This window comes from Neomonachus schauinslandi, chromosome 1, assembly GCF_002201575.2.
Source record: "Neomonachus schauinslandi chromosome 1, ASM220157v2, whole genome shotgun sequence".
Taxonomy (NCBI): Eukaryota; Metazoa; Chordata; class Mammalia; order Carnivora; family Phocidae; genus Neomonachus; species Neomonachus schauinslandi.
Window position 1 is genome coordinate 120,613,502 of NC_058403.1, and position 72,089 is coordinate 120,685,590.

Consider the following 72,089-nt stretch of genomic DNA (forward strand, 5'->3'; position numbering starts at 1 on the left):
GTGCCTAACTGACTTACAGGATTAGGACCCTCGCGCGCGCGCTATTGGCCCAGTCACCGGGGGCTCCAACCTCCCTAGCCCCCGTAGCCGAGGAGCCCCCCTTCTCCCCTCCCCCCAGTGTACCGTCCCCGCCGAGTGTCGCGGGGTCTGCGGGCCGGGGGCCGCCAGCAGTGGCCTGGCGGGGAGGAATGACGGCCATGAGACTCCACTCTGACTTACTTTGTTCCATTCCGGGAGGAATAATTTGTTTCGTATTGGAATCAAAGCGCCTCTCGCGGCGCTTCCGTTTTATCTCGGCCTCTCTGGGGCCGGGTGGGAGGAAGAGGCTCGGCCGGGCGCAGCGGCTGCTTCCCATTAGCGCGGGCATGGTCCCCATTACGCGGCGGAGCCTGTCCCCGCTAACGGGACGCAGCTGACCCGCCCCTGCGCCGCGACACCCAGAGACACCCCCCCCTCCCCGCCCTGGTTACAAATAGCCCCAGAGAAAAGCAGAACTCGGTGGCCAGAGCCCGCCCAGGCCGTCCAAAGAGCTCACGTCCGCTGCTTGGCAGGCTCGGTACCTGCCATTAGACCGGTGGTGGTGCTCCTTGAGGTCAGGCACTGCCCTTATTCAAAGGGCACTTCCAGACCCCATCACTTCAGTGGAAGTTAGTTCAGTGGGTTCTCGGCTGTAGGACCCGGGCCTACCAAATGCAGCACCTAAGGAGGAAAGCATCATAGGAATTCCCCCAGAACCCCAGAACCCCAGATAATGTTTCTGTTTTACCTGTTTACCTGAGCCCAGGTCCCTCACAGGTGCTCAGGGGAACATGCTACACCTGTCTTCCTCCAATTTCTTATCCATTTCACGAATAGTACCGAACATCAATGAAGAGAATACTAAAAAAGAAGAGGGGTTCCTGGGTGGCTCAGTCATGATCCCAGTGTTCTGGGATCAGGTCATGATCCCAGTGTCCCGGGATGGAGGCCCATGTTGGGCTCTCTGCTCAGCGAGGAGCCTGCTTCTCCCTCTCCTTCTGGTGCTCTCCCTGCTCATTCTCTCTCTCTCTCTCAAATAAATAAATAAAATATTAAAAGAAGAAGAAGAAGAGTCACACCCAGTCTCCCTGCCTTACTATCCCCTGCAGACAAGGGGGATGCGGAAAGCAGACCACCACCCACTGAAGAAGAGGGTGGTCTCCATGCCCTGGCCAAATCAAGGAGCTGTGCCTTCCACATCCTGGCTTCCCTGGAGTGGTAAAAGTTCTGTGCAGGGGCGGGGGGGGGGGGGGGGGGGTCGGACAGGACCTGCCATGGCTTGGAGAACCAGCAGACATCCCTACAACCACCAGAGCAAAGAATGTAACACAATAGGCCCTAATGTTCCTATGAAACTTCACACTCACTTTCTTTGACTTCCTTCATTTTTTTTCTTATTGCACAAACAATACTCTAATAATTATGGCAACTTAAAAATACAATGGAAAGGGGCACCTGGATGGCTCAGTCCGTTGAGCATCAGACTCTTGGTTTCAGCTCAGGTCATGATCTCTGGGTCATGGGATCGAGCCACACATCGGGCTCCAGACTGGGCATGAAGCCTGCTTAAGATTCTCTCTCTCTCTCTCTCTCTCTCTGCTCCTACACCCCTCCCCCGCTCTCTCTCTCACTTTCTTTCTCCCTCTCTCTCAAAAAAAAAAAAATTTACAATGGAAAGCCAAGAATCATTCAAAGTCTGACCACTGACAAAGCAAGTATTCTCATTTGTCCACATTGCTACACAGTTTACAACTATTTAACAACTGCATCATATCCAGCCATGTGGATGTGGCCTAATTTATTTAATTCGATTTAGAATGTTCCCAAGTTTTTCACTTTTAAAAAAGAACACATTGAAGTGGGGATCTTTGATATTTGACTGTTTCTTTCCTTTAAATTGTTTTTTGAGGTAAAATAAATATAAATAAATTGTTGAGGAGTGTATATTTTAATAATTTTATGTGATTATATAGGAAATAGATATTTTTTGCAGGTAATCTGAAAGATTTAGGACATTAATAAAAATAAATAAAAATCAACTATCATCCCAACTCCCCTTCTGCTCATTAAGCTTTCTTGCCTCTGATCTCTTAATGTCACATCCCTAGATTCCTACAACTTTGCTCACTTTCATCTTGCTTTGTATTTAGTAGCTGTTTGTCTTTTCCATAAGCCTTTATTATGATATTATTGAAACAAAGACCATAACTTTTTCATCTGGGTAATAACCATAACAGCTACTTTTTATTGGGTAGCTAGTCTGTGATGGACTAACATTATCTCGCTGAATTCCCATGAACTACATTATATTTCCTGTTATTATACGAGGAAAGTGAGACTGAGCGAGATTAAATAACTTGTGCAGGGCCACGCATCTTGTAAACAGCAGCCTGGGAGCAAAAGTGACTTCAGATTCATGCCCTTTCCCTGTAGGAACTTAGACTAGAACTGCATCAATAGATGACCTCTAAAATCTCTTCGGAGGGGCGCCTGGGTGGCTCAGTTGGTTAAGTGTCTGCCTTCGGCTCAGGTCATGATCCCAGGGTCCTGGGATGGAGCTCCGCGTCAGGCTCCCTGCTCAGCGGGAAGCCTGCTTCTCCCTTTCACACTCCCCCTGCCTTTGTTCCCTCTCTTGCTGACTCTCTATGTCAAATAAATAAAATCTTTAAATAAATAAATAAATAAAATCTCTTCTGATTCAGGATTATATTAATCTAGTTGTGATGAATAACCTGCTATATCTCTGCATCAATTATAATACTTCTGGGGGGTTTTTTTAAGAATTCTTTTTTTTTTAAGATTTATTTATTTGGGGTGCCTGGGTGGCTCAGTTGTTAAGCGTCTGCCTTCGGCTCAGGTCGTGATCCCAGGGTCCTGGGATCGAGTCCCACATCCGACTCCCTGCTCTGCGGGAAGCCTGCTTCTCCCTCTCCCGCTCCCCCTGCTTGTGTTCTCTCTCTCACTGTGTCTCCCTCTGTCAAATGAATAAATAAAATCTTAAAAAAAAAGATTTATTTATTTGTCAGAGAGAGAAAGAGAGCACAAACAGGGGGTATGGCAGGCAGAGGGAAAAGGAGGCTCCCCGCTGAGCAGGGAGCCCGATGCAGGGCTCGATCCCAGGACCCCAGAATCATGACCTGAGCCGAAGGCAGAGGCTTAACCCACTGAGCCACCCAGGCATCCCAATACTTCTGGATTATTTTAAACTGAATTTAAACAGTGAGGGCTTTATTATCTCACAAAAGAGAAGACAGAGATTAGTGGCTCTAAGCTACAGATATAGTCGCTCAAAGATTTGAGCATGAGCCGTTCTACTTGTTGGCTTTTACCACTGTGGACCATAGCAGGTCCAAGCAACACATTCAGATTTTAAAATGTCCAATGGGAAAAGGACCCATTTCTTCCAGGCTTTTTCTTAGGAGTCTGGACCACTTTCCCAGAAGCCCTCAGCAGACCTCCCCACTCATCTCGTGCCAGGGCTGAGCCACACACTTGTTCCTATTTGCTGGCAAAAAGATTAGACCACCATGGGCACCTGGGTGGCTCAGTTGGTTGAACATCCAACTCTTAATTTCAGCTCATGTCATGATCTCAGGGTCATGAGATTGAGCCCTGCATCAGGCTCTGCGTCCAGTGTGGAGTCTGCTTATCCTTTTCCCTCTGCTCCCCCCAACACACTCCCACCCCCACTTGTGCTCTCTCTCTCTGTAAAATAAATATACCATTTGTAGTGGCATGGGTGGAACTAGAGTGCGTTATGATTTGCTAAGCAAAATAAGTCAATCAGAGAAAGATAATTATCATATGATTTCACTCATACGTGGTATTTAAGAAACAAAACAGAGGGTCATAGGGGAAGAGAGGGAAAAACAAAATAAGACAAAATCAGAGGGGGAGACAAACCATAAGAGACTGTTAACCAAAGGAAACAAACTGAGGATTGCTGGAGGGGGAGGTAGGTGGAGGTATGGGGTAACTGGGTTATCAGCATTAAGGAAGGCGCGTGATGTAATGAGCACTGGGTGTTATATGCAGCTGATGAATCACTGAACTCTACCTCTGAAACTAATAATACACTATATGTTAATTAACTGAATGTAAATAAAATTTTAAAAATAATAAAATAAAATAAAATAGATAAATAAAATCTTAAAAAAATAAAAAAGATGAGACCACCGTGGCTGGCTCAGACAAACTAGAATCTGGTCCAGAGTGGAGCCAGGTTCTCTGCAGTATTTAAGTGGCATCCCTGAACAAAATTAGCGTTCTCTGAAGAAGGAAGAAGGAGGAATTGACTGAGGGGCAGCTAGCACCATAATCTTAAAGGGAAATGTACCAAAACAGTAATGTATGTGAGCTAAAGTGAAACCAATTTGAAAATTTCCTCCCTGCCACCCACACACACTTGGAACATTATTACTCCTCTTTAAATCTATCTATAGTCTTAAGTAAATTAGTTAAGTGTAAATTGTCAAATGACACCATCTTAGTCAGACTCTGCAGTTTCTTTGAGGAAAGAAAAAGGGACTCAAAGCCTCAGCAACCAGACAACAAAAAGAAATAAAAGACATTCAAATTGGCAAAGAAGAAGTCAAACTCTCTTTCTTTGCAGATGACATGATACTTTATGTGGAAAACCCAAAAGACTCCACCCCAAAATTGCTAGAACTCATACAGCAATTCAGCAATGTGTCAGGATACAAAATCAATGCACAGAAATCAGTTGCATTTCTATACATTACCAACATGTCTGAAGAAAGAGAAATTAATGAATCGATCCCATTTACAATAGCACCAAAAATCATAAGATACCTAGAAATACTGCCTTCGGCTCAGGTCATGATCCTGGAGTCCCGGGATCAAGTCCCACATCGGGCTCCCTGCTCAGCAGGGAGTCTCCTTCTCCCTCTGACCCTCCTCCCTCTCATGCTCTCTGTCTCTCATTCTCTCTCTCTCAAATAAATAAAATCTTAAAAAAAAAATACCTAGGAATAAACCTAACCAAAGAGGTAAAGGATCTGTACTCTAGAAACTACAAACACTTATGAAAGAAACTGAGGAAGACATAAAGAGATGGAAAAGCATTCCATGCTCATGGATTGGAAGAATAAACATTGTTAAAATGTCTATGCTGCCCAGAGCAATCTACACATTCAATGCAATCCCTATCAAAATAACATTGACATTTTTCACAGAGCTGGAACAAATAATCCTAAAATTTGTATAGAACCAGAAAAGACTCGAAATTGCCAGGGAAATGTTGAAGAAGAAAACCAAAGCTGGGGGCATCACAATGCCTGACTTCAAGCTATATTACAAAGCTGTGATCATCGAGATAGCATGGTACTGGCACAAAAACAGACATATAGACCAATGGAACAGAATAGGGAGCCCAGAAATGGACCCTCAACTTTATGGCCAACTAATCTTCAACAAAGCAGGAAAGAATATCCAATGGAAAAAAAGACAGTCTCTTCAATAAATGGTGCTGGGAAAATTGGACAGCCACATGCAGAAGAATGAAACTGGACCATTTCCTTATACCACACACAAAGATATACTCAAAAGGGATGAAAGACCTAAATGTGAGACAGGAATCCATCAAAATCCTAGAGGAGAACACAGGAAGTAACCTCTTCAACCTTGGCCACAGCAACTTCTTTCAAGACATGTTTCTAAAGGTAAGGGAAACAAAAGCAAAAATGAACTATTGGGACTTCATCAAGATAAAAAGCTTCTGCACAGCAAAGGAAACAATCAACAAAACCAAAAGCAACCTACGGAATGGGAGAAGATATATGCAAATGACATAACAGATAAAGGGCTGATACCCAAGATCTATAAAGAATTTCTCAAACTTAACACCCAAAAAACAAATAATCCAATCAAGAAATGGGCAGAGGACATGAACAGACACTTCTCCAAAGAAAACATACAAATGGCTAACAGACATATGAAAAAATACTCCACATCACTTGCCATTAGGGAAATGCAAATCAAAACCACAATGAGATACCACCTCACACCAGTTAGAATGGCAAAAATGAACAAGACAGGAAACAACAAATGTTGGCAAGGATGTGGAGAAAAAGGAACCCTCCTACACTATTGGTGGGAATGCAAGCTGGTGCAGCCACTCTGGAAAACAGTATGGAGGTCCCTCAAGAAGTTAAAAATAGAGCTACCCTTTGACCCAGCAATTGCACTACTAGGTATTTACCCCAAAGAAACAGATGTAGTGAAAAGAAGGGGCACCTGCACCCCAGTGTTCATAGCAGCAATGTCCACAATAGCCAAACTGTGGAAGGAGCCCAGATGTCCTTCAACAGATGAATGGATAAAGAAGATGTGGTTCAGGGGCACCTGGAGGGCTCAGTTGGTTAAGCATCTGCTTTCGGCTGGGGTCATGATCCCGGGGTCCTGGGATCAAGCCCCGAGTCAGGCTCCCTGCTTGGTGGGGAGTGTGCTTCTCCCTCTCCCTTAGCTTCTCCCCCTGCTTGTGCACTCACTCTCTCTCCCTCTGTCAAATAAATGGATAAATCTTTAAAAAAAAAAAAAAAAGATGTGGTTCATATATACAGTGGAATCCAGCCATCAGAAAGGATGAATACCTACCATTTGCATTGACATGGATGAAACTGGAGGGGATTATGCTAAGTGAAATAGGTCAAGCAGAGGAAGACAATTATATGGTTTCACTAATATGTGGAATATAAGGAATAGTGTAGACGACCATAGGGGAAGGGAGGGAAAACTGAATGGGAAAAAAATCAAAGAGGGAGACAAACCATGAGAGAGTCTGGACTCTGGAAAACAAATTGAGGGTTACAGAAGGGAGCAGGGTGGGGGAATGGGGCAACTGGGTGACGGGCATTAAGGAGGGTATATGATCTGATGAGCACTGGGTGTTATATGCAACTAATGAATCACTGAAAACTAATGATGTGTTTATATGTTGGCTAATTGAACTTAATAAAAAAAAAGAAAGAAAAAAGAAAAAGGGACTCAAGTCCATGGCCTTGAGACCAGACTGCTGTCAAGATCAGAGATTTCTCTGTGGTCTGGCCTTGTCTCTCCTAGACTGCCTGGTCTGACCCAGTGTCTACCTGCTTCCCCACATGTCCCCCTGGTCTCTACTTTCTCAAATGCTCCCTCAAATCACTGGGTCCCTCCTGGATTTGGTGGCCACCAAGGCCCCTCCAACCCCCCACTTCCTCTGCAAAATAACAACCTCTCTTGGAAATCCCTTTTTTTTTTAAGATTTTATTTATTTATACATGAGAGACAGAGGCAGAGGGAGAAGCAGCCTCCCTGTGGAGCAGAGAGCCCGATGCATGACTTGATCCCTGGGCCTGGGATCATGACCTGAGCCGAAGGCAGATGCTCAACCAACAGAGCCACCCAGGCGTCCCTCTCTTGGAAATTCTTAATTCCAATTGTCAAGAGCGGTGACTCTGTTTGGGGCTGTTCATCCCGACAAGCCACATTGAGGGGTTGCTGGCCTGGCCAGCATCTGGAGTGGCTGCCTTGAGGAAATGAGCTACCCCAGCTCCAATCAGCTCTGACCAAGGAAGGGAGCAGGGTCACTTGTCATGAAACCTGACTGCTGAAATCTGCCCCTTTGGGAAGTCCCAGTGGGGATGCATCAGGGCACTTCCCATTAGGAGGTCTGACATCTGAAATTCATTTTGCTTTTCTATAACCAAATGTGCACTCCGGGTAAGTCAACTCTTTAATTCAAATCTGAGCACACAGTAGGTGCTCAATAAATAAAAGCTGGTTGGTCAACTCATCCTAAGGAGTTGTTTAAGGTCAGTTTTTATTCAACTTTAACGTGCATACAAATCAGCTGGATCTTTTTAAAATGGAGATTTTTTTAAATATTTTATTTAAAATTCAATTTAAGGGGCGCCTGGGTGGCTCAGTTGATTAAGCGTCTGCCTTTGGCTCAGGTCATGATCCCAGGGTCCTGGGATGGAGCCTTGTGTTGGGCTCCTTGCTGCTCCCTCTCCCTCTGCCTGCCACTCTCCTTGCTTGTGCACTCTCTCTCTCAAATGAATAAATAAAATCTTTTTAAAAAAATAAAAATTCAGGGGCACCTGGGTGGCTCAGTCGTTAAGCGTCCGCCTTCGGCTCAGGTCATGATCCCAGGATCCTGGGATCGAGCCCCACATCAGGCTCCCTGCTCAGTGGGAAGCCTGCTTCTCCCTCTCCCACTCCCCCTGCTTGTGTTCCCTCTCTCACTGTGTATCTCTCTGTCAAATAAATAAATAAAATCTTTTGAAAAATTAAAAATAAATAAATAAATACAAATTCAATTTAATTAACATACAGTGTATTATTAGTTTCAGAGGTAGAGTTTAGTGATTCATTAGTTGCATATAACACCCCGTGCTCATTACATCACATGCCTTCCTTAATGCCCATCACCCGGTTTGGAGCATACTTTCAACAGCAAATTTGTAGGTGACCCTTAGACTTTCTACAAACCCAGGATATATGAGGTTTAAGATTTCATCAGCATGCACTGCCGCACCGCACCCACCCACCCCCCTCCCCGCCGCCAGGCTGCCTCCGACGACTTGCCCCCATCAACCAGACACTTTCCTCCTTCAGTTCCTTTGCTTGGACATTTCCTCTGCTTCAAATGTCCTCCCCTAGTTCCATGCCCTCCAAATTACCGCAGCACTACTGGCATTTTGGACCAGATCATTCTTTGTTGCAAAGGGCTCTCCTGTATGCTGGAAGATGTTTAGCAACATTCCTGGTGTTTGTGTTTTTTTTTTTTAAAGATTTTATTTATTTATTTGACAAAGACACAGTGAGAGAGGGAACACAAGCAGGGGGAGTAGGAGAGGGAGAAGCAGGCTTCCCGAGGAGCAGGGAGCCCGATGCGGGGCTCGATCCCAGGACGCTGGGATCATGACCTGAGCCGAAGGCAGACGCTTAACGACTGAGCCACCCAGGCACCCCACATTCCTGGTGTTAAAAAGAAAACCAGGGGCGCTTGGGTGGCTCAGACGGTTAAGCGTCTGCCTTCCGCTCGGGTCATGATCTCAGGGTCCTGGGATTGGGCCCCGCGTCGGGCTCTCTGCTCAGCGGGGAGTCTGCTTCTCCCTCTCTCTCTGCTGTTCCCCCTGCGTGTGCTCTCTCTCTGTCAAAAATAAATAAAATCTTAAAAAAAAAAAAAAAAAGAAAGAAAGAAAACCATAGGCCCAAAATGGCATCACCTGGATCAGGTCAAGTCACCTGGACCAGGTCAAGTCACCTGGACCAGGTAGTAACCCGGGTTTACTACCTAACCTAACTGTAGTTTCAGTCTCCCCCAGAAATCTAAGTTCCAACTAGTCAGTCAGGAATTTTCTGATAAGCACCAATGAGGTAATCTGTCACATAGGTCCTCTCCATCCCCCAAAGGACTCTGAGGTAATCCACCTAATAGGACCCCCTTTTGGGACACCTATGTGGCTCAGTCGTTAAGCGTCTGCCCTCGGCTCAGGTCATGATCCCAGGGTCCTGGGATCGAGCCCCGCATCGGGCTCCCAGCTCGGCGGGGAGCCTGTTTCTCCCTCTGCCTACAGCTCTCCTTGCTTGTGCTCTCTCTCTGACAAAAAAATAAGATCTTTTTAAAAACAAAACAAAACACCCCCTGTCTTTCCCTGTAAGGGAGGCTAACTTTGCTGCGAACAATCCTTTCTTTTCATTCGCTGATAATTTCTTATGCCACCATCCTTCCTATAAAAACTCCATTTTGCACATCCCCCAGAACACCCCTCTACTTGGTAGATGAAATGCTGCCCAGTGCATGAATTACTTAATAAAGCCAATTAGATCTTCATACTTACTCGGTTGAATTTTTGTTTTTTAACAGTGGTCCCTACCCATTAGACGCCAGTAGCGCCCTTCCTCAGTTGTGACAACCAAAAATGTCTCCAGACACTGCCCAGTGTCTCCTGGGGGAAAAAATCACCCCTTTTTGAGAACCACTGCTCTAAGACTTTGAATCAGAATCTACGTTTTAACAAGATCCTAGGTGATTTGCATGCATATTAAAATTTGAGAAGCCCTGCTCTATGATAGAGCAGCAATCCAAACTCTCACCCTCTCCTCTGAACTCTCACAGCCTTTGCTACCTGTGTCTCTTACCTGACAGGTCCTCACACCTCTCCTGTACTAGCATTTAGCTGTAGCTGGGAGCCCAGCTCGAGCCTGACGTGTTCTCAGTGCAGGGATACAGGTGTCCCTGGTGAGGCACACACCTGAAACTTTGTTTCTACCTGCATCTCTTCTCCTTCCTTCTTCTAAGGGAACGTTGATGTTCTTGGGAGAATGACCTTCCCTCACTCTTATCCCAGTAGCTGAGAGGGGGCCACCTACAGTCTCATGGGAGAGGAGGTCGATTTCACCCCAACTTCCACACGGATTGCTTCAGTGGCAGGCAATGAATTAAGCCAGGGAGACCCAATTTCAGAACTTTTGTAGGGACTAAAGACAAAGAAAAGATCTTTTTCCACCAAGACTGATAGCTATAAGGAAGATAGAAGCCTGGAATTTTGGGGTCAGCCAAGTGGAAACAGTCAGCCTGAGTGAAGACAACACAAAAGAAAACAGGACAGGAGAGAGACTGAGTTCTGACCACATTGTTCAAAGTCCTGGTTCCAGCCATATTTGAAGACTTGCCATGAGTTTTCAGTAATATAAAGTAATAAATTTCCTTAAAAAAAAAAAAAAAACCAACTATGAGCAGCTTCAGTTGAGTTTCCATCACTGCAAACAGCAGTGTCCTGACTAACATGCGGGGACTGTCTGAGGAGTTAGGTCATCGGGGATATATGCCGGGGTCCTCTGCAGCCACGGGCTGAGACAGAAGTCCTCAGGAGGGTTCTAAGAGCCCCTGGCCACAAGCAGGGCGGCATCCGTGCCCAGGTCACCACCCTGATGCAAGGGAGGTCACAGCCTGGTGGCAGGGAGACCACAATGGTGTGGTCCCTCTGGATCCTCGAGGACTGCAGCTTTGGCAGCCAGGCAGATGACCCCTGGACAGGAGAATAGCCTCACAGCCAGGACAGTGAAGAGCCACCACCCTCCAGTGACTTCAGAGGCAGCAAAATTCCACAAGGGGGCAGGGCAGTCCAGAGTGGACCCAGGTGAGAGAAATGGGAGCTCTCTGAACACTTCCCTGGCAAGTCCGGCAGCACCAAGGGGACAGGGTAGTTTTGCAGCAAGCTGAGGTCTTGCATTCTGCAGATGGAGACTGAAGCCAAGGTTAGAGCTGGGTGCCCTTACTCGTAGATAGGAAAGGCTCGGTGGCCCTAAGTGTCAGTAAGTTTTCCGGAGGATGCCCTGGGGAGGAGGCAGATGATCAGAGGGAATGGCCACAGGCTACCCTGGGGTTCCCAGCTTCACCAGCTCGGGCAGCGATGCCAGGCCAAGGGGACACACAGCCCAGGACAGCAAACAACTTGGCAGTCAGGTCTGGCCCCTGACATCAAGCAGGATGGGGATTAGTCAGAATCAGGATCACTTGAAGAGGACCACAGCTGTGCTATTTCTTTCACATGTGTGTTTGTAGAACAGCATTAGGTCCTCTGTGTGTGGTCTCCGACCTCTCCAGAGCATGCTGGCAGGGGAGGGAAGGTCCGGTGTGCCTGAGCAGACGTGGAAGGGAATCCCAGCAGCAGAAAACCTATAGGGGCCCGGCTTTTCCACGTCCTGGAACCTCCTCGCCACTAAGAGCACAGGACAGCTGGGGGTGAGGTCTGAGGCATCCTCTAAAGCCAGGATAGGACAGCCACGATTCAGCCCTGTGGCCTCTCTCCTGAGCATAAATACAAGTGCCCCAACCTGCAACCACTTAGGAAGCAGAAACCAAACTCCAGCAGGTAAACAAACAAACTGGCGGGAAATCTGCTTTGCAAGTCGAAGCACCAGAGGAAACTCTAGACTCAGGCTCTGAGACAGAAAGCTCCTCCTACATCACCCAGCCCAAGTCCCTCAGGAAGCCAAAAACTGGACAAGGCAGGGTGCTTGCCCAAGGTCACACAGTAAATTGGTGACACAGCCAGGAGCCAAAGCCAGGCCTCCGGACCCAGGGTCTGGGGTTCTGTGCCATGTGCCACAGGACTTCCCTCCTGAGGGAAATCTCCATATTTCAGATGAAGAAAGAGACAAGGATTTCTGCGCCATGCATTTGTCGCTGCATCTGGACTTCTCACTCTGGAATGTTACAGTGGGAGCTCATTGCTATCACTTCCTTACAATAATGCCGGTTGCCATGACCTATAAAGCCACAGCCTTAGTAACCCAACCCAGCTCGAGCCACTGCCGAGTTAGAGGAGAAGAGCAGGGGCCATCATTTATCGAGCACTGCTCACAGTTCTCCAGAGCAGGAGAGAGAGAGGCTTTAAGGAATTGGCTCATATGGGACGCCTGGGTGGCTCAGTCGGTTAAGCATCTGCCTTTGGCTCAGGTCATGATCCCAGGGTCCTGGGATCGAGTCCCACATCAGGCTCCCTGCTCCACGGGGAGCCTGCTTCTCCCTCTGCCTCTGCATCTCTCTCTCTGTCTCTCATGAATGGATAAATAAAATCTTTAAAAAAAAAAAAAGGGAATTGGCTCATGTGATTATGGGGGCTGGCCAGTCTGAAATCCTGAATTTTGCAAGGCATGCCAGCAGGCTGGAAACTGCAGCAGGAGTCCATGTTCCAGGCTCAAGTCCAAAGGCAGTCTAGAAGCAGAATTCCTTCCTCGTCAAGGGACCTCGGTCTTTTCCTCCAAGGCCTTCAATTCTTTAAAGGTTCTCTCACCTTATTGGAAGGTAATCTGCTTTACTCCAAGTCTACTGATTTCGATGTCAATTACATCTGAAAAATAACCACACAGCAACATCTAGATTGGTGATTGACCAAACAACTGGGTATCATAGCCTAGACCAGTGACACATAAAAATAACCACAGGAGCACCTGTCTGGCTCAGTTGGTAGAGCATGTGACTGTTTTTTGTAAACAAATTTGTTTATTTATCATTAGTTCATTCATTTATTTATCTATCTATTTTTAAGGTTTTTTTTACTTTTTTTTTTTAAGTAATCTCTATGCCCAATGTGGGGCTCGAACTCATGACCCTGAGAGGGGTCATGAGCCAGCCGAGCACCCTGAGCATGTGACTCTTGATCTCAGGATCATGAGTTGAAGCCCCACATTGGACGTGGAGCCTATCAAAAAAATTAAGTAAATAAAATAGGGGCACCTGGGTGGCTCAGTCATTAAGCATCTGCCTTCGGCTCAAGTCATGATCCCAGGGTCCTGGGATGGAGCCCTGCATCGGGCTCCCTGCTCCACGGGAAGCCTGCTTCTCCCTCTCCCCCTGCTTGTGTTCCCTCTCTTGCTGTCTCTCTCTCTGTCAAATAAATAAAAAATTTAAAATAAATAAATAAATAAATAAATAAAATAACCATCACAAGCACTAACTCAGTGCCAGGCACTCAGATAACCCCAACAACAATCCTATGGACAGCCATCATCATCTTTAGAAAAGATAAAACCAAGGGCTTAAACCACAGCAAGGGGGGAACCAAGCCTGCAACCCCAGTCTCCCTTCCTTGTGCACAGCGTCCTCCTACTTCATCCCTTCCTCTCTCTCAGCTGCTAGAGCACCAAAAGATGCTTCTAGGCTACAGGTTCTCAGTCCCTGATGCACATTAGGATCACTGGTAAAACTGATTTAAAAAACCAACCTTCAGACCTCATCTCCCCCCAGATCCTGATTCTGTTGGTCAGAGGTCCCCTGAGCATCAGTATTATAACCTCTCCCTCTCCTAACGTGCAGTGAGGCTGAGAATCCCTATTCTAGAAGGTGGGACAGTGAAAGGCAGGACCTCTCTTTTGCAGAGTGTAGATTGCCCAACAAAAAATACACAACCTGAAGGAAATCAAGTGGCTATAAAATAGCCTGTGGGAAAACTCACAAATATTTTTCCTTTCTCAGCATGAAATTAGCCATTTCCCCTCTCATTTTAAAGTAGCTTACAACGAGTACTTCCTTAATTATTTAATTGGAAATACAAAAGGGTGAAAGTGAGTGTAATTCATTCCAGCAATAAACATTTTGTAAGCACCTGCTGAGTATTGAGCACTGTGCTGGGCAGCCAAGCAGTCAGATCTATGGAGGTTCCCATCTTTAGCCAGCTAGCCATTGTGTAGGCAGTCAGAACCACAGAATAATGTGGGAAGTGCAATGACAGAGACCTGTCCCAAAAGTCCCAGAGTCCAGAGATGGTGACCAGCCACAGACCAGAGAGGTGAAACGCTGAGCTTGATACTGTGAAGTCTGTGTTTTCAGAGACTTAGACTCTGAATGGATGTCCCTCCTTGGTCACCGAGGCCTCAAGGTGCTTCTGGCAGCCAGTCCCTTGTGAAGGGAATCAGCCAGGGCTCCCAGATGCCCAGCAGAATCCATGCTGCCCTTTCCTGTCCCACCAGTCCTTAATGAAATGAGAAAAACTTCTACTTAGAGATTCTTGCTGTTAAAATGTCCCTCTTCTTTTCTGAACTGATCATAGAATTGGCTTTTGCTAATGTCCTGATGGCTAAAGCAATGATTGACAAGTCTATGCTGTTTCCCCAATAATTATAGGGGATACTTCCCAGGTACATGAACTCCAAAAACCTGGCAATCACCACACAAGACAATGACCTGGGGCCTCATGTGAGCAAGAATCTCTGGGAGCCTCAGCTTCCGTACCCAGACTTGTCCCCACCCTGCCCACCCACAGGCTGCCTGAATAAACTACATATAACATACCCAGACTGTCAGCTCTTTGAAAGAGAATACCTATGTTTTGGAGCAGGATATTGGTAGAATTGTTGAACTGGATATTTCCATGTGTTTATTAGGAAACAAACAGGGCGTCTGGGTGGCTTAGTCGGTTGGGCATCTGCCTTCGGCTTGGGTCATGATCCCAGGGTCCTGGGATCGAGTTCCATGTCAGACTCCCTGCTCAATGGGGAGCCTGCTTCTCCCTTGCCCCTATCCCTGCTCGATATCTCTCTCTCTCTCAAATAAATAAATAAAAACTTAAAAAAAAAAAAAAAGGAAACAATTACAATCATGTACCATGTAAGGTAGAAAATGAGGACAGGATAACTTTGCTACTATTAGGACTCGGACTTCTTGGACTGGACATCCCTAGCTAAACCAGGGGAGTAGACCACAAACTTTGGTTTCTCCCACTCCAGACATGGGATACTGGCCCATCGCTGATGTGGCCCTTCGTAAATAAATCAACTGAAAATGGGCTCACGCTTGGCAGGAGGGACTACTAATGTATCAAGGTAAACCTACTACAATAAAATAAAATTGTCTTTGAGGGGGCAAGAACCTTATAAGGACAAAAAGGGCAAAAAAAATTAATCAAATTGTGCAAAAAGAGAACTGAGAAACCTCAGGGGAAGCCCCTGGCCTCCCCTCTGGCTGACCCCAGACCCCAGCACTCCAAGTGCTGCCTCCAGCATGGTTCCAGCCCTGGTGGTGGATGGGCCAATCCTGCCAACATCAGGAAGGGTGTGGATTTGACCCTTAACCAACAGTCCTGCCAGGATCAAGGAAAGAGAACTAGCAAACCTGTACTCCCAAGGAGAACAAGCCTCTGTTCAAGTGAAGGGAGGACTTTCAATAGAAACCATATTTTCTCCTTTTTTTTACAATGACTATGCATTCTTTTTTTTTTTTTTTTAGATTTTATTTATTTGGGAGAGAGAGAGCGCGCAGAGAGAGTGAGAGTGAGAGCACACAAGCCGGGGGAAGGGCAGAGGGAGAGGGAGAAGCAGACTCCTCCATGAGCAGGGAACCCGAGGTGGGGATGGATCCTAGGAACCTGGGATCATGACCAGAGATGAGCAGGGAACCCGAGGCGGGGATGGATCCCAGGACACTGGGATCATGACCAGAGGGGAAGGCAGCCACTTAACCGACTGAGCCACACAGGTGCCTTCTCTTTTTTGTTTTTAATGCGTTCTTTTTATAATCACACATGTCCTTTCAAGACCAGAATAAAAGGAACAATATAGATGCGGTGGCGGGGGAGACTTCGGAGGAGGGAGGGCCACTACACCATCCACAAAGGCAAAAAAAACTTGAGTTCCAACACCAAGAACTATCCCGTTTTTGTCATTCCTCAGCTCTTCAAATCCTGATCTCACCCTATCGTGCACATTTCCAATGGTCCAGGCCCCCAACCACTAAGTGAAATGGACCAGCGATCCTGTGTTAGGGGCAGGCCTGGAAAGAGACGCCCAGCACCAGAATCCCCTGGCCAAGTGACCCCAAAGGCACGTCTGGGCCGCGGGCTGCGACCGCCAGGTGGCGCCCTAACCTCTGCTCCGGCTACCGCCGGCTCTTCTCTCTCCAAAAGCCGCGGGGCAGGACGTGCACCCACTGGGCGCTCGACGGGGCGCGCCTGGTGCCCGGAGACCGTGGAGCTCGACCCCAAACACAGAGGCACCAACTGCTTTGACCCCCAAACCCTAGTACAGGGCCGAGGGACGCCGGGTCCGGAGGACACTGGCACGGCCCTCGCCACCGCCTTCTGACCTCGCTGCCCCTCGCCTCCCGCGCGGAGAAGGGGCGGAAGATGAGACCTGAGCAGGGCCCGGGGAAAGCAAGGCCGCCCAAAACTGAGGGGACCTCGCACCTTAAAAGACACGTCTTGCGGATGTCGCGGTGGGAGAAGACGCCAGAACTCCGACCTCCCTCCCCCTTCCCCGCCGGTCTCGCCCTGCGCTCCGCCCTTGCCCTCCTTCCTCTTCCCGCTCGGGGCAAAAGCAGAAGTGTCTGAAGGTCTGAAGGAAACGGGCCGGGAGCTCCCGGGGTTCCCAGCGCGGCAGCCTGGCGGGGAGATCCTGCGCGCCGCCGAGCGAGGGGCCCACTCACGCCGCACGGACGCCCGGCCAACGGGGCCCGCCAGGGGGCGCTGCGGGGCGGGCTGGCCGCTGGGGGCGTGGTCTAGGGCCCGGTCACACTTCTTAGAACGGAGCCCAGAGATCTTGAGCGCAGGGTGGCGAGAACCTCCCCCGGCCGCTACCGCCAGCCCGACTCATGTCGGGCACCGAGGGCAGGTCCTCTGTCTTGCTGGCTGCTGCACCTTCACTTCCTGGAACAGTGAATAAGAAGATTATTCCCCAGATTCTGATTGAGCGCCTGCTAATGCCAGGAAATGTCCTTGGCACTGGGGATAAATGAGTGAACAAAACAGACAAAACCATTAACCTGGTGAGGTTTATATTCTGTTGTGGGGGCAGCGAGGGGAGGCAGGGAAGACAGGCAATAAACAAGATAGAAGGAGTAAAAAGCAGTACGTAGATGTCCGAAGGGGATAAATGCTACGGGGAAAACTAAAGCAGAATAAGGAGTTGTCGAGTGAGGTAAGGATTCTTACTTTCTACAGTGTGGTCAGGGAAGGAGGTCAGAGGGAGACACTTCAGCAGATACCTAAAAGAAGGGGCGAGGGCGGCCAAGCAGCTAGCTGCGGTAAGAGCAGGAAAATAAACGCTTCACACTGTGTTAAATGAATGAGTTTTCAAGGCAGGACCCTTGAAAACAGGGTTCCTCTGATGCACCCAGGCACCCTCGCTCCACACCTGTCTGCCCCCTCCCTTCATCCGACCGGCCAGCCAGCCATCCTTCAGCTCGGCAGTCCAGGGCACCCACCTGCTTTATGCTGGACCTTCTGCCGGGTGTATTTCATTTTCATATCCCCTACACCCAGGATATGGGAATGAAAAAGATATACCGCTTGGAGGAAAAATGGCCTTCATCTTCACTCTAGTGGGACTGGAGAATGCCACAACCTTCCTGGAGAGTAATTTGACAGCATCTCACTTTTAAATGTTCTTACACTTTGAGCCAAATGCCTCAATCTGAGACCACTGACTGGAGCTAGATTGACTGGGTTTGTTTTGGTTTGGTTTTCTTTAAGTAAACTCTACATGCCCAGTGTGGAACTTGAACTCACAACCCCAAGAACAAGAGTATGCTCTATAGACTGAGCCAGTCAGGTGCCCCTAGATTGACTGGGTTTTAACTCCAGCTCCATCCCTTATCAGGTCTAGGGCCCTGGAAATGCTTTTTACCTGTATGCCTGAGCTTTCACATCTATAAAATTAAGCTAATAATAATGATAACCAATTCATAGGATTTTTGAGAAAATACATCACAAAGGGTTTAGAGCAGGGCCTGGCTCATAGCAAGTGCTCAATAAATGTTAGCCATTATTATTTGCTTGGGCAACTACTTGACAAAAACATGAGCTGACCTGTTCACCAAAAGGCTCTTTGCAAGATTATCTACATAACTCTGTTTGGAGCAACCTCAATAAAGATCCAACAATAGGGAGATGACTAAGAAGATTGTGGTGCATCCACTGTACAAAATAAAATGTAATTTTAGAAAGATTATGTCAATGAGAGACATTTTGAGACCCATATTGGCAAGTCAGACCAAGTGTCCAAAAGAGGAGAGTCCTTCAGAATGCTGGGATGAGTGGCATGGCAGAACTGGGGAGGACTTGGATCTAGGGGCCTCAGTTCCTCCGAATTAGGAGAGCTAATTCAACCTATTATCTGAATAGTCAGTCAATACCAATCAAAATCTTAGAATGCCCTATTTTTTGACCCAGCAATTCTACTTCTAGGAGCTTATCCTAAAGATAGACTTGCACATTTGCACAAAGACTCATGAACAAGAAGGTATGTGGCAGTCTTGTCAAAGATGGAAACAACCTAAATGTCCATCAACAGAGGAATAGTTAAATAAATTATGATGCATTTATCCAGTGAAAGACTGTGTAACCATTGAAGTTAGTGAAGCAAATCTATATGTGCCAATGTGGAAAAATCTACAAGATTCAATACTTCAATTAAAATAGGGGCACCTGGGTGGCTCAGATGGTTAAGCGTCTGCCTTCAGCTCAGGGCATGATCTCGGGGTCCTGGGATGGAGCCCCATATCAGGCTCCTGGCTCAGCGAAGAGTCTGCTTCTCCCTCTCCCTCTGCCTCTCTCCCCTGCTCATATTCCCTCTCTCTCTGTCTCTCTTTGTCACATGAATAAAAAAAAAAAGTAAATTAAAAATAAAATAAAATAAGATAGGGGCGCCTGGGTGGCTCAGTCATTTAAGCGTCCGCCCTTCGGCTCAGGTCATGATCCCAGGATTGTGGTATCGAGCCCCACATCGGGCTCCCTGCTCAGCGGGGAGTCTGCTTCTCCCTCTCCCTCTGCCATTCCCTCCGCTTGTGCTCTCTGGCTCTATCTCTCTGTCAAGTAAATAAATAAAATCTTAAAAAAAAAAAAAGATTCTCTTTCTCCTCCCTCTGCCTCTCCTCACCCTGTGTGTGTGTGTGTGTGTGTGTGCCCACGTGCACAAGCTCTCTCGCTCTCTCGAAAGAAATTCTCCATCTCACAGTGAAAGAAATAAACCACATAAAATTGCTGATATTCAACAATTATTTTTACCTAAACCAGCAATTTCATATGGCTAATATTAACACAAAACAATATTGAGATATTACTTTTATCCTTTCGTATTGACAAAGATTAAAAAGGTTTGCTAACATCTTGTGTTGGCAAAACTCTGGAGAAACAGACATTGAGAGCAATCTCTGTGGAAGGTGATTTGGGAGTTGTCTCTCAAATGACAGGAAGGTATTGTGCTAAGTGAAATAATTCACACAGAAAAGGACAAATACCACATGATTTCACTAATATGTGGAATCCAAAAAACAAACAAACCAGAAAACAGACTCTTAAATACAGAGAACAGATTGGTGGTTGCCAGAAGGGAGGTGGGTGGGGGGATGGATGAAACAGATAAAGGAGATTAAGAGATAGAAACTTCTGGTTATAAAATAAATAAGTCATGGCGATGAAAAGTACAGCATAGGCAATATAGTAAAAAAAAAAAAAATTTCACAACGGATGTAAATACTCTTTGACCCAGCTATTATCCTATAAATATACTCCTACACCTAGAATGTACACAATTACTCATGCAACATTGTTTGTAATCTCAGACGATTAGAAAAAAAAAACTGAATGCCCATCAATTAGTTGATTAGTTAAATAAATTATTACACTCACACACACACACAACAAAGCATGAATAAAAATAGAATGAGGAAATAAGCAATAAGATACACTGTTAGATTTTCAAAAACCATACACACCAGGTTCTGAACAATTGTATAGTATGTTACCATGTGGCTAAACAAATATAAATGTGTGTGTTATGGCATCTGGAAAAACTGAAAATATTTGTTGTGCTTAGAAAGGGGAACTTGGGGGCGCCTGGGTGGCTCAGTTGGTTGAGTGACTGCCTTCGGCTCAGGTCATGATCCTGGAGTCCCTGGATTGAGTCCCGCATCGGGCTCCCTGCTCGGCGAGGAGCCTGCTTCTCCCTCTAGCCCTCCCCGCTTCATGTACTCTCTCTCTCTCTCATTCTCGCTCTCTCAAATAAATAAATAAATCTTGGGCGCCTGGGTGGCTCAGTTGGTTAAGCGACTGCCTTTGGCTCAGGTCATGATCCTGGAGTCCCGGGATCGAGTCCCGCATCGGGCTCCCTGCTCAGCAGGGAGTCTGCTTCTCCCTCTGACCCTCCCCCCTCTCATGCTCTCTCTCTCAAATAAATAAATAAAATCTTTTAAAAAAATAAATAAATAAATCTTTTAAAAAAAAAGAAAAAGAAAGGGGAACTTGGGTGGCTGGAAAATAGAGGTAGGAGGGAAACGTTTCACTGAATACTGTTTTGTACCTTTTGAACTTTGAACACTGTGAATAATTACCCATTCAAAAGAAACAACAGTGACAACAAAAAAAACCAACCAGCCCTGGCAGGGCTCACAGTATATCCTATAAAATACCCCATTCTAACCAAAGCATTGATATCACAAGAAGTAGACAGATAAACTCAGCAGTAAGCGGTCCTCCTTCAAAATGCCCTAGTCTTCGGAAATGTACCGCCTCAGGACATTTTTTTTTTTTAAGATTTTATTTATTTATTTGAGAGAGAGAATGAGAGAGAGAGAGCACATGAGAGGGGGGAGGGTCAGAGGGAGAAGCAGACTCCCTGCTGAGCAAAGAGCCCGATATGGGACTCGATCCCAGGACTCGATCCCAGGACTCGATCCCGGGACTCGATCTCGGGACTCCAGGATCATGACCTGAGCCGAAGGCAGTTGCTTAACCAACTGAGCCACCCAGGCGCCCCGCCTCAAGACATTTTATCTGGGTAAAGATCTGTGGAGCCCTTCCGTAGCACTAGAACTAAAGCCTTAAACAGGTGCTGGTCGGAACTTCCTGAGCAACTGAGGAATTGATGAAGCCTCCCAGAGGGGGAAGCCAGGGACCTGGTGGCAGGAGCTTAAAAGGCTATCTGAGGAGACAAAACTAATCCAAGTGGGACACAGAGTTAGGAGACAGGGCAGGAGAGCTGCAAAGGGAGACTGGAGTGTAGGCAGCCAAGAAATCATCCATCAGCTAAGCCAGAGAAGGTAGGTTGCAGCGGAACAGAACACCCTCCTGGGTCTGGGAACCAAAACATGGAAGCTTGCCCTCTCTCCCATGACCCAGTTTGTGCTTCCTGTGCCTGCAAGTCTGAACTCTGCAAGGTAGGGGGTTCTGGTCCCCAAGGGGGACACAACAAGTTCCCTTTGAACTACAAGCTGCAGCTCCTCACCAGCATCCTGCCAATGAAAGAAGGAGTCACCACACTGGAAAAGGCAATTGACCCTGATCAGCAGAAGGAGATAGAGCTGCTTTTACACAGTGGACAAAGCGGAACACATGTGGAACCACTGACATTTCGGATCAGATAATTCTTTGCAGTGGAAGACAGTAGTATGTACTGTAGGCTGTTCAGCAGCATCACCAGCCTCTACCTACTAGATACCAGGGACACTTCCACAGTTGTGACAATAAAAATGTCTCCAGGCATTGCCAGATGTCACCTAGGGAGCAAAATCATTGTCAGTTGAGAACCACTAATGTAACTAATAACAGCAAAACTTTTCTTCAAAAAGAGATCAAGTTGGTGCTACTGGGTTGTGCAGTCAGTTAAGCATCCGACTCTTGCTTTTGGCTCAGGTCATGATCTCAAGGTCATGAGATCTAGCCCCGTGTCAGGCTCTGAACTCAGTGTGGAGTCTGCTTGAGATTTTCTCTCTCCCTTTCCGTCTGCCCCTCCCCCTGCTCTCTCAATCTCTAAAATAAATAAATGAATCTTTAAGAAAAAGAGAGAGGAAAAAAAAAAAAGAAAAAGAGAGAGGAGCGCCTGGGTGGCTCAGTCAGTTAAGCGTCTGCCTTCAGCTCAGGTCATGATCCCATGGTCCTGGGACCGAGTCCGCATCGGGCTCCCTGCTCAGCAGGGAGTCTGCTTCCCCCTCTCCCTCTGCCTGCCCATCCCCCTGCTTGTGCTCTCTCTCTCTCTCTCTCTGTCAAATAAATAAATAAAATCTTAAAAAAAAAGATCAGGATGAGAACATATGAGAAGAATTCAGCCCACCAATGCTGGCTTTGAAGCTAGAAGGGGACCATGAGCCATGAGCCAAGGGATGCAGGTAGCCTCTAAAACCTGCAAGGAACAGATTTTTCCTAAAGCCCTCTGAAGGAAAGCAGCCTTTCCTACACCTTAATTTCAGTCCAGTGAGACTGAAATTAGGCACATGGGTAGGACTTCAGCTCAGTTCATGATCTCAGGGTCCTGGATCCAGCCCTGTCTTGGGTTCCCTGCCCTCCCCCTGCTCATGCTCTCTCTCTCTCAAATAAATAAATAAAAATCTTTAAAAAAATTCAGTCCAGTGAGACCCATTTCAAACCTCTGGCCTCAAGAACACTAAGATAAATTTATATTGTTTTAAGTCACTGAGTTTGTGGTGTTTTATTATAACAGTAGTGGAAAACTAATACACCTTCTCTATTTCACAGTCTTCACTTATAAAGTTATCTCAGACACCTCTGTGGCTCATTCAGTAGAGCATGCATCTCTTGATCTCAGGGTCGTGAGTTCGAGCCCCACTTGAGGGTAGGGCTTACTCTTTAAAAGTATAAAAATGATAATAGGGCGCCTGGGTGGCTCAGTCGTTAAGCATCTGCCTTTGGCTCAGGTCATGATCCCGGAGTCCTGGGATCGAGTCTCACATCAGGCTCCCTGCTCAGCAGGAAGCCTGCTTCTCCCTCTCCCACTCCCCCTGCTTGTGTTCCTGCTCTCGCTGTCTCTGTCTGTCAAATAAATAAATAAAATCTTTTAAAAAAATATTTAAGGGGCACCTGGGTGGCTCAGTTGGTTAAGCGACTGCCTTCGGCTCAGGTCATGATCCTGGAGTCCCTGGATCGAGTCCCGCATCGGGCTCCCTGCTCGGCAGGGAGTCTGCTTCTCCCTCTGACCCTCCTCCCTCTCATGCTCTCTGTCTCTCATTCTCTCTGTCTCAAATGAATAAATAAAATCTTTAAAAAAATATTTAAAAAAAATAATAATAAAACAAAGTTATCTCATAAGGTTACTGTGATGATTAAAAAAGAAAATATAGGGGCACCTGGTTGGCTCAGTCAGTAGAGCATACAGCTCTTGATCTCAGTGTGGTAAGTTCAAGCCCCACGTTGGGTGTAAATCTTACTTTAAAAGAAAGAAAGAGGGCGCCTGGGTGGCTCAGTCGGTTAGGCAACTGCCTTCGGCTCAGGTCATGATCCCAGGGTCCTGGGATCGAGTCCCGCATCGGGCTCCCTGCTCCGCAGGGAGCCTGCTTCTTCCTCTCCCACTCCCCCTGCTTGTGTTCCCTCTCTCGCTGTGTCTCTCTCTGTCAATAAATAAATAAAATCTTTAAAAAATAAATAAATAAAAGAAAGAGGGTGCCTAAGTGGTGCAGTTGGTTAAGAATTTGACTCTTGGTTTCTGCTCAGGTCATGATCTCAGGGTTGTGAGATCAAGCAAGCCCCGAGTCAGGCTCTGCACCTAGCTAGGAGTCTGCTTGGGATTCTCTCTCCCTCTCCCACTGCCCCTCCCCACCCCACATGTGTACACTCTCTCTCTCTCAAATAAATAAATAAATCTTGAAAGAAAGAAAGAGTGAAAGAAAGAGAGAAAGGAAGGAAGAAAATACAGGTAGAACCCAGAGAAGAGTGCTCAGCAACTAGTAAGTTGCTAAATAAATGCTAGAAAAATAGTAAATGTAAACAATTGAGGGAAGAAACCACAACGGATGCTAAAAAGATTAGATGAAATGTTGTTCAGGAACAGGATGTCAGAATGGTGACCAAGGGTTACCTCATAGTTTACACACTAATTCCAAAAGGGGGAAGTGCCTTTACAATGGAGACATATAACAACCACCATCTAAACTCAGTCTTCAAACATAACAGGACCAGAGGTGGGACAACATAACATTGATGTCCCTCCAGATAGAATGCAACATAAAGTACCTCATCTTCAAAATATTTCTCACCAAAAAAGTTCACCTGACGCTAATCAAGCTAGAGAGCTGACTGAGTTGGCAGAAAATACAAAGAAAGAGGAAGAAGTTAAATAAGAGCAAGAAGAAACATTGAGATCAGTCCTGAACATGGAGACACTGTACAACTATCCTTGTCTCTTCAAAAATGTGGTGTCATGAAATAAAAAAGGTTGTGATGGAGTGGTTCTCTACTCCACATAGTCTTTTGGGAACCCAGACCTGCCCCCTCTGTGATGCTGCCATCCTTAACACGCCTCCTGTAGGGAAGGGAAAGGGGGCCTGGAGAATCTTACAAGGTGGCATTCAATAGGCCACCGCAGAGAGTGGTCCACATCAGCTTCCACTTGCATTTTTTTGACATAGCTTCACCTGGCCCCCATCTAACTGCAGGAAGGCTGGGAAATGTGGCTGGAAGCTTGAAAGAAGAAGAAAGGGATTTGGTGTGCATCTAGCCAGTCTCCCCACACAAACACCACCACTCCAGGATGCAGGTCTCAGCATGGCCTCTGCCAGGGAATCCTGAGCCATGCATGCCCTCAATCCCGTGCCCTTTTTCCATCTGAGATGGACCAGCAACCCAGTGTCCTCCTTTCTCACATCATCCCCCATAGTCAGTCAGTCTAAACACCAATGTCTCCATCCTTACGTATCTCTAAATAGCCATCACCTCTGTGACTGCAACTGCCAGAGCTCAGGGCATCAGCTTCCCAGCTGGCCTCCTTTATGCAAGGCTCTTGTTCTCAGAGGATGTACATTCTTGTGTAAGGCTGAAAGTGAGAAAATAAATAAATAGACAAGATCATTTTTTATGGTTTATTTATTTGAGAGAAAGAGAAGGAGGGCATGTGCACGTGCTTGCACGAGTGGGAATGGGGGACAGACAGAGAGAATCTTCAAGCAGACTCTCTGCTGAGTGCAGAGCCACATCCCATGACCCATGAGATCATGACTTGAGCCAAAACCAAGAGCTGGACGCTTAACCGACTGAGCCACCCCAGCGCCCCATTCAATATAATTTAAGATAATGGTAGGTACTATGAAGGAACTAGAGGCTAAAATGATAAAGAATGGCTATTTGGGGTGGGGAGGAAGAGCTAATTTATACAGAGTGGTCAGTAAAAGTCACACTGAGGATGTAGCTGTGGTAGATAACATTACCCAGAATTATCCAGAAGAGCAATCTTTCCATTTCTGTATGAACCCTGATACTCCCTCTTCAAGTGGTAAAGTCCATGTTCCCTCCACTTAACTTTGGACAGGCCTTTTGACTTGCTGAACTAATAAAGTACAACAGAAGTGATGCTATGTGACTTCTGAGGTCAGAAAAGACAATTCAGTTTCCGCCTGAGTCTTTTGGGACACTTTCCTTGAAACCAAGCTACACGAACAACCAAGGCCCCCATGCTTCCACCTTGGCTTAGCTCATAGACCACTGCCAGCGCCAACATGCCAGCCATGTGAGTGAGCCACCTTAGAAGCAGATCCCTAGGGCGCCTGGGTGGCTCAGTTGGTTAAGCGACTGCCTTCGGCTCAGGTCATGATCCTGGAGTCCCTGGATCGAGTCCCGCATCGGGCTCCCTGCTCGGCGAGGAGCCTGCTTCTCCCTCTGACCCTCCCCGCTCTCATGTGCTCTCTCTCTCTCATTCTCTCTGTCTCAAATAAATAAATAAAATCTTAAAAAAAAAAAAAAAGAAGCAGATCCCTACTCTTGGGTGATTTGCCCCATCTGAAGCTTCATGGAGCAAAAATGCATCCTTCCCATCAAACCCTGCCCAAATTACAGATATATAAACTAAATAAATGACTGCTATTTTGAAGCCACTGAGTTTTGGAAGGTTTCATTACAGAGCAACAGTACTGAGCTGAGGCCTAAATCCTAAGGAGCCAGCCAGAAGGAAATCTTCATGGAGCATTTTAAGCATTGCCAACAACAAATCCTGTAGCACTGAGACAGAACCAAGCTTGGCACACTGAAGGAAAGGACAAGGCCACGTGGCTGAGAGAGAGAGCAGTAGATGTGTGACTGAAAAGAAAGGAACGGAGTCACAGTGTGCAGAGTCTCAGGCACCATGGTAAGAAGTTAGAAATTAATCAGGGGCGCCTGGGTGGTGCAGTCGGTTAAGCAATTGACTCTTGATTTTGGCTTAGGTCATGATCTCAGTGTCATGGGATAGTGGGGGGTCTGCTTGAGATTCTCTTTCTCTCTCACTTTGCACCCCCCCACCGCCACAGTGCACACACACTCTCTCTCTCAAAGAAGAAGAAGAGGAAGAAGAAGAAGAAGTTAGAAATGAATCAAAAGTTCAAAAGTTCAGTGGGAGTTTTTGGGACGATGTGAAAGGGGATTGAGCAGGCCCCGATGTGATGAGCAGGAAGACCAGTTAACAGACACCGCACTTGCCCAAGATGAAGACGATTGTCCGTAAGTGGTGGAGAGAAGATAGATTCTGGGCATATTTTGTAGAGGCAACAGGCCTTGCTGATCGGAAGGATGAGGGGTGAGGGATAGGGGAAAATAGAGGCAAACTTCTAGCTTTTTCTCTCAAACAGCCAGGTGAATAACAGTGTTACTGGCTGGATGGGGAAGGCTGGAGGAAGAGCAAGTAGGGGTGGGGGAAACTTCCCTTTCCCTCAGGATGTCTGATTTCAATGTGGTTATTGAGATCAGCAAGCTGGTTAAATACTTCTTACTAAGCAGTTATGGGCAGGCGAGTACAGAGCATCTGGGTCTGATGGGAGTGGAAACTCTGATAACCACTTGTGTTTTCTTAAGAACGCCTGGGTGGCTCAGTCAGTTGAGCGTCTGCCTTTGGCTCAGGTCATGATCTCAGGGTCCTGGGATCGAGTCCCGCGTTGGGCTCCCTGCTCGGCAGGGGTTCTGCTTCTCCCTCTCCCACTCCCCTTGCTTGTGTTCCCTCTCTCGCTGTGTCTCTCTCTGTCAAACAAACAAATAAAAGCTTTAAAAAAAAAAATTACTTTCTGTTTTGGGCGCCTGGGTGGCTCAGTTGGTTGGGCAACTGCCTTTGGCTCAGGTCATTATCCTGGAGTCCCAGGATCGAGCCCCACATCGGGCTCCCTGCTCAGCGGGGAGTCTGCTTCTCCCTCTGGCCCTCCCCCCTCTCATGCTCTCTCTCTCTCAAATAAATAAATAAAATCTTAAAAAAAAAAAAAGAATTCCTTTCTGTTTTTTGTCTGCCTGTATAGCTTTAAGAACCTCCATGCAGACTGTGGTTGTTACAGTTGCAGTGGCAAAGATCCCAGTTGGAAGCTGAAACACACCCAAAGGAGGAAATTGAACTCAACATGTAGGGGACCCAGCCAGGCACTTTCCCCAAACTATACTCCATTAGCCAGTCTGGAAAAGAGCCCCTGGTGATAGAGACAAGGGAACCAGGCTTTAGGTGTTCACTGAAAGAATGACTAAAAAGAGTCAGGGCAAAGAACAATAAATGAGCTTCTGGAATGACTCTGAAAGCAGGCAGAAGACCTAAGCTGTTGGAAGCAGCTGCTGGATCTCCTATGGGGAGAGGGGGAAGGAGGGGAATGGGGTGGCCCAGGAGGAGAAGGAAGGATCCTAGGCCAGGCCACACCTCCATGCCTTCCTTACCTTGCCTCTCCAGCCCCAGTTCCAGGAGCTTGCCCAATCCACTCAATTCCCTCCCTCCACAGGACGCACCACCCCCAAAGCTCAGAAGGAAAACTGCTCTCTTCACCTGATGTTCAGCAAAGGTCATTCAACTGCCTGGACTTCTTGCAGATCACCTCACAGGATCCCAGGCTGGACTGGTCAGCAGAAGGAAGTGGGGTATCCAGCCAGGCTCTATACGGAGAAAGAATGGGCAATCACAACAGCAGAGACAGCGCACTCAGTGCCCGGGAGCACCTTTGCTGATTCCCACTGAGTTCAAATGCCGCTAAATCCTCTCTCCTGTATTTGTCATGTTTGTTTCAACTTTCCGCATTGTCTCCATGAGCCCACAGTACTTGCTGCCCAAATATTACTTCTTCCCACTCTTTCTCCAAAATATGGCAAGGGGTCTCAAGTTTAACCATGAATCACCAGAGAGCCAATGATAACCCATACCTGGGCATTGCTCCATGTATGCATTCCATAATTATTTATTGAGCTCCTACCACGTGTGATTGTTAAGAAGGCTACTGCAGTGATCCAAGTGAAAGATAATGGAGACTTGGACCAGTATGGAGGTAATGAGAAGTGGTTGGATTATAGATATATTTTGAAAGGTAGAGCCAACAGGATTCCCTGGTGGACGGGACATGAGGTGTGAAGGGAAAGTTGCATGGGGCACCTGGCTGGCTCAGTCAGTAGAGCATGCAATGTTTGATCTCAGGGTCATGAGTTTGGGCCCCATATTGGCCATAGAGTTTACTTAAATGAAAATCTTTTCTAAAAAAGAAGGATGGGGGCGCCTGGGTGGCTCAGTCATTAAGCGTCTGCCTTCAGCTCAGGTCATGATCCTGTGGTCCTGGCATTGAGTCCCACATCGGGCTCCCTGCTCAGTGTGAAGCCTGCTTCTCCCTCTCCCACTCCCCCTGCTTGTGTTCCCTCTCTAGCTGTCTCTCTCTGTGTGTCAAATAAATAAAATCTTAAAAAAATAAAAATTAAAAATTAAAAAATTAAAAAAAAAAAAAGAAGGATTCTTCCAAGTTTTTGGTCTCTGCATCTGAATGGGTGGTATTGCCGTTTTCTGCAATAGGAAAGACTGCAAGACAAGTAAATTGAAAGAACTAAATCAAGAGCTTGATTTGGGAACATATTAAATTTGAGATGCTTATTTAGACATTCCAGTGGTAATATTCAGATAGCAGTCCAGAGTTCCTGAGAAAGGTCCAGGCTGTAGGTAAAAAATTTCGAAATCTTAGTGTGCCTTTCTCTGCTCATAAGCAAAAAGAAACATTGGAATGAGAGGGGGCCTACAGAACTTCAACCAATAAATATCAGGAAGCATAAGATTAACCAAGATAGGGGCGCCTGGGTGGCTCAGTTGATTGAGTGTCTGCCTTCGTCTTGGGCGATGATCCCAGGGTCCTGGGATCAAGCCCCACGTTGGGCCCTCTGCTCAGCAGGGAGCCTGCTTCTTGCTCCGCCTGCCACTCCCCCTGCTTGTGCTCTCTCTCTCTCTGTGTCAAATAAATAAATAAAATCTTAAAAAAAAAAAGATTAACCAAAATATCTAGAAATGTTGCAGTTGGCATTGCCTGACAGAGTTGAAGAGTGACCTCTCTCAGAGCCTAAATGGGATGATATATCTAAGTGTACTTTAGAGCTTCCAAGTTCCTAGGCAGATGGGCACCATCATTGAAAATGTCTACAGTGGGCAACCCTCTGGGGTGGGTCCCTTCTCTCTTCAGGAGCTTTGTAGTCTATTATTGAATAAACTTTACTATCACTCAATAAAAAATAAAAATAAAAAAAGTCTACAGTAGTCTCCTACCCCATAGAGACTAAAGTGGGAATAATCTTATCCCCCTAAAATGGAAATGGACCAATGGCCTTTCTAGATCCCTTCCCTCACGAGGTTAATATCACTATTAAAAACCAAATATCCTTTCCTCCCTCAGTAAACTTCCGTTTTCCTCCCTTTACTTTGGCTTACCCTTTTCCTATTCACAAAATAAAAGCTGCCATGCATATTAATGAAAACAAACGGTAGGGGGAAGGGAGAAGGGACTGGGGAAAGACCATATCTAGCAATAACCAACCTTAAATTTCTTATTAAGTGTATTTTTTTAAATTTATTTATTTATTTGAGAGAGAGAGCGCGCATGAGCGGGAGGGGCAGATGGAGAGGGAGAGAGAATCTCAAGCAGGCTCCCTACTCAACACAGAGCCTGCTCAGGTTCCATCTCAAAACCCTGAGATCATGACCTGAGCCGAAACCGAGAGTCAGGCGCCCCTGTGTGTATTTTTTTGAATTTTTAAAAATTTGTTGTGGGGCACCTGAATGGCTCAGAAAAGCATTCAACTCTTACTCTTGGGTTGTGAGTCCAAGCCCCACATTGGGTGTAGAGATTACTAAAGAAGATCTAAAAATAAAAAAAATTTTTTTCAATTTGTTTTTAGATGTTTGCTGTCAGGGTAATTATTGTTCTTTTGTTAGCTATTTGTTTTTTCTCTCCGGATGTTTGGGTAGGGTTTTGTTTTTTTTTTTTTGTCCCTTTGGGTTGATTTTTTTTTTTTTATAGACTTCATCTTTTAGAGTAGTCTTATTTTTTTTTTAAAGATTTTATTTATTTATTTGACAGAGAAAGACACAGCGAGAGAGGGAACACAAGCAGGGGGAGTGGGAGAGGGAGAAGCAGGCTTCCCACTGAGCAGGGAGCCTGATGCGGGGCTCAATCCCAGCACCCTGGGATCATCGCCCAAGACGAAGGCAGACAATCAACTGAGCCACCCAGACGCCCCCTCCCCTTTTTTTTAAAGATTTAGAGTAGTCTTAGATTCATAGCAGAATTGAGTGGAAAATACAGAAAACTCCTATTTACCTCCTATGATATAATGATTTATAAGAAATATGTATTTGGTCATGTATTTCTCAGATATATTTGGTCTTCCTCCACAGTTCCTGAAAATGCTACAGAGCCATAAAAGTGAAATGGGTATTTTATTATTGAAGGTGACTTTTGGACCCCACCTTAGGGAAGGTCTAATTGCTACATGGACAAACCATGGGATTAAATGACTGGAACTTCCAGTCCCATCCCGGACCTTCAGGGAGGAGGAAGGAGCTGGAGGTTGAATCAGCCAATGGCCAATGACTTTGTCAATCATGATATGTAATGAAAACTTCATAAAAACCCAAGAGGACAGCTTTTTGGTCTTTTTTTTCCAAAGAGCTTTCACATTTGGGGATGGCATGTGGGCATGTCCTCTGCAAGGACAGAAGCTCCTTTTTTGGGGACCTTGCCCTATGTATCTCTTCATCTGACTGTCGATTCATATCCTTTCATATCTTTTTCTTTATCATATCCTTTAGCAAATTGGAAGACATACGTAAGTATTTCCCTGAGTTCTGTGAGCCACTTTAGCAAATTAATCCAACCTAAGGAGGCGGTTGTTGGAATCTCCAGTCTGTAGCTAGAAGGTTAGAAGCACAGGTAATAGCCTGGAACTTGGAACTCGTGTCTGAAGTGGGAGGTGGGGGGAATCTTGTAGGACTGAACCTTTAACCTGTGGAATCTTATGTTATCTCTGGGTAGATAGTGTCAGAGTTGAATTAAACTTTTGGACACCCTGCTGATATCCAAGTATTGCCTGGTGTTTTGTGAGGGGAACCCCTCCACATTGGGTCTGGGAACCCTAAAAGACCCCCTGACACCTAAACACTGACTCTATCAAACATCCCATGCGAGAGTGGTACATTTGTTACAATCAATGAACCTATATTAACATTATTATCACTCAGAGTTCATCAGGATTCACTCTTGGTATTGTACATTATATGGATTTGGACAAATGTATCCACCATTACAGGATCATACAGAATAGTTTCACTCCTAAAATTCCTGTGCTCCACCTATTCATTCTTCTCTCCCCAATAACCCCTGCCAATCACTGATCTTTTTAACTATCTCCACAGTTTTGCAGAATTTTTTTGCATTTTTCCAGAATGTCATATCGTACTTGAGATCACACGGTATGCTGCCTTTTCAAGATTAGCTTCTTTCACTTAGTAACATGAATTTAAGTTTCTAAGTTTCCTCCTCATCTTCTCATGTCTTGATAGCTCATTTCTTTTTAGCTCTGAATAGTTCATGTATTGATGTACAATGTTTGTTTATCCATTTCACCTACTGCCTTCAGTCATTGGTTGTTCATCTGAGTTGCTCTCTGGATACATAGATACTTTTTTTTTTTTTTTTTTTTTTTTTTGAGAGAAGGCAAGAGCAGGGAGGGAGAGCAACAGAGGGAGAGGGAGAGAGAGAATCCCAAGCAGGCTCCATGCCCAGCATGGAGTGCAACACAAGGCTCCATCTCATAACCTTGAGACCATGATCTAAGCTGAAATTAAGAGCTGGATGCTCAACTGACTGAGACACCCAGGAGCCCCTGGATACTTTTAATATAGTCTCCCTATCTTTGATCTCCTGTAGTTTCCCTAAAAAGAGTGTAGGGTAAATTTATTTTTATTTTTTTATTTGTTTTTATTCCTAGGATTCATTCTGATTTCTGAATCAAAGGATTCATATTTTTCATCAATTCTGGGAAATTTCTCAGGTACTTTATCTTTGAATAATATCTCTTTTTCCATCTTCTCCATTCTTTTCTTCTAGAAACCAGTTGTCTGTATGTTAGACCTTCTCATTGCATCATTCCTATTTCCTAACATCTCTTTGTTTCTCTGTATTATATTCTGAATAATTTCTACAATCTATCTTCTAGTTTATTAACTCCCTCTAATTTGTTTTTTGACCTGTTCATTTAGTGTTTTAAATATTTTACTTATCCTGGGGCACCTGGGTGGCTCAGCCGGTTAAGCGTCTGCCTTCAGCTCAGGTTGTGATCCCAGGGTCCTGGGATCGAGCCCAGCATTGGGCTCCCTGCTCCACGGGGAGCCTGCTTCTCCCTCTGCCTCTCCCACTCTCTCTCTCTGCCTCTCATGAATAAATGAATAAAATCTTTAAAAAAAAGTCTTTAAATATTTTACTTATTTTGAAGTATAGTTGAGATACAATGTTATATTTTATATTTTTTAATTGTAAAAAACATGTAACATAAAATCTACCACCCTATCCATTTTTAAGTGTACATTTCAGGAGTGTTAAGTATATTTACATTGTTGTGCAACCAATCCAGAACTTTTTCATCTTACAAAACAGAAACTCTGTACCCATGAAACAGCAACTCCCCATTTTCCCTTCCCTCTGGTAACTAACCACCATTCAACTTTCTGTTTCTATGAATCTGACTCTTGTAGATACCTCATGTAAGTGGGATCATACAGGGCACCTAGCTGGATCAGTGAGAGGAGCATGCAATGATTGATCTCAGGGTTGTGAGTTTGAGCCCCATGCTGGGTGTCAAGATTATTAAAAAAATAAACATTTTTTTTAAGTGGGGGGGATCATACAGTTTTTGTCTTCTTGTAACTATCTTATTTCACATACCATAATGTTCTCAAAGTTCATCCATGTTGTAGCATGTAACAGAATTTCTTACTTTTTAAGGCTAATAATATTCCAGTGTGTATATGTATACCACATTTTGTTTATCCATTCATCCATCAATGGATACTGGGTCACATCTACATTTTAGCTTTTTTTTTTTTTAAGATTTTATATATTTATTCATGAGAGACAGAGAGGGAGAGAGAGATGGGGGCAGAGGCAAAGGGTGAGGGAGACTTGGGGCTCGATCCTAGGACCCCAAGATCATGAGCTGAGCTGAAGGCAGCTGCTTAACTGACTGAGCCACTAGGTGCCCCTACATTTTAGCTATTTTAAATAATGCTGCTGTAAACATAAATGTGAAAGTATCTTGAGATCCTGCTTTCAATTTTGGGGGGTATATCCCTGAAAGTGGGATTGCTGGATCATATGGTAACTGCCATACTGTTTTCCACAGCACCTGTAACATCTTACATTCCCCCCAACAACACACAAAGCTTCCAGTTTCTCCACTTCCTCATCAACACGTTATTTTCTGCATTTAGGGTTGCATGAGGTTTGTTTGGGGCAGAACAAAGCACAGTTGTCCTGGATCAACAAACATAGACTCCTTAGTTTTGAAGTTCCTCATTTTTGAGGGAAGTATCCAACCACCCCACTTGTGGTTAATTATTCATTGGCCAACTGAAGATATCAGCTCCTGAATGGGGAGTTTCATGGGTGTGTGAGAATAAGGTGGGACAGTGTTTTCCCACAGCTTCTGGAGATCAGTCCCCAGAGAAACCTGAAAATAGAACTCTGAAGAAAAGTGGGGCAGGAAGGGGCTCCTGAGCAGCTGAGGACCACAGCTATTTCCTCAGGGTGACCGCAGACGAGCAAGCAGTTCCTTTGAACACATTTCCCTATCCCCTTCCCCTCTAAGGACAAGAATTCCTCTACCCTAGGGGCGCCTGGGTGGCTCAGTCGTTGAGCGTCTGCCTTAGGCTCAGGTCATGATCCCAGGGTCCTGGGATCGAGCCCCGCATCGGGCTCCCTGCTCCGCGGGAAGCCTGCTTCTCCCTCTCCCACTCCCCCTGCTTGTGTTCCCTCTCTCGCTGTGTCTCTCTCTGTCAAATAAATAAATAAAATCTTAAAAAAAAAAAAAAAAAAGAATTCCTCTACCCTAGTTAGAGAATAGAAGTCTGCTGTGCCCATCACGAGGATGATCCTAAGCAGAAAACATAGTCAGCCTTTGGAAAATGACGATTTTTATTTTTTGGAAAGAATGCTGCACTGGGCATCTGGAGCTCAAAATCCTGGGTTTCACCTCTGGTACTTTGGCTCAGAGGCTTTGCGATGTTAAACAAACTTCCAGGAATTTCCTTTTTCGGGGAATACAACTAACTCATCTCTGGCACAATGGTTGCCACAGTTCTCTGAATACCTGTTCTGGTTCAACTGTACTTTGTTTTTGTTTTTTTTATCATCTTTATAGAGCAGTGAAAAATCCACCTTTATGAGAAGTTTTTACATTACTTTGTGGTTCTTTGCACCACATCAAGCCAGGCAAAAACATGACTCTGTGTGATTCCCACTCAGGGAAGTATGTAAAAATGAAATGACTCTTGCTACGGTAGTGAGACTACTGGATGGGAAGAAAGGTGTACAAGACACCAGTTTCTTTTTTAAAAGTTAGCTCAACATAAGGGGGTGCCTGACTGGCTCAGACGGTAGAACATGCAACTCTCAATCTTGGGGTTGTGATTTCTAGCCCCACATTAAGCGTAGAGATTAAAAAAAAAATCAGGACATTATTATATTTCCTTTTCAATGGTAGTATTTTTTATTTTTTCTTAAGACCTTCTTAATATATCATTTTTTTTAAAGCTTTATTCATTTAAATAATCTCTACACCCAACATGGGGCTGGAACTCACAAACCGGAGATCAAGAGTTGCATGCTCTCTGACTGAGCCAGCCAGGTGCCCCCCATTCAATAGTATTTAAACACAAATTCAAAATTATACAGTGTGTTCTTATAAATAATTTACTCAAGGGGCACATGGTTGGCTCAGTCTGTGGAGCGTACCACTCTTAATCTTGAGGTTGTGGGGTGCCTGGGTGGCTCAGTCGTTAAGTGTCTGCCTTCGGCTCAGGTCATGATCCCAGGGTTCTGGGATCAAGCTCCACGTCGGGCTCCCTGCTCCGCGGGAAGCCTGCTTCTCCCTCTCCCACTCCCCCTGCCTGTGTTCCCTCTCTCGCTGTGTCTGTCTCTGTCAAATAAATAAATAAAATCTTAAAAAAAAAAAAAGGTCTTGAGGTTGTGAGTCTGAGCCCCATGTTGGGTGAATAGATTACTTTAAAAAAAAATCTTAGGGGGTCCTGGGTGGTTCAGTCAGTTAAGCATCTGCCTTCAGCTCAGGTCATGATCTCAAGATCCTGGGATTGAATCCCACATAGGGCTCCCTGCTCAATGGGGAGCCTGCTTTTCCCTTTCCCCTGTCCTTTCTCCCTGCTTGTGCTGGCTCTCTCTCTCTCTTGCAAATAAATAAATATAATCTTTAAAAAAATTAAATTTCATTTAAATTAAAAAATCCTTTAAAAATACATTCAAATAAATAAATACATACATACATACATAAATAATCACTCATTCCCCCCTTTTCATCAGAGAGTAAAATGTGAAAGACCCTCCCACCTATTCTCTACCTACAATAATTTTTTTCTTTTCTTTCAAGATTTTATTTATTTATTTGAGAGAAAGATAGCAGGCAGTGGGGAGAGAGAGAAGTGGGTTTCCCGTGGAGCAGGGAGCCCGACATGGGGCTTGATCCCAGGGTCCTGGGATCATGACCTGAGCTGAAGGCAGATACTTAACTAACTGAGCCGCCCAGGCTCCCCTCCACCTACAATAATTCAGTGCCCATTGTTGTAGGCCAGGTTTCCCAGGAAATAGACTCTGAGACAAATTCACGTGCAGGTGGTTTATTGAGAACCATGTTCAGAAACAACGTCTGGAAGGAATGACAGAAGCGGTAATAGGCAATATCTTGGGGGAACTCTGAAGCTAGAATGGTCCTTCTGAACTGTCCCAAATTGGAGCAAAGGGAACATGTGTTTTTACTGCAGAGTAACTAGTCATTGGATGCAACTAGTCCCCAGGGAGGGACTTAAACTTGGCAAAGCAGGTATAAGCAGCTGAGGGTAAAGCTTCTAAAGGTACTCTGCGTTGGCTGTCAGCAGGCAACATTCCTGGCAACCATCTGAAGTGCCTTGTCCTAAAAAAAAAAAAAAAAAAAGCATGTGGCTAACACCCCACAGTATCCAGTACACCCCTACACTCCTATTCCCTTCTCCAGAAACAAAAACCATGACATGTCTATATCCCTCCAGATTTATGTTTTTAAAACTCATATACATATATATTTTCACACACAGGTGTATATGTATAGACCTTTTCTTTTTTTACTTCAAGTAATTCATAAGGTATGCATTGTTCTGTTGCTTTATTCACTTGTATTGGAGATCTTTCCATTCCAGTACAAATAACTCCCTTTTTTGTTAACAACTGCATAGTATTCCATATTGTGGATGTCCATTTCATCAAAGCTTTTTTTTTACATCTATTGGAGTGATCATATAGTAATCCTCAAGCTTATCTAATTCTCAAGATGAAGTAAAAATGCATGAGCACAGCAAAGAACATTTTATTTATTTATTTATTTAATAAGTAAAATCTATGCTCAACATGGGGCTCAAACTCACAACTTCAAGATCAAGAGTTGCATACTCTACTGACTGGGCCAGCCAGGTGTCCCACAGCAAAGGACATTTTAAAAAATGATCAGTAATGGGGAGAGTTGCCATATCAGATAGTAAAAGCCAATAGTAATCGACACAATATGGTATCATTGCAGGAATACAAATAGATGAATGAAACGAATAGAAAATCTAATAACAGACTTCGTGTATATATAAAAATATACTTAGTTTCTGATAAAGGTGCAATGCAAGGAATTGGGCAACTGGTTATTTAGAAATTATTTAGAAATACACTCTACCTCACACCTTATACAAAAATTGTAATATAAGGGGAACCTGGGTGGCTGATTTGGTTAAGCATCTGCCTTCTGCTCAGGTCATGATTCCAAGGTCCTGGGATTGAGCCCTGGGGTCAGGCTCTCTGCTCAGTGGGGAGACTGCTTCTCCCTCTCCCTCTGCCTATGGCTCCCCCTGCTTGTGCTCTTTCTCTGTCAAATAAATAAATAAAATCTTTTAAAAATTTTTTAAAAAGGGGCACCTGGGTGGCTCAGTCGTTATGCATCTACCTTTGGCTCAGGTCATGATCCCAGGGTCCTGGGATCGAGCCCCACATCGGGCTCCCTGCTCTGCGGGAAGCCTGCTTCTCCCTCTCCCACTCCCCCTGCTTGTGTTCCCTCTCTCATTGTGTCTCTCTCTGTCAAATACATAAATAAAATCTTTTAAAAAAATCATAGTACTAAAAAAACATAAAACTATCAGAGGAAAATATGAGAATATTACCATAAACTCAGTTTATTAATGGAAACTTTTCCTAAGCATGAAATGAAACCCAGAAACCATGAAGGAAGAATTTGAGTTTTTATTGCATAAAATTCAAAAACTTCTATGGGACTAAACACACAAAACAAAAAACAATATTATAAGACAAGTGATAATTAGGAAAATATATTTGAAGTGCGGACAATCAAGGCCCCTGGGTGGCTCAGTCACTTAAGCATTGGACTCTTGATTTCAGCTCAGGTCATGATCTTAGGGACGTGAGATCCAGCTGGGTCAGCTCTGAGCTGGGTGTGGAGCCTGCCTAAGATTCTCCCCTCTCCTTCTTGTCCCTCCCCCTCCCCACCCCTCCCCCTCCCCGCCCTCGCTCAACAATGCTCTAAAAAGAAAAAAAAAAAGAAGTGCATATAATCATCCAAATCACTAAAACACAGGATATATAATCAATAAAGAAGAGACAGTGACAGGGGCACCTGGGTGGCTCAGTCGGTTAAGCAGGTGCCTTCAGCTCAGGTCATGGTCCCAGGGTCCTGGGATTGAGCCCCGCATCGGGCTCCCTGCTCAGCGGGGAGCCTGCTTCTCCCTTTCCCTCTGCCTGCCACTCTGCCTACCTGTGCTCTCTCTCTGTCAAATAAATAAATAAATAATATCTTTAAAAAAAAAAAAAGAAGAAGAAGAGACAGTGACAAATCATAAAAAATAATAAAGATGTAATTTATAGAGGAGATATAAACATCCAATATGGATGTAAAAAGTTACTTATCCTTACTAGTAATCACAAAAATGTGAATTAAAGCAACAAAATACAAAGGTAGGGAGAGAGAATTATCAAGAACTTAAATATCAAGGGTGCCTGGCTGGCTCAGTCAGAAGAGCATTTGACTCTTAATCTTAGGATTGTGAGTTCTAGTCCCATATTGGGTGTAGAGATTACTGAAAAATAAACAAACTTGAAAAAAATACACATGTGTACAGGGAAATGCATGCAATAATCTTGAATGCAGTATAGTTTCTAATTGCAAAAGATGTGGAATGACCCAAATATCCAATAGTTTAGTCGAATACATTCATGCTATAAAATATTAAACAGCAATTAATTTTTTAATATTTTAAAAAATATTTTATTTGAGAGAGAGAGAGAGTACGCTCGAGCGAAAAAGAGAGCACGAGTGGGGATGGGGGGGGAGAGGGAGAGGGAGGAGAAGGAGCAGCAAACTCCCTGCTGAGCAGGGAGCCCGATGCGGGGCTCCATCCCAGGACTCTGGAATCATGAGCTGAGCGGAAGGCAGATGCTTAACCAACTGAGCCACCCAGGCGCCCTATTTCTAAGTTATTTTTAAGATTTATTTATTTGAGGGGGGAGGGGCAGAGGGAGAGGGAGGGAGAGAATCTCAAGCAGACTCCCTGCTGAGCACCAAGCCGGTTGCTCAATCTCACCACCTAGACATCAGCACCTGAGCCAAAATAGAGAGTCCGAAGCTTCAGCAGCTAAGCCACCCCTAAACAGCAATTTAAAAGAATGAGATAGAGCTGACACTGAAAAGTCTCCGCAATACATGCACAGTATTGATGTAGTTTTGGAGTGTTGCTGGGATTCAGAGCCCATGGCCAAGAAAGAATTCTTGAGCGTCTTTGGTGCAAAAAAGTGTTTTTATGAAAGCACGGGACAGGACCCGTGGGCAGAAAGAGCTGTACTGGGGTCATGAGGTGTGGCCCATTATATACTTTCAAGTTGGGAGGGGGCTAGGGATAGAGTAAGCCTCCCAGGTATTTTGGAAACAAGGTTTTCAGGACCTTGAGGGGGCTAGCTATTGTTAGGAAAAGGTCATTTATTACTGTTTAGTAAAAACTCAGTCAGGAGACTCTTCAGATGTATATCAGTGGGCCATATGCTTGGGGGATGATTGCCAACATATATCTTGGGGGGTAGAGATAAAGGAAGTTTCCAAAGGAATTTTTACACATTAAAGTAGACTTACAGGATCCTGGGGGTTGGGCTAAGATTGCCTTTTGCCCTCAGCAAAGTGTTAACATTGAGGCAGCCGGTTACTTTGCCGGTTTCAAGGACCCATCAAGGAGCTATAGGTAATGAGGAAATTTAATTTTTCTTTTGCCTTTGTTTCCCACATCAGTATTAAGAAAAAAAAACCTGATCATATTAAAACACAATTTCAGGGGTGCCTGGGTGGCTCAGTCTGTTAAGCATCTGCCTTCGGCTCAGGTCATGATCCCAGGGTCCTGGGATCGAGCCCCACATCGGGCTCCCTGCTCAGCGGGAAACCTGCTTCTCCCTCTCCCTCTGCCTGCCACTCCACCTGCTTGTGCTCTATCTCTCTGTCAAATAAATGAAATTTTAAAAATAAATAAATAAATAAAATACAACACAATTTCAAAAAGGGAAAGGCAATACTGGGACTCCAGGATCATGACCTGAGCCAAAGGCAGATGCTTAACGACTGAGACACTCGGGTGCCCCTAAAGTTAATATTTTCACTCAGGTTCTGCTTCTGGGTGAAAGTCAAAGCCACTTGCTCAGGAAGGAATCTCCCCTGCTGATCACTAAGCCAGAAACTCCAGATCCTAGCCCCAAGGCACAGGAATGGCTTAGCCACTACCCCCTGGTGTGATGAGCTTGGACCACTTCAGGTCACATGGTAAGCTAAAGGTACACTGAGGTGCAGGGCTGAGGGCTGGGGGATTGGACTAGGAGGCTGACGAGTACGGCTGACGAGGTCGTTGGAAAGAACTGCTCAAACACAATAAAGGAAGTATAGCCAAGGTGAGGCTCCGCGCAGACTGAACTTTGCTCCCTTCAGCTGAGTTGCAGGGCAGCCTGAGTTGGAAAGAGGGAGTTTCTGCTAAGGTGCTTTTTGCAATGGGGAGACCTTACACTTGAGCCGAGTTCAATGGGGAGAGTGTTTACCTAGACCTCAAGAGTAAATCCACACTTGTGGTTTACAAAGGACCCTAGAAAAAGGTTCCTTTAGACTTAATGACCAGCAGGAGCAGGTCAAGCATGGGCGTGGGTCTTAGCCAGGAAACTGCTCAAGGCATCCTTTGGGCCCCAGCGGCACCTTCCGGAAGAACTGCGGTGTGCAGAACCCGCATGTGGGTGAGCGGGTCCTGGCATTATGGGGGATGGGAGGCAGGCCACCAGTTGCATTAGCATTTGAATATAATCTACTTGTAACCCTGCACAGTATGGGATAAGAATCTATGGGTAGGTTTATAATCAGAGGAAATAAACATTTAGTATCCAAGAGGCAAGAAGGAGGCAAAAGAACTGATGACAGAACGGAAAAGGAAAGTTACCAAGATTGTGAAGTGTTTTAACATCTCTTTCCAGTAACCATTTTGCAATATATACATATCAGATAATGATGTACACTTTATTTTTCTTAGGTTTATACTTTAAATGAATACAATATTATATATCAATTATATCCCAATAAAACTTGGAAAAAATTTTAAATGCCATTCCTTTCTATAAAGTAAAATGGTCCTCTGCCGCCCTCCCAATCTAGACCCTAAAAGATTTTAGCAGTTCCTTTTGTAAACACACTTGCTGATTTGTAAATGAACACTACTGCGGTAAGGCTGTCTCTGGCATGGCCAAAGTCTTCAGGATTCAGGTCTGTACCTACCACCTTTTTATTTCTCCAGCTCTTCCATCACAGTGAGTAGCTTCATAAATGTGGTCGACGGCAAAGCTGTTGAGTTTCTGTTGTCAGTTCTGATAATTCTCCCCCATGGAGTGGGGAAAAGGCACAAATAATCCAAAAATAATCGACCCCATGAATATATACATATAATTTTTTTTTAGGTAAGCTCTATGCCCAACGTGGGGCTCAAGAGTGGCATGCTAGCCAGGTGCCCCTCCATGAATATATTTTATTTTGAAGAATATTGTGATAATTTTATGATAAATTAGCCTTTTTTAAAAAAGATTTTATTCAGGAGGGTGGGGGGAGGGGTTAGCCCGGTGATGGGTATTAAAGAGGGCATGTACTGCATGGAGCACCGGGTGTTATACGCCAACAATGAATCATGGAACCCTACATCAAAAACTAATGATGTAGGGGTGCCTGGGTGGCTCAGTCGGTTAAGCGGCTGCCTTCGGCTCAGGTCATGATCCTGGGGTCTTGGGATCGAGCCCCGCGTCTGGCTCCCTGCTCGGCGGAGAACCTGCTTCTCCCTCTCCCTCTGCCTGCCACTCCCCCTGCTTGTGTTCTCTCTCTTTCTGTCAAATAAATAAATAAAATCTTTAAAAAATAAATAAATAAAACTAATGATGTAATGCATGGTGACCAACATAACATAATAAAATAAAGTTAAAAAAAAGATTTTGGGGCGCCTGGGTGGCTCAGTTGGTTAAGCGACTGCCTTCGGCTCAGGTCATGATCCTGGAGTCCCGGGATCGAGTCCCGCATCGGGCTCCCTGCTCGGCAGGGAGTCTGCTTCTCCCTCTGACCCTCCTCCCTCTCATGCTCTCTGTCTCTCATTCTCTCTCTCTCAAATAAATAAATAAAATCTTTAAAAAAAAAAGATTTTATTCATTCGAGAGAGAAAGAGAGAGAGCAGGAGCAGAGGGAGGGGGAGGGGTAGAAAGAGAAGCGGACTCCCCGCTGAGCAGGGAGCCCAACTCCGGGCTTGATCCCAGGACCCTGAGATCAGGACCTGAGCCAAAGACAAATGCTTAACCAACTGAGCTACCCAGTCGCCCCTAAATTAGCCTTTATTAGTAATCCCCAGCATGAATTAATTAGTTGATCCGGAATCTGTCTTCTCACTAAAGAACCTGTAAGTGTCGGGGCGCCTGGGTGGCTCGGTTGTTAAGTGTCTGCCTTCAGCTCAGGTTATGGTCCCAGGGTCCTGGGATCAGCCCCGCATCAGGCTCCCTGCTCAGTGGGAGGCCTGCTTCTCCCTCTCCCACTCCCCCGCTTGTGTTGCCTCTCTCGCTATGTCTCTGTCTCTCTGTCGAATAAATAAATAAACTCTTTAAAAAAAAAAAAAAAAAGAACCTGTAAGTGTCCCTAGAAGATCCTTCCCATAGAAACTTCCTCTCACTGCCCACATGGTGCATGTGACCTAAGGTCTGCCAATCAAATGCTCTCTTTTAGGGCTTTGACATTTGAGCAAACTGAGATGAGGGGTATGACCTTTAATCTCAGTGGGCTAAGAAAATGGGGTAGAGCTCTGAAGACAAAGGGAACTTACTGTCCACATGGTAGGTTCAAAAAGGGATACTATGATTCAGTTCCTTCATTACATTATTCATTTAACAAACATTTACTGAGCATGCATTGTGTCCCAGGCACTGTACGAGATGCTTGCACATATTCATTTCATTTAACAGATGAGGACAAATTCAGGAACCTTCAAGAAATTTGCCCAAGGTCACACAGTCAGACTAAAAGAGCTAGGTTTTGGGGAGCCTGCCTGGTTTGTTTGGAAGAGCATGCAACTCTTAATCTCAGGATTGCGAGTTCAAGCCCCACGTTGGGTGTAGAAATTACTTTAAAAATAAATAAGTAAATAAATAAATAAACCTTAAAAATAAAAATAAAATAAAAGGGCTACATTTCAAACCCCTTTGTCCTGACTCCATTTCTGGTGCTTTATTTACTACTCCCCAGTTGATTCCAAGACTTGCCCACATCCAGTTTTAGGGGTAAATTGAAAGAGAGGGCTGCCTGGGTGGCTCAGTCGTTAAGCGTCTGCCTTCGGCTCAGGTCATGATCCCAGGGTCCTGGGATCCAGCCCCACATCAGGCTCCCTGCTCCGTGGGAAGCCTGCTTCTCCCTCTCCCACTCCCCCTGCTTGTGTTCCCTCTCTCGCTGTCTCTCTCTCTCTGTCAAATAAATAAATAAAATCTTAAAAAAAAAAATTTTGAAAGAGGAAAAAAAACATTATTTTTAAACAGATGACACTGACTTAAAAAGTAGAATTAACTTTGTTTCAACAAAGTGAGTACTAAAACTTATTTACAGTCCCTGAGAACAGATCACTGGACAGAGCCTAGAAGGGAAGATTTCTTAAGAGAAAATGGGTGAGGACAAACACACACCAACACACAGAGAACAGAATTCTCCCTAGATCAGAAAGGATGAAGTTCAAATAGCCAAAAGAAAGCTGATGGTTTAGGTGTTTGGAATGAATAAGTAAACAGTCCGACTCTTGGCTACAGGTGAAAGAAACCCAACTCAACTAGCTTAGACAACCACAGAAAGAGCCTCAAGGGCAAGTGCAACTAACACTGGCTCTCTCTCTTCCTCTTCTCCTTTCTCTTGTCTGCACATCTCTCTACATGTCAACTCCATTCTCCCTCAGACAAGTTCCTACAAGTGAATTCAAGAATAGCTGTTGGCAGTTTCCAGACCGCATCTCCCAACCACCCCACCCAAGAACTTCACTCCTTCTCTTAGTGCCAATTCAAACATCCTGTGCAGGACAGGGGGCTTAGAGAGTGGGGAGGGAAAGGCAGCCAGCGGCTTTGATTATCCAGAAGAAATGGTAAGATGTGAACAGGCAATTAAACAGTTAAATGTCCTCCACATGGAAGTCTAATTTTCACCGGCCTCTGTTCTTTCTCGTTATAATTGCAGCATTTCCACAAATTTAGGAATGATATGGATAAAACAGGAGGTTAATGAGCTCAACTATACCTTTCATGTATATTAACAGCATCATTATTTTCATTTATGGATATATTCTATTGATTAGCTTTTATGCCTTTTTTTTTTAAAGATTTTATTCATTTATTTGAGAGAATGAGATAGAGAGAGCATGAGAGAGGGGAGGGTCAGAGGGAGAAGGGAGCCCAACGCGGGACTCGATCCCGGGACTCCAGGATCATGACCTGAGCCGAAGGCAGTCGCTTAACCAACTGAGCCACCCAGGCGCCCTATGCCTATTAGTTCTTGATGGAATGTGACACACGGAAATTTGAGTATGCTGATCGTGTCTGATAATCACCATAGATATTTTGGTACATTTTTTTCTTTTTACATGGACTCATCTTCTATTTCTGTTATGTTAACAAGAGTAATTCCAAAGACTTAAATATAGCATTTCAGAATTGAGCATTGTGTACCCCACTAGATAGATTCAAATCAACGTTTGCTTGCAAAAGAATTCACTAGAGCCCTAGATTTGCATTGTTTTTCTCACTTAGCATAGAAAAAAAAAAAAGGAGGGGAGCCCAAACTGGGGTAGAGGGCCTGGATTGACTCCCTGCCTTATCACACACCCTGTGACCTTGGGCAGGTCCTTTAGTCATTTAAGTTTCTGTGTCATTCTCTCTGAAATGGATAATATTTCCTATTTAGCAGGAGTATTAGGAGGAGTAAAGATAACAGATGCCTAGCACAAGGTATGGGAGGTTCAATAAATGGTGTTTATTGATTTTGGCCAAACCCACATCCTGCAGATACCATGAGAAATTTATGCCAGGTTGGGAAGACTCAGCCATGCTCCACTACACATTTGCTGCCCAAGTTACACAGAAAGCAATCACCAGTTTACAGGGATCTTTCCTACACAGCCCTACACAGCTCATGGTCCATTCGATCTTCCTATTCCTCTGCCATGGGACATATCTGACATGGTTAACTCAGACCATGAACTCCCACATTGTTCACATGTTTCACCATCGGTTGCCAAACTGACCTCATTTCCTGCCAAGCTAACTTCATTTCCGTTTTTGATAGGGTTACTAAACTGGATGGGTTCCGAGAATACTGCTGACACAGTGTATCTGGATTCTGCAAAGGGGATGATAAGGTCCCGTGGTCTCTCTGTGGCCAGGATGGCCAAAAAAAGTAATAGACAGGGTAGATAGCAGAAGTCATAACTTCTGTGAAGCACATTCACTCATTCACACAGCAAACAATTATTGAGGGCCTGTGTGGGGCACGAGCGACAGGAGAGAACAAAACAGACAAGAATTTCGGAGCTTACATTCTAGTGGTGGGGAAAGAGACAACGAACACACAAATCATCTGGAAATTTCTAAAGCTGATAAGTGTTACCAAGAGAATAGCATGACTGGGGCAGAAGAGGGGGTGCTCCTTTAGGTGTAATAGTCTAGTGATCTGAAGACTGAGGAGCAGGGGTGCCTGGCTGGCTCAGTTGGTGGGGCACGCAACTTCTGATTTGCGGATTGTAAGTTCAAGCCCCATCCTGGCTGTAGAGCTTACATTTAAAAAAAAAATGAAGAATGAGGAGCCAGCTGTGTGAACTTCTGGAGCTATAGCACTCTAGGCAGAGGCAAATGCAAAGCCCCTTTTAGAGAATGTGTTTGGGGGACACCTGCGTGGCTCAGTGGGTTAAGCGACTGCCTTTGGGCTCAGGTCATGATCCCAGGGTGCTGGGATCGAGTCCTACATGGGGCTCCCTGCTCAGCAGGGAGTCTGCTTCTCCCTCTGCCTCTACTCTTCCTCCCCGCTCATTCTGTCTCTCTCTCTGACAAATAAATAAAATCTTTCAAAAAAAAAAAAGAGAGAGAGAGAATGTGTTTATATATTTAAGGTCTAGGGAAGAAAAGCAGGTGCTGGGAGCTCAAATGAAGTGAGAAAGGCACAGATGGGCAAGGAGTGGACCCTCTTGTGAAGAGCCTCCCAGATGATGTTCCCCAAGGAATTTCACAAGACCCCCAGCTATTGATCCTGTCAGCACTCCACTAGGCAGAAGCAGGACTGGGGCAACCTGATTCCCTCCCTACCACCATCACCTTGGACTACAAAAAGTTCCGTCTACTTACCTGTGTTCTGTGCACATATTATAATTTCCTTTGTGTTCCATGATTTGGAAAGTTGAGAAATGCTAATGTGAGTTTTTGTAAATCATGTTAAACACTTTACATTTTAACTCCTATATAGTTTCAAGGGACAAAATTAGAACCATTGCCTAAAAAAGACACAGAAAGACATGCACTTCAAAACAAGGAGGAACTTTAAAAATTAGCAGAACCATCCAATGATGGAATAAGTTGCCTCAAAAAATAGTCTGGTAGGAGGAAGAAAATATACATATTAGATAGGAAGACTCAATATTATAAAGATGTCAATTCACAATAAATTATCTATACATTTAACATAACCAGGATTAAAACATCAAGTTTTGGGGGGGGCACCTGGGTGGCTCAGTTGGTTGGGTGTCCAACTCTTGATTTTGGCTCAGATCCTGATCTCAGGGTCGTGAGATCAAGCTTCACATCTGGATCCCCACTCAATGGGGATTCTGCTTGGGATTCTCTCTCTCCTCTTCCTCTGTCCCTCACCCCACCCTCTTTCTCTCTCTCTCTCTCTCAAATAAATAAATAAATCTTTAAAAAATAAATAAGGGCGCCTGGGTGGCTCAGTTGGTTAAGCCACTGCCTTCGGCTCAGGTCATGATCCCGGGGTCCTGGGATCGAGTCCCACATCGGGCTCCCGGCTCAGCGGGGAGCCTGCTTCTCCCTCTGACCCTCTCCTCTCTCATGATGTTTCTCTCTCGCTTGCTCTCCAATAAATAAATAAATAAAATCTTTTAAAATAAATAAATAAATAAATAAATAAAATAAAGATAGTATTCTGGGGGTGGGGCTCCTGGCTGGTTCAGTCCGTAGAGCATGCCACTCTTTAATCTCAGGGTGGTGAGTTCAAGTCCCACAGTGGATGTGGAGCCTACTTAGGAAAAAAAAATAGTATTCTAAATCAGTTGGGAAAAGATGGATTATTCAATAAAAGGTTTGGGAAAACTGAAGAGCAACCTGGAATAAAATTGGATCACTGCCTTGTTCTTTATAGCAAAATAAATTCTAGCCAGAGGAAAGGCTGAAATGTGAAAAGTGAAAGAAAAAAAGTACCAGAAGAAAACACCACAGAATTATATATATATATAAAATCTTGCTGTGGACAAGCCTTCCTCAGAATGGTAAAACACTCAAATAAATAAAGAAATAAAACAAGAAGCTCTAGAAGAAAGTACTAATAAACCCCAGCTTTATTAAACTATGATTGAAAATCAAAATTGTGGGGCGCCTGGGTGGCTCAGTTGGTTAAGCGACTGCCTTCGGCTCAGGTCATGATCCTGGAGTCCCTGGATCCAGTCCCGCATCGGGCTCCCTGCTGAGCAGGGAGCCTGCTTCTCCCTCTGACCCTCCCCCCTCTCATGCTCTCTCTCTCTATCTCATTTTCTCTCTCAAATAAATAAATAAAATCTTTAAAAAAAAAGAAAAAGAAAATCAAAATTGTGTGTATTTAAGGTATACAATGTGATATTTTGATATACATAGACATTGTTAAATGATTACCACAATCAAGCCAATTAACATATTCATCACGTCATCTAATTACCCTTTTTTTGGTGGTGGTGAGAACCCTTGAGATCTACTCTCAGCAGATTTCAAGTATACAATACATTATTATGAACTCTAGTCACCATGGTATACATTAGGTCTCCAGAACTTATAGCTGAAAATTTGTACCCTTTGACCAACGTCACCCCATTTCTCCCACTCTCAGTCTCTGGTAATCACCATTCTTTAAAAAAAAAAAAAGATTTTAGGGGCACCTGGGTGGCTCAGTCAGTTAAGTGTCTGCCTTCGGCTCAGGTAATGATCCTGGGGTCCTGGGATCGAGTCCCATATCAGGCTCCCTACTCAGTAGGGAGCCCACTTCCCTCTCTCCCTCTGCCTGCTGCTCCCCCTGCTTGTGCACTCTCTCTCTGTCAAATCAATAAATGTTTTAAAAAACAAATAAATAGGGCGCCTGGGTGGCTCAGTTGGTTGGGCGACTGCCTTTGGCTCAGGTCATGATCCTGGAGACCCAGGATCGAGTCCCACATTGGGCTCCCTGCTCAGCGGGGAGTCTGCTTCTCCCTCTGACCCTCCCCCCTCTCATGTGCTCTCTCTCTCTCATTCTCTCTCTCAAATAAATAAATAAAATCTTTTTTAAAAAAAGCAAATAGGGCGCCTGGGTGGCTCAGTCGTTAAGCGTCTGCCTTCGGCTCAGGTCATGATCCCAGGGTCCTGGGATCGAGCCCCACATCGGGCTCTCTGCTCAGCGGGAGGCCTGCTTCTCCCTCTCTCACTCCCCCTGCTTGTGTTCCCTCTCTCGCTGTGTCTCTCTCTGTCAAATAAATAAATAAAATCTTTAAAAATAAATAAATAAATAAATAAATAAAATAAATAAAAATTAAAAAGCAAATAAATAAAAATTTTTTAAAAATTTTTAAAGATTTTATTTATTTATTTGACAGAGAGAGAGAGCACAGGTAGGCAGAGCGGCAGGCAGAGGGAGAGGAAGAAGCAGACTCCCCACTGAGCAAGGAGCCCGATGTGGGGCTCGATCCCAGGACCCTGGGATCATGACCTGAGCCGAAGGCAGACGCTTAACAACTGAGCCACCCAGGCGCCCCAAAAAATTTTAAAAACTTTTTAAAGATTTTATTTTATTTTTATTTTTTAAAAGATTTATTTATTTATTTATTTATTTATTTAAGAGAGCCCTCACCAGGGGGAGGGGCAGAGGCAGAGGGAGAGAATCTCAAGCAGACTACTAGAGTGTGGAGCCTGACACAGGGCTTGATCTCAAGACCCTGAGATCATGACCCAAACTGAAACCAAGAATCCGACGCTTAACTTACTGCACCACCCAGGCGCCCCAAAGATTTTATTTTTTTTAAAGCAATCTCTACACCCAACCTGGGACTCGAACCCACATCCCTGAGATCAAGAGTTGCACACTCCACTGACTGAGCCAGCCAGGCGCTCCTCACCATTCTTATCTCTGTTACTATGTGCTCCACTTTACAGATTCCATATATAGGTAAGATCATGTAGTATTTGTCTTTTTATGTTAAATTAAGCATATTAAAAATATATACATTACAGAGACACCTGGGTGGTTCAGTTAGGTGTCCAACTCTTGAACTCAGCTCAGGTTTTGATCTTAGGGTCTTGAGTTCAAGCCCTGTGTTGGGCTCCAACACATGGAGCCCACTTATACACACACACACACACACATGATATGTTTTATATATATATAATATATATATACATTTAAAGTCTAAATATTGACAAGAAAAGCAACAAAAAGAAGAAAACAGGGGCGCCTGGGTGGCTCAGTCTGTTAAGCGACTGCCTTCGGCTCAGGTCATGATTCTGGAGTCCCGGGATCGAGTCCCGCATCGGGCTCCCTGCTCGGCAGGGACCCTGCTTCTCCCTCTGACCCTCCCCCCTCTCATGTGCTCTCTCTCTCATTCTCTCTGTCTCAAATAAATAAATAAAATCTTAAAAAAAAAAAAAAAGAAGAAAACATATAGGTAAAGGATATAAACAGACCACACACAGAAAAATAAATACAAATGGCCCTCATATGTATGAAAGGATGCTCAACTTCATTCATAATAAAAAGAAGTACAAATGAAAACAGCTAGGGGTAATTATTATTTTTTTTTTAAAGATTGTATTTATTTATTTGAGAGAGAGACACAGAGAGAGCATGAGAGGGAGGAGGGTCGGGAGGGTCAGAGGGAGAAGCAGACTCCCTGCTGAGCAGGGAGCCCGATGCGGGACTCGATCCAGAGACTCCAGGATCATGACCTGAGCCGAAGGCAGTCGCTTAACCAACTGAGCCATCCAGGCGCCCGGTAATTATTTTTGATCTAGCAAATTGGCAAAAGTTGTGTTTTTTTTAAGATTTTATTTATTTGGGGGGGCGCCTGGGTGGCTCAGTTGGTTGAGAGGCTGCCTTTGGCTCGGGTCGTGATCCCGGAGTCCTGGGATCGAGCCCCACGTCGCGCTCCCTGCTCAGTGGAGAGCCTGCTTCTCCCTCTCCCTTTGCCTGCCTCTCTGCCTACTTGTGCTCTCTCTCTCTCTGTGTCAAATAAATAAAATCTTTAAAAAATAAAAAGATTTTACTTATTTGGGGCGGCTGGGTGGCTCAGTCGTTAAGCGACTGCCTTCGGCTCAGGTCATGATCCCAGGGTCCTGGGATCAAGCCCCACATCGGGCTCCCTGCTCTGCGGGAAGCCTGCTTCTCCCTCTCCCACTCCCCCTGCCTGTGTTCCCTCTCTCGCTGTGTCTGTCTCTGTCAAATAAATAAATAAAATCTTTAAAAAAACACACACACAAAAATAAGCACACAAGTGAGTACAGACATTCTGTTTAGAGTGATGAAAAAATTTGGGAAATGGTGCTGGTTGTAAAACATTGTGGTTTTCATTAGTGTCATTGTATTTGTATATTTTAAAACAGTTAAGGGGTGCCTGGCTGGCTCAGTCGGTAGAGCACGTGACTCTTGATCTCAGGGTTGTGAGTCTGAGCCCCAACGCCGCGTTGGGTGTCGAGACTATTTACAAATAAAATCTTTAGAGAAAAAAACAGTCAAGATGGCAAATTTCATGATGTGTATATCTTGCCTCAAAACAAACACAAAACCATCTAATCAAAGTCACCTATCACAAACTTCCTCCCCCAAAAGGGGCTCTTTCTCTGACATGCTGTTCCAGGGGCTGCTCAGCCACCGTGAACGGACAGCTCACAGAGCGGGCCAATATGTGCTCTGGGTCATTTTCTGTTTCTACACAGACTTAGGATGAGTGATGGAACCTGATCCTGCTATCCTTTCAACTGCCTCGAAATGTCAGGATGGGGTGGCGGACCTTACCTTCCTCAAAGAAACCAGCCCACAGTTGGCCCGAGCCCCAGAGCCCCACACCGCTCCTCACGCTCTCCCATGAGGCATCAAGGTGCAGGATGCATGTACAGCCACACCCATGACCAAGAATTCTTGTTGCAAAACGCCCTTCCCTGCCTCCTGTAGCAAGAGGCGACATTCACAACCATAATGGGGCACTTCCCCCTTTGCCTTCTGCTTTAAGCCAACCCTGGTTTTAAAACAACTCAATGAAATGAAACAAAGGGTGGCAAATCTGGCGGGAACTTCCGGGGAGAGGAAGGAAAACAGCACCTCACTCTCAGTCTCCGTGCAAACGATCCCTTCCAGCAGGTCCAGGACCTCCTTGGTGTCCTGTGAGCGGCTGGGATCCCACTTTAGAATGGTCACTAGCCCTCTCACGGGAAAATGTTTGCCGAGTGCCTTCGACTAGTTCTTTAATCCTAAACTGGGATCTGCTGGGACTGACTCATCCCTCCCTCGCGGCACCGATACTCAGTATCAGGGCACAGCGGCTGCGGCAAAACCCCCGCCTGGCTTGGAGCTTTCTCTCCTCCTCCCTCGAATCTACCGTAGCCCAGTCCTTGCTGCCTACCTCAGGTTTCTCCAGTGCCTGGCCAATTCGGCACTGAGGTTTTATTTTTTTGCTTCCCTGCACAAGCAAGTATTTGTTACTATTTCTCCACTCAGCCTCCTAGGCTTGTCTTTAAGAAGGTACTTTCCCTCTACTGCAGGATCCTGGTAATTACCCCTTCTAACTCAATTACAGGACCTTATTTTTCCCCCACTTCCTCTTTCCTTCCATTGTTATGCAGAGGGAGGGGAGGCTGCTGAGTGTGCAAGGAGAATTGGATTAGGTAGCTGAGTATCTCAAAAGCTGTCTTCCTGGTTCTGCCTCTGCCCTGGAGGTCTCACTTACAACAGCCCCACACCCGCTCCACGCTGTCTTCCCACCTGCAAAACCCCGAGTGTAAGAGAAACCAATTAAGGGTGCCTAAGCAGAGGTGACAAAGGGGAGGTTCTGGGAGATTACAAAGGTGATGGTATTGCAGGGGAGGAAAAAGTTTCCCTCGAGGTTCACAGGGTCCCTGGCTTGGTCAGACAATGAAACTGACAAAGACAGATTAACAGGAGGAAAGAACAATGTTTTCAAAAAATTTTACACGTACATGGGAGCCTTCCAAGAGAATGAAGACCTGAAGAAGGGACCAGAGCAGAAAGGTTTTATACCTTTTAGGGAAATAAAATTTTGTGAAGAATTGACAAGACAAGGGGGTTGGGGCTAGGGGCAGTAAATGGTGAAGACGTAACTAGGAAGGTAAGGGTTAGTTTAACAAGGCTTGTTTACACAGCCTTCCCAGCCCTAAATTCTCTGTCCCTGGTAACAAGAATGTCCTACTTCCTCCTGGTACGGGGAGGGTACCGCTCACAGGGGAGTTTTACGACCTGTTTCAGGGAAGAAGGGGGTGGGGGAGGTCAGAGTAACCCAACAGCTTCTGTGGCTTTTAAAAATTCCTTCAGCTAGGGGCACCTGGCTGGCTCAGTCCATAGAGCCTGTGACTCTCGATCTCCAGGTTGTAGGTTTGAGCCCCACGTTGGGTGTAGAGATTACTTAAAAATAAAATCTTAGGGGCACCTGGGTGGCTCAGATGGTTAAGTGTCTGCCTTTGGCTCACGTCATGATCCCAGGGTCCTGGGATTGAGCCCCGCCAAGCAGGGAGCCTGCTTCTCCCTCTCCCTCTGCTGTTCCCCCTGCTTGTGCTCTCTCACTCTATCAAATAAATAAATAAATAAATCTTTAAAAAAATAAATAAAATCTTTTAAAAAATTCCTGCAGCTTAAGATAAATATTTAATAAGTCAAGGTGTCATATTTTGGGGTAGCATGTCCTCGCCCCCATCAGCGTCTTGTTACATAACCTAGGTGAACGGATGATTCTGACATTACAAAATAAACTCAAGAGATTATAGACAGAAAGAAAACAGTAGTGTTGATAAGAAAAATAATTTTGTTCAGAGAAATCAATGCTGAGAAAACTTACATAAAATTTCCAACCTGGAACCATTTTCTCAATGATTACTCGTTCTTTGCGGGGGACAGATGCCTCTTTGAAAACCTGATAAATCATGTAGAATCTTATCCCCAGGAAAATGCACATAAACAGAAACCAAACCTTAGGGGTTCACCGCCCCCTTGAATCCCGGAGACACACGAATGGCTGGTTAAGTGATGTAAGGAATCCGGAGCTGCGATCAGGCCTTTCCTTCTTTGTAAATCCCATCTAGAGTTCAGAGTAGTTCCGAGAAAGCATTCATTTGTTCATTCATTCAACAAGTAACTCTTTGAGAAACTTCCAAGTGTCAGGCCCCACGCTGGGCCACATTGTGAGGCAGAAAGAGGTGAATCGGACACAGTGCCTGCTCCCGGGCCGCTCACGTCTGGCGGGGGAGACCCACAGAGAACAGACAATGAGCGTACAGTGATGGAGGAGGGACGGTGGGAGCCCCGAGGGGAGGGGCAGAACTATTTCCCACAGTCCCCCTGCCCACAGCAGTCAGTTCCTATACCTCTGACTACAAAGCGAAGTGTTTTTAGAAGCCCCAGTACTCCCTGAGGGGCTCGCGGAGCGGCCCAGGTCAGGGCTCTCACCCCACCCCTACCCCCACCGGGCCCCATCCAGCTTTCACACCTCCACTGGGACGGGGCTGGCTTCCCTATCTCTTCCCATAGGCTCCCAGGGTGCTGCCATATCCTCCCCTACCCCCATCCCAACACACACATACCTTCCCTACTCCCCAGGCCAACTTTTAAATAAGTAACTAATCCCCCTTGCACCTCCTCCTTTCTTTGCTTAAACCCTTATACATTTTACTAGTTGAGCTGCCTCAACGACTACAAGGAGTAACGAAAATAGCTAACTTTAAGGAAGTTACAGATTTGCAAGAAACCTGGGCCGTCTTGGTATGAGCTGGTATTTATTCACAGGCCCTAAGGCTGGGCTGGACTGGGCTGGGAGGGACCTGGGCCTGGCCATGCTTCCTCTCACCTCTTCTCTGAATTCTCCCTTTCTTGGGGGCCTCAGGGAAAAGTCTCTGGCTCCAAGTCTGGGTGTCAGCAATTCTGTGTGTCTGGGTTGGATGCTAGGCTGCATCTGCTTATCCTAGCTGCTTCCCTATCACACCTCTGGCCACCATCCCCTGAGCACTCCTTTGCAGGCTCTGGCTGGCCCTCTTCCCTTCCTGGGTTCAGCTCCTGACTCCCAAAGGAGACAGTCCCTCTCCCCATAGGTCTTTGAAGAGTCCTCCCCAGGGCTCTGGGCCCTCTTGTCCTGACTAGCTTTCACCATTCCCAGAGGTTTCTCTGACTTCGATACATTTTCCTACTGTAATGTGCATTTGCTTTGTAGACCATTCTATTCCAGTTTAGAAAATGAATGAGTTTATTACTTGTCAGATAATGGCAAAACCTTTTATAAATTTATTAAGGAAAGATAATAAATACAAGATGTGTGTGTTTGGGGCGCCTGGTGGCTCAGTCGTTAAGCGTCTGCCTTTGGCTGGGGTCATGGTCCCAAGCTCCAGGGATCAAGCCCCACATGGGGCTGCCTGCTTGGTGGGGAGCCTGCTTCTCCCTCTCCCACTCCCCCTGCTTGTGTTCCCTCTCTCACTGTGTCTCTCTCTGTCAAATAAATGAATAAAATCTTTAAAACAAAACAAAACAAGATGGGTGTGTTAAAATTAGAAAGGATGGAAGGACCAAGTGATACCTAATTATTTTTGAGGTACTAAGAGAATATGAGACACTCTAAGTATTCTAAGTATTCATGATATCCTAAAGATACCCGAGACACTAAATATTCACGAAGGAAATCATTTTTTAAAAGATCTATTTATTTGTTCTAGAGAGGGGTGGGGAAAGGCAGAAGAGAGGGAGGGGAGAAGCAGATTCCCCGCTGAGCAAGGAACCCAGAAGGAAGCAGGGCTCTGTCTCACGATAGTCAGACCCTTAACCTACTGAGCCACCAGGCAGCCTTGATGCATGAAGTCTTAATGCAGAAGATGACAACTAGTCTGGCCCCATCCTCTGACCAAAATATACAAGTAAAACCCATAGTTGCTCAGATGGCTAACTGATGAGCTACATCGGTGGCCAGGTGTACTGGTCCGTGCATTTCTTTGGTGTCAGCGTGTGTCACTGATCCAGGGAAGCTTCTATCTGTGGGTGGCATGCCTTCGCTCAAACCTCCACTCTGGTGCTTGTAACCGCACCATTAGCAGGGAAGGCTGACGTAGCCAAGAGACAGATCATGCAAACATTATGTCCCCCCGGGGGCTTCAGGTACCTTCATGCTTCTACCCCATTGTGTCTTATCCTACATGTGTCAACCTATCCCACCTTTCCCCTTGCTTCTCCCTCTTTGTGTTTTTTCTTGGTTTAATAATGCGTGTGTTTTGAGCACTTAGCCTGGTTGGAGACCCTTTCTGTTCCATGCCCTCTGAGATAGTTGGCCTGATAGTGCACTTGGAAGCTACCATGCCATTACTCTGTAACACCTACTTTCATACCCCTTGTTTCTCCAAATCCTGTTTTGCTGGCTATGACGGGGGCTCCCATCTTGCATACATTTGACCCCATCTTTTTTCCTTCCCCTCACCCACTGCCCTCTCAATAGCAGTCCTTCCCCTGATCCCCACAGTGGCCTGGGGGTGGGGTGGGGTGGGGTGGGGGGGTGGGAGGGTGGGGGTGTCTAGAGTCTAGGTTACCACAGTTAGCACAAGTGCTATCTTATAAAGGCAAGGCTCAGGCCTCCCATGTCTAGAAGGAATACAAAGCCCATTCTCTCAACTGCAGGTGAGACCTTTGCTATTCCTGTTGTTTTCTTTTCTGAACATTAGACGCTCCCTCTGCTATAAACTCCTTGAAGGCAGAGACTATTCCTCATCTTCACCATCCCAGCTCTTACCACAGGGTCTAAGACATACCACCTGCTCTGTGATTGTTGAACTCAGTGAATATTAATGTATCCATTTTATTCATTCATTTTGACAATTCAGCCCCTTACATCTATCAAGTCCATAACCCAATCCTAGCAGCTCCACCAAAATTGTTCTTAAGTTAGCTTCTCTTCATCTCTTTTGCCACCATGACACTCGGGTCTAAACTACCTAGGTATTTTTCTAGCTAGGAATATATCAGAGCTTCCCTGCTTTCTCTACCTTTCTCCACACAGCTGATACGGTGATCTTAGATAGGTGAAAGAAAGGAAGAGGGAAAGAAGGAAGGAAGGAAAGAAAACAGCCAGCTTCATGACTCTGGAACCCTTGAAACCTGGCATATTCTGAGCAAATTTCCCAATCATGGGAAAAGTGTGTCTGTGACCCCACAAATATATTTATTCTTTTTTTTTTCCCCCTTAAGTAAACTGTATGCCCAATGTGGGGCTTGAGCTCAAGTGACCCCTGAGGTCATGAGTTGCATGATCTACCCACTGAGCCAGCCAGGCACCCCCCCATTCTTTTTTTAAAAAAGAAATTAGGGGCATTTGGCTAGCTTGTGGATGGAGCATGGGACTCTTGATCTTGGGGTTGTGATTTGAGCCTCACAATGGGTGTAGAGATTACTTAAATAAATAAAACTTAAATAACAAAGTGAAGAGCTTTCAAAAAAAATAAAAATCTTAAAATAAATAAAAGAAATTAATTGGCTTTCTACTCTTCCTTTCACAGTTATAGTTAGCTGCAAATAACAGAGATCCAACTAAGGCCAGCACTAGGGAAAAGTGGAGTTATTTGCTCAAACAGTTGTGAAGCGTTGCCGATCTGCTGGCTCTAGCCCTCTCTTAGACTGAGAGTTTCAAATGATGATCTTTCTTCTCTTGCTTCTGCCCTTAGCTATCTTTTTCTCTGTATTTCAGTTGTGTTTTCTAATCTGTTCTCTTCATATAATGGAAGAGAGGTCTAGTTTCATTTGCCCTTATATCTATAGACCCAGAGAAAAAGAGCCCCCTTCCCTGCACTGATTATAGCGATGACTTTAGTTGGGTCACTTGAAGTCACCTGTTCCTCCCTGAACCAATCACATTCATCACTCTGGCCAGCCCCCCACTCCCCCCCATGCCAGGGGTAGAGCAGAGCTCTCATATAAGGAGTCTTGCCAGGCCCCTGTGGAATGGGGGAGATGGGGGCTTCTAAAGGAAAAATAGGGACAGAAACAACAGAGGTGCAGGCACTTTTTTGTAGAGTAGAGGTGGGAAGAGATTTTTACATGTGCCCAACTCCTTGTCTCTGTTTATTGATGGTGGGTTGGTGGGTGCTTTATCCCTTCCTTGATAGGCTGTAAGCTCCACCAGGGCAAGAATCTCTCAGTTTTAGCTCTCAGTGTTGGTTATCCCTGCACTCCTAGCACATGGTAGGTTTTCACTTCCTCATCTGTTCAGGAGAAAAAAAAAAAAGGTGATAGGTGCTAAAGACACAGGAAAAAAAAGACATGTGTCCCTGCACTCAAGGAGTAGCAACTTATGCATGTATATGCATTGAGCCAGTGTTTTTCAAATTGGAAGATTCAAGGTGTGGTGAAATTAACTTGGTGGATTGCAACTACAATTTTTAAAAATGTGAGATAGAATAGAAAATAGAAATGGACTAGCCAACATCAGAGTGCATCACACATAATGGGGGTATTGTTCCATCACATTTTTATTTCAGTATAAATATTATAAATACACACACAGACACACACACAACATACTGGGTTGCAGTGTGAAATGCATTTGTTACTGGGAGTTGGTCAAAAGTTTCAAAAAGCCTGCCTTAGGCTGCCTGGATTGAAGTGTGGTAAGATAGTATCCTTTCAGTTCAGAGCAAACAAAGCTTCAGAGACTGAGTCATGTCATCACTGGGAAATAACACCTGGGAAACTCATTCAAAGACCTAGAGTGGAGACACAATTTCAGGATGCTGTTGCAGGGTGAACTCTGGATTTCTGTGCTTTGGTTGGCTCGTGTCACATCCTCAGGGCCATTTTATCATATGTACATTCAGGTGTGTTTTCTCTCCCCACCCCCCCAATAACAGATGACTTAACAGTTTTCAAAGTCGAATACAAAATTAATTTTTTTTCTGTTATGTATGGTTGGATCATAAATTATATATTCCTAGAAAAAAAAATCTGAATTAACTAAATTATTCCTGGAAGAATAGAACTCAGGGAGGCTGGGGGACAGCAGTTAGTATGGTGTGGAAGGACCAGGGGCTATTATTGCCCTGAACAGAATCTCTACTTCAGCATTTCCTTGCTCTGTGGATTCAGAAGAAGGGACCTAGTCTACATTTGCTGAAAAGTGACTCATCAAGACCCTGTGTCAGCTGTGGAAGGTATAAAAATAAACACTGTATCTGTATTGTTAGAAAACCACAGGCCCGCCTTCCATTTTGTACAACTCCTCAGCGTTTCCCTCCACCTACTTGACGAAATGCTGCCCAATTCATGAATTGTTAAAAAAAAAAAAAAAAGCCAATTGGGGCGCCTGGGTGGCTCAGTCGTTAAGCGTCTGCCTTCGGCTCAGGTCATGATCCCAGAGTCCTGGGATCGAGCCCTATGTCAGGATCCCTGCTCAGCAGGAGGCCTGCTTCTCCCTCTCCCACTCTCCCTGCTTGTGTTCCCTCTCTTGCCCTTTCTCTCTCTGTCAAAAAAAAAAAAAAAAAAAAGCCAATTAGGTCTTTCAAATGAACTCAGTTGGGTTTTTGTTATTTACCAATACCCTGTTCCCAAAGAGTTTACCATCTGGTGGAGTTATGAGTGCATAAATAAATAGCCAAAATATAATCCCTGGAGGTTAATGTAATTTATCAGTAATAAACTCATTTATGTTTTTCAATCAGTCATTTGATACTTCCAAAAATATGCTTTGAGGGTATTTAGGTGGCAGACTCTGCTGGGGATGCAAAGACAAATAAGACATTATCCTTACCTTGAAGGAATTCAATCCAATAGAGTTTTCAGTCTCAAAATATACACAATGTTTCATAAAATTTCGGCTCATTTGTTAAGGAGTCCGGCAGATCTGGTTTCAATTTTAGGTACATCACTTTCCAGCTGTTGTTAAACCTTTCTGAGCCTCTCTTATATGCATCTGAAATAATATTATAGGCATCTAGAAAATGCATATAATCATAGACCTGCTTCCTTGGCTATTCGGAAGATTAAATGAACAAATTCAGATACTTAACCTGGTGCTAATGGATAGTAGAGAGGCACTTGATAAATATTTTCTATTCAACTTAATTTTTTTTATCAATTCAACTTTATAAAATAAAAAATACTCTTCAGTATTTAGGACTTCATATAGAAAATCAGATGCAGTTTTGAAAAACTAGGTATTGAGGGGCGCCTGGGTGGCTCAGTCGTTAAGCGTCTGTGCCTTCCGCTCAGGTCATGATCCCAGGGTAATAGGATCGAGCCCCGCATCGGGCTCTCTGCTCCATGGGAAGCCTGCTTCTCCCTCTCCCACTCCCCCTGCTTGTGTTCCCTCTCTCGCTGTGTCTCTCTCTGTCAAATAAATAAAATCTTAAAAAAAAAAAAAGAAAAACTAGGTATTGAAATTCATGATTCAGTGAATAAATGTTTATAAATGCAGATGCAATGTAGACAATAGTTATACGAAATTATTTTTTTAAGATTTTTATTAAAAATTATTTTTTATTAAAAACAAGCAGGGAGGGGTACCTGGGTGGCTCAGTCGTTAAGCGTCTGCCTTCGGCTCAGGTCATGATCCCAGGGTCCTGGGATCGAGCCCCACATTGGGCTCCCTGCTTGGCGGGAAGCTCTCCCACTCCTCCTGCTTGTGTTCCCTCTCTCCCTGTGTCTCTCTGTCAAATAAATAAATAAAATCTTAAAAAAACAAAAACAAAAACAAGCAGGAGGAGTGGGAGAGGGAGAAGCAGGCTTCCCGCGGAGCAGGGAGCCCGATGCGGGGCTCGATTCCAGGACCCTGGGACCATGACCTGAGCCCAAGGCAGACGTTTAACCACTGAGCCACCCAGGCGCCCCAAGAAATTCTTTATGTTTAAATTCTCAATTATTTTAGATTTTTTTTTCCTTTATGTTATGTGATTCCTCTGTGGAGTTTCTCAAACTTGGGTCTATATCAATAGAATAGGCTGGGTTTGAGGGCCCTGGGTGGCTCACTTGGTTAAGCATCTGCCTTCTGCTTAGGTCATGATCCCAGGGCCTGGGATCGAGCCTGGCACTGAGCTCAGCGGGGAGCCTGCTTCTCCCTCTCCCTCTGCCTGCCTCTCTGCCTACTTGTGCTCAGTTTCTGTCACATAGTAAAATAAAATATTTGGGGAAAAAAAAGGCTAGGTTTGCTGCAATTACAAACAGCTCCTAAACCTCAGTGGTTTAACATGGCAAAGGTTTGTTTCTAGATCATGCACGTTCTGTGTCAGCTCCTGTTGGCTCTCCAGGACAGCTGTCCTTGTGTTGGCTCAGAGATCCTGCTCCTTTCCTGTGGTGCTTTCATATTAGCTAGTAGGAAAGAGAAAAACCTACTCTATCTCTTAAATGTTTCCATGGAGAGAAGGAGAAGTAACAGAAGCCACTTCTGCTCACATTTCACTGGCTAAAGCAAGTCTCAGGGCTCCACTCAAGTTCAAGAGTTCCACCTAACTTCGAAGGAGCAGGGAAGTACAATCCCCTCAAGTGCTCTGGAGGGGAAGAGAACTGGAAATATTACCGAGTGATGGGAATGTCTACCTAGGGCATCCCATGCTTTCTGGTCTTTTTTGGTTTTTAAATGGCCATGTTCCCTCCTGCCACAGGACCCTTGCCTTGGCTATTTTCCTTGTGCCACTTTTTGCTCCCATTCTTTGCCTAGTCTTTCCCTTCCTTAGGGAAACTTTTGCTTTCCCCTCCCATTATTATTTACTTTCATAGCATCAGGCGCCCCCACCTTATGGCACTTAATTGTAATTTGCAGTTAATCATGTGATGACTTCATTAATGACTGTTTCTTCCTCTACAGCATCTGCTGTAGGAATCATGTTGTTTTGTTCAGGCTCCTATCTCCACCACTTATCCCAGTGCCTGGGACGGTTGCCGAGTGAATGAAGAAGTGAATATTCTCAAGGGTCTGGGAACATTTTTTTACTCTCCAAAGTGTCTGCATATTATTGGATTTGAAAAACACAGCCTTGTATGAAATTTTCTTGGCAGCTGTTAAGGAGGTACTTGACAAATACTTGCTGATTTCATCCTGAAAGCTGAGTCTGGATGGAACATCTCTAAATCCTCTGAGTGTCTAAGTCTTCATCTTATAAGAGAAATAGTATTTATCTGCTCCTTGACCAATCTGGGGGATTGAGGACTAGGGAAGTCATCTCACATTTCACTCTGGTCCCCACCCTTTCAGATTGAGCAATCCAGGTTTTTGTTTTCAAGACCCATCCTACACCTGCAAGTTTCCCCGTTCATTTGCATAAGTATTTCAAGACTGCTCTAGACCTGTGAGCCCAGCATGACTTCAGTATCAAAAAGTTGGTGTCAGGGCACCTGGGTGGCTCAGTCAGTTAAGCATCTACCTTTGGCTCAGGTCATGATCCCAGGGTCCTCTGCTTCTCCCTCTGCCTCCCCCCTCCCCACTTATGTACTCTTGTATCTCTCTCTCTCTCAAGTAAATAACTAAAATCTTTTCTAAAAAAGTTGGTGTAAAGTGGCGCCTGGGTGGCTCAGTTGGTTAAGCGACTGCCTTCGGCTCAGGTCATGATCCTGCAGTCCCAGGATGGAGTCCCGCATTGGGCTCCCTGCTGAGCAGGGAGCCTGCTTCTCCCTCTGACCCTCCTCCCTCTCATGCTCTCTCTCTCAATAATAAATAAATAAAAATCTTAAAAAAAAAAAGTTGGTGTAAAAAGAAGTTAAAGTAAACCAACTCTTGACTTTGGTGTTTCCTTAAGGAAAAAAATGTGATGGAGCCCACTTTTTAGCTAAAGTAATTCCCTTTGAAATTAGGGTTTGTTTTGCAAATATAAGGCCTTTGAGCTGCCTGAGGAGCTGAAAATAAGCTGCCCCCCAAAAACTCAATAGTGGGTGAATCAGGGTGAAACTACAAATAGGCCACTGCCATTGGAGTTTGAGACATTTCTGCCTCTGACGCCTTCCTAATGGGCTAGAAAGTTCTTGATTCAATGTGTTCAAGGTAACAGATTATTTTTAATGTTAATGTTAATTACATTACATTAGCTTCCTTATATATAAAAACAGGTTAAATTGGAGTCCCGGGTAGCTTGTCTGAAACAACAAACAGGGCAGCGCCTTTGCTGATAAATAGTTTTCATTCCAAAAGGGAAAGTCACACCCAAACCCCCTGGGAACGCGGACTACAATCTTTGATCTAGCTAACTCTGCATACCAGCCCTAACTGGTTTTAAAAGTGCCTGATTTATTGTTTTTCAGCATTCAACTTATATTTCTTCAGTGCTTGACAGCATTCTAGAGTTGCAAGTTAATAGGACTGAAGACCAATTGCACTGAAAATGCAGTGTGGTCGGCCTTCTCGGTTTGCAAGGCTAGTCCCTGAACCTACTTCCTGTCCTTCTGGTGCCCTCATTGCCACACCAATTCCCTCACTAGGCTCCACCTGTTCCTCTCTTGCTTTGTGCCTCTTCTTCCTCAGCGATAGGCATCTCTCTCACTAAATTACACTCCTCTTGTATATTTTCTTTATGATATACATTTTATAAATTACATATATAATACGTGATGATAGGTGAACATGATAAAAATGTCAAAGAGCATAAAAGAGAATAACCATAAAAATTAATTCTCCCTTCCACCCTTGTTTCCCAGCCTCTAGTTGCCTTTCTTCCAGGCAACCACTGTTTGTTTCTTTTTTCTTTTTAGATTTATTTATATATTCATTCATTCATTCATTCATTCATTCATTCATTCATTCATTTATTTATTTATTTATTTATTTATTTATTTATTTATTTATGCGGGGAGGGAGAAAGGCAGGGAGAGCAGAGGCAGAGCAGGCAGAGGGAGAAGCAGACTCCCCACTGAGCAAGGAGCCCGATGTGGGACTTGATCCCAGGACCCTGGGATCATGACCCGAGCGGAAGGCAGACGCTTAACCCCCTGAGCCACCCAGGCGTCACCACTGTGAGCTTCTTCTGTCTTTCTGATGATAATCTCTGCATAACCAAATAGCAGCATATTTTAGTGTTCTGTATCTTACCTGTTTCATTGAATAATTTGGAGATTGTCCCAGATCAGTTCATATAGAAATGCCTCATTCTTTTTTTTTTTTTTTAAGATTTTATCTATTTATTTGAAAGAGAGAGAGAGCATGGGGGTGGGGAGGAGCAGAGGGAGAGGGACAAGTAGACTCAGCACTGAGCACAGAGCCCAACTCAGGGCTCTATCCCACGACCCTGAGATCATGATCTGAGCCGAAATCAAGAGTTGGGTGCTTAACCAACTGAGCCACCCAGGCCCCTCCCGCCCATTCTTTTCAAAGTTGTATAATATCACATAATTCAGCTATAATCTCTGTGCATGTATGTATGTGTGTGTACATATCCAAGTGTTTTATTACATTTTCCTTCAAAGCCTTATATATCTATTATTTTGCTTTCCAGGAAAATGTAGTGTCTAGTCCCTCTTGAGTAATCTCCGCATCCCATCTGCCTCTCCCTTTCTATCCCCTTCCTCCCATGGTTGGTGGTCCTGGTGTATGTGGATGGACCTCTTTGCTGTTTTTTTTTTTTTTTTTAAGATTTCATTTATTTGACAGAGACAGCAAGAGAGGGAACACAAGCAGGGGGAGTGGGAGAGGGAGAAGGAGGCTTCCCGCTGAGCAGGGAGACTGATGCGGGGCTCAATCCCACATGACCTGAGCCGAAAGCAGACGCTTAACGACTGAGCCACCCAGGCGCCCCTGGGTTTTTTTCTTTTCCTTTTTTTTTATAAAGATTTTATTTATTTATTTGAGAGAGAGAGAGAGAGTGGCGGGGAGAGACAGAGGGAGAGGGAGAGGCAGCGAATCTCAAGCAGACCCTGCATTGAGTGCAGAGCCCAACCCAGGGCTCAGTCCCATGACCTGAGCTGAAACCAAGAGTTGGACGCTTAACTGACTGAGCCACCCAGACACCCCTTATGCTGGTCTTTGAAGGCAGTTGAGGAAGGGAGAGAGAGGCAGCATGCCCATAGCTGTGAGCAGAACAGGATGTTTGAGCCTTTGTTGGTTCTCTGTTATGTGAGCTCAGTATTCAGGCCTCCTCCAGAATTTAGGAATGATAACTAACTTGCTCTATGGCTTTGTGCAATTCTTTTCCCTTTAAGTGTTTTGATTTTTCTCTGTGTAAGATGAGTGGGCTGTATAATGTGATTCTAAGTCTCCAGGCTCCAAGCTCTAAAATTCTAGGAAAATAAACTTTCAAATACTCTGCTGGTGGGAGTATTAAGAGTATATATATTCTTTAAGGGGCGCCTGGGTCGCTCAATTGGTTAAGCATTTGCCTTCAGCTCAGGTCATGATCTGAGTCCTGGGATCAAGCCCCACATTGGTGGTGGGGGGGTGTCCCTGCTCAGCAGGGAGTCTGCTTCTCCCTCTGCCCTTCACCCTGCTTGTGCTCTCTCTCTCTCTCTCGTTCCTGCTCAGATGAATAAATCTTTAAAATCTTTTTTAAAAATCTTAAAAAAAAAGAGAGTATATCCTTTAAGATGGTAGTTGGTCAATATCCTCTCAATTACAAATATCTATAGCTGTTGATCCAGTAATTCTACTTCTAGGAATTTCTTTTGTAGTTACACTTGGATATGCACAAAGTGATATAAATTCAAGATTGTTCAATGTAGCATTGTTTGTATAGCAGAAGACTGGAAACAGTCTAAATATCCATTAATAAGTGACCAGATAAATAAATTCTAGTATATGCTTACAATGGCATAGTATGTAGCCATAAAAAAGAATACAGATACAATGAAATACTATTTAGCAACGACAATGAACAAAGTATTGTGACATGTAGTAGTGTATAAATATCAAAACAAGATAGGGGAAATGTAGAGCAAAAGAAGCTAAACACAAAAAGAGCACACCTCTGGAACCTGGCTGGCTCAGTTGTTGGAGCATGCAAGTCAAGGAGCACACCAGGGGCACTTGGGTGGCTTGGTCGGTTGGGCACCTGACTCTTGGTTTTGGCTGGCGTCCTGATTTTGGAGTCATGGGATCGAGCCCTGCATCTGGCCCCGTGCTCAGGGGATTCTGCTTGAGAGATTCTCTCTCTCCCCCACCATGTGTGCTCATGCTCTCTCTCTCTCTAATAAATCAAGCAATTAAATTAAATCTTAAAGAAGAGCACACCAAATGAATCTTTTTTTTTTTAAGATTTTATTTATTTATTTGACAGAGAGAGAGAAAGCACAAGCAGAGGGAGTGGCAGGGAGAGGGAGAGGGAGAAGCAGGCTCCCTGTCTGAGCAGGGAGCCCGATGTGGGGCTCGGTCCCAGGACCCTGGGATCATGACCTGAGCCGAAGGCAGACGCTTAACGACTGAGCCACCCAGGTGCCCCTGAATCTTTTTTTTTTAAAAAAGATTTTATTTATTTATTTGAGAGAGAGAGAGAGAGAGAACATGAGCAGGGGTAGGGGCAGAGGGAGAAGCAGGCTCTCCACTGAGCAGGGAGCCCAATGTGGGATTCGATCCCAGGACCCTGAGATCATGACCCAAGCAGAAGGCAGATACTGAACTGACTGAGCCACCCAGGTGCCCCCAAATTCAAAAACAATAATAACAACAGAAGTTCAAAACAGAAAAAAGAAATCTCCAGTGCTAGAAGCTGGGATAATGGTTGCCCCTGGGGATAGGGCCATGACTGGAAGGGGTTCAGAGAAGTGGGGATTTTAAGATATTCCTCATGGGCCACGTGGCTGGCTCAATTGGTAGAAGAAGTGACTTTTGATCTTGGGGTTGTGTATTTGAGCCCCCACACTGGTGTAGAGGTTCCTTAAAAAAAACAAAATAAAGGAGACTGGATGGCTCAGTTGGTTAAGCATCTGACTTCAGCTCAGGTCATGCTCTCGGGGTCCTGGGATCGAGCCCAGCATCAGGGAATCTGTCCCTCTGTCCCTCCCCCTGCTCGTCTTCTCTCTCTCTAAGAAACAAAACCTTAAAAAAGAAAAAAAACAAGATGTTCCTCATGTTCTCTTTATTGTATACAGGTGTGTTCAGTTTGTGAACATTTAGGAGGCGTGCGGGTTTTTTGTGAGTATTCAATACACCAACAAATGTTTAAAAGAACACAGAAACTATATGCACTAAGACAACCTGACATACATTATGTGAAAAAAGCAAGCATGAGGCAAACACTTCCATTTGTGTAAAAAAAAAAAAGTAGGGAAATATATCTGTATTTTCTCATAAATGCATACAATACCTCTGGAAGGATGCTCAAGAAATTGACAATATCGGTTTTCTAAAGAGCTTCAGAGCCAAGAGACTTATTGCCCATTTGGTTGTACATTTTGGATCTCAAATCATGTGAATATATTACTTATACAATGAAAAGAAAGCACTCAAATTCTAAAAAGAAAAATAAAAGAAATTCTGTGATCTTAGGAAATATTCAGAAGTACTTAGAAAGAAAATAGGGAAAAAACACCAAAAGGTTATATATTGAAACTATAACACAGAAATCAGTGATGGGAAAGTGGGGGACATGGAGAACACTTGAGTCTTCTAAAATTGGACAGATAAAACTTTCTCTTTATGTTCACAACTTTATTTTTTTTTAAGTTTATTTATCTTTTTTAGTAATCTACACCCAACGTGGGGCTTGAATTCATGACCCCAAGATCAAAGAGTCTTATGCTCTTCTGACTGAACCAATCAGGCACCCCTACGTTCACAACTTTAATTATGATTTAAGACTAGTCGCAAATTTTTTTTAAGATTTTATTTATTTGAGAGAGAGCGAGCGAGCCAGAGAGAGCACAAGTGGAGGGGAGTGGCAGAGGGAGAAGCAGACTCCCCGCTGAGCAGGGAGCCCCATGCGGGCCTCGATCCCAGGACCCTGGGATCATGACCTGAGCTGAAGGCAGATGCTTAACCAACTGAGCCACCCAGGTGCCCCACTAAATCAATCTTTAAGAAATAAATAAGACAAGACTATATTTATTTAATTAAAAGAATAAGTTAATACATATACAGGTTATAATAAGTAAGATAATTCAAAGATCTATGTATGTTAAAAAAAAAGATCAGGACGTCTGGGTGGCTCAGTCGGTTAAGTGTCTGCCTTTGGCTCGGGTCACGATTCCCGGGTCCTGGGATCGAGTCCCGCATCGGGCTCCTTGCTCAGCGGGGAGTCTGCTTCTCCCCTTGCCTGCTGCTCCCCCTGCTCGTACAATCTCTCCCTCTCTCTCTGACAAATAAATACATCAAATAATAATAATAAAAAAAGGATAACTCCTTCCCACCCAAGTCTTCCTCTTTCAGCCCTCTGAGTTATCCAATATGATCAGCCTACTATAAATCCTTCCACCCCTTTCTTTATGCTCATATAAACATATGTATAAATGGTCAGCAATATACTAAAAGGGTCATAACACTCTTTATCACTCCAGAATTTGCATTTTCCCCTGTAGCATAATATTCCATAGTACAGAGGTAGTACAACAGATTCATGGATTCCATTACCTATGGACAATCAGGTGGTTCCCAGTTTCTTTGTGTCTGTTATGCACCACAAACAATATAAACATGTCTTAGTTTCCTGTGGCTACTTTAACACATTAGCGCAAACTGGGTGGCTTAAAACAACAGAAATCTATCCTCTCAGAGTTGAGTCTAGAAAGCTGAAACCAAGGAGTTGTCAGGGTTGCTTGCTTCTGGATGCTCTGAGGAAGCCTGTTCTATGCCCCTCTTCTAGTTTCTAGTAGCTGCCAGCAATCCTTGGCCTTCTTTGGCTTTAGATGCATCACTCCCTTCTCTGCCTCATTCTTCACATCACCTTTGTCTCTGTGTCTCTGTATCTCAAATCTCCCTCTGCCTTTCTCTTACAAGGACATCTGTCACTGGAATTAGGGCCCATCCTAAGTCTAAGATGATCCCATTTCAAGATCCTTAATTACATGTGTAAAGATGCATTTTCCAAATATGGCTATATTCACAGGTTTTGGGTGGACATATCTGTAGGAGGGCCAACATTCAACTCACTGCAGCATCCTTATGTATATCCTTACAACTGGTATTTCTTTAGCTTTTCTATAGGGCAAAGTTAATGTAATTTTTGGTCACTGGGTAGATATGTGTACTTTAAATATTAATAGACATTTCCAGATTACTCCTGGAAAGTCTGTGGCTATTTATACTCCTACCAGAGATGTGCCAGGGCTCCTTTCCCTGTGTATCATTGATTGCTCTTTTTAATGTTTGCCAATCAAATGAGTGAAAAATGGATTATTGGGGCACCTGGGTGGCTCAGTTGGTTAAGCGACTGCCTTCGGCTCAGGTCATGATCCTGGAGTCCCGGGATCGAGTCCCGCATCGGGCTCCCTGCTCGGCAGGGAGCCTGCTTCTCCCTCTGACCCTCCCCCCTCTCATGTGCTCTCTCTCTCTCTCATTCTCTCTGTCTCAGATAAATAAATAAAATCTTTAAAAAAAAAATAAAATAAAAAGAAAAATGGATTATTGTTTCAATTTATTTTTCCATAAGTATTAGTGAAATAAGCATCTTTTTAATGGATCACTTGGATTTTCTCTACCATTAATTGCCTGCTTGCATACCTTTCCCATATTTTTATAACATTGATCCAGCTGGCTTGCTTTTACTTATTTTTTAAGATTTTATTTATTTATTTGACAGAGAGACAGCGAGAGGGAACACAAGCAGGGGGAGTGGGAGAGGGAGAAGCAGGTTTCCCATGGAGCAGGGAGTCCGATGCGGGCCTTGATCCCAGGACGCTGGGATCATGACCTGAACGGGGGGTAGACGCTTAACGACTGAGCCACCCAGGCGCCCCGATCCAGCTGGCTTTAAAAAAAAATCCATTTATAGGGGCACCTGGCTGGCTCAGTGGTAGAGCATGTGACTCTAATCTCTGGGTTGTGAGTTCAAGCCCCACCTTAAGCAAGTAGAGCTTACTTAAAAAAAAAAAAAGTCCATTTATAGAAACTCATTTATGGTAGAGATACAATGTGCTTGCCAAATGTTCTGTTCTATTCTATTTCTTTTTTTTTAAACTTGTCATTGTGATGTCATGCAAAACTTTCAAAATATTTATGTAGACAAATGTTTTTACTTTTTCATTAATGATTCTGGGCTTCCTGTCTTGCTTAAAATTTCCCCCTCAGGAAAGTCATATTCTTTAAAAAATTTCCTCTAATTTTTTTCCGATTACTCAGCTATTTGCCTGAGCTATTATAGTAGCAGTAAGTTACAATACTACAATATAGCAGCTTTACAATAAGTTAAGATTTCAGCAAGTGCAATTCAAGTGTGCCACTGAGGATGAGGGCCATAAAATTTCCTGGTTGAGGTTAAAAGATAACAGGAGATAAGGTATGCAAAAAGGGTTGCGTGAACTCTAAGGCACTGCATACCAATGTTAGCTATTACTGCAAAAGTAAAGACATAGAAAACCAACCTTGGGCTTACAAAGCTGGACTTTTGCTTTTATGACCATTAACATTGAGGAAGTGAAGGACCAGCTGTGAAGCAATCTAGCACTCCATCTCCAGAACTAGCGTGACAGAGAAGGGGGGAGACAGAGGAAAAGGGGGGAAAAGCGAAGGGCTGTGCCCAGTCATGACTCTGTTTAAAGTTCCAGAACCGAAAAGAAGGCCAACAAGAAAACCTAGGAACAGAGTGGTGCCTCGGGAGGGGTCTACGAAAGCCGGGGCAGGTGGCGGTTCTCTGCTGAAGGCGGCCTGTTGGAGATTCCCGAGCCCACGGTCCTCGGGGAGCCACGAAAAGGAGCCAGACGCCCTGGCAGCAGCGTCCGGGACCGGTAGGCAGCCCGAGTGGACCAGGCAACCGTGAGGCCTCTTTCCCGGCCCCGCCCGGCCAGTCCCGCAGGTCTGGCTGCGGCCGCTGGGAGCCCGGGGATTGGTCCGAGCGGCGCAAGGGGCGGGGCGAGGGCTGCTGGGAGGCCGGCCAGGGAGGTGCGCGCGCGCGCGGGCACGGCGGCGGCGCGCGCGTGCTCCGTCGGTCGGTGCGGCGGCGGCGGCGGCGGCGGTGGCTGTGGTGGAGTGGGCCATGGCTGTGGGTGGCGGGCCGGTGTAGCGCCGCGCGGGGCAGGCGGGAGGCGACCGAGAGAGGCGGGGATGGGGGCGCCGCAGCTGGATGGTCGCGGTGGCCTGGGCTGCTGACCGCGTAGCCGGAGCCAGGAGTCGGCGGCGGCGGCGGCGAACGGGGCAGGTGAGAGCGGCGGCGCGGGACCCGGATGCGGCGCAGCTGAGTGGCGGCGCGGTCGCGGCGGCGGGTAAGGTGCCCCCGCGCGGGCGGGCGGCGCGTTCTTGCCCGCCACAGCTTGCAGCGCCGCTGAGTTGTATACCCGCTGCGCGCTTCCTGCCGGCGCGGAGGACACCCGTCCGCCGGCCTGCGCTGGCGCCTCGCTCGACTGCGGCCCTCCCCGGGCTCTCTTAGGTGAGAGGCACTTCCCGGCCTCTGGGCGGCCGAGACACGACCGGGCGCCCCGGGCCGCTGGCGCTTTTGGTGGCGTTGCTGAGGGGCCCTCTGTGGAGAGGCGGCGCCCTTGCCCTCTGTGTCTCCTCAGCCTATGCGGACACCCCCGGGGCTTTCAGACCCTCAGGTGCCTTTTTGCGTAGAAGTGCATTTTAGGGGCGGGGGTCCTGGACTGTTGGGGTACGGGCGTGTTTTCAAATCTCTGCGCTTCCACGGACTAGCCTTGGGGCCTTGGGCCCAAGTTTCCGGATTTGTTAATGGGAATAATATGTACTTAACAGGGTTGTTTTGAGGCTAGGACGGGATGATGTGCATGCCCGATCAGCCAGCGCTCGGTCAGTGGTAGGCTATTAGGAGCAAACCCGGTGCAGCATCTTTTCTTGTTAGCTATTGCGGATACCTCGCTGCGGGTGTACGTTCGGGGGCACGTTTATTTCCGAACCGCTCTGTTGTTGGAATAACCTCCACTGGAGTTGCTTAATATTGAATCCTGTTCTCTTACAGGGGCCAAAATAGAATCCTATAATTTCCCATCCTAGAATCTTGTAGTCTCTTTTGCTAAGGCTGGCTTGGGATACCTGTC

At 45.1% G+C, this 72,089-nt stretch overlaps 1 protein-coding gene across 2 annotated transcripts in view; it reads left to right on the forward strand.

Annotated features, from left to right (window-relative positions):
- Nucleotides 1–71,041: 71,041 nt before the first annotated feature.
- Nucleotides 71,042–72,089, forward strand: part of PIK3CB (phosphatidylinositol-4,5-bisphosphate 3-kinase catalytic subunit beta) — a 201,697-nt gene continuing 200,649 nt past the window's right edge. The window contains exon 1 of one of the 2 annotated variants that reach the window (XM_044920373.1): nt 71,042–71,239. The gene's annotated coding sequence lies outside the window, so the exon portion shown is untranslated. Of the gene's footprint in view, nt 71,240–71,266; nt 71,468–72,089 lie in introns of those variants that run through there. The other variant, XM_044920370.1, reaches the window with a different exon arrangement.